The sequence below is a fragment of the Brienomyrus brachyistius genome, chromosome 19, assembly GCF_023856365.1.
Source record: "Brienomyrus brachyistius isolate T26 chromosome 19, BBRACH_0.4, whole genome shotgun sequence".
NCBI classification, from domain to species: Eukaryota; Metazoa; Chordata; class Actinopteri; order Osteoglossiformes; family Mormyridae; genus Brienomyrus; species Brienomyrus brachyistius.
Window position 1 is genome coordinate 6,274,491 of NC_064551.1, and position 72,089 is coordinate 6,346,579.

General features: G+C 41.6%; 2 protein-coding genes across 8 annotated transcripts; both read right to left on the bottom strand.

Moving 5' to 3' along the window:
* Nucleotides 1–6,996: 6,996 nt before the first annotated feature.
* On the bottom strand, nucleotides 6,997–24,547 carry txlnba (taxilin beta a). Of its 6 annotated transcripts, none has more exons than XM_048985839.1 (10): nucleotides 24,399–24,547; nucleotides 22,135–22,413; nucleotides 20,168–20,259; nucleotides 19,439–19,609; nucleotides 14,245–14,439; nucleotides 11,113–11,232; nucleotides 10,231–10,305; nucleotides 8,743–8,835; nucleotides 8,430–8,525; nucleotides 6,997–7,961 (listed from the first exon to the last, which is right to left on the bottom strand). In XM_048985839.1, the coding sequence occupies exons 1-10, from the start codon at nucleotides 24,526–24,528 to the stop codon at nucleotides 7,371–7,373; spliced, it is 1,842 nt and encodes a 613-aa protein (XP_048841796.1). In that variant the 5' UTR covers nucleotides 24,529–24,547; the 3' UTR covers nucleotides 6,997–7,370. The 6 variants fall into 6 exon arrangements, with proteins under 6 accessions (XP_048841796.1, XP_048841795.1, XP_048841799.1 ...); XM_048985838.1 differs by lacking the exon at nucleotides 10,231–10,305 and adding an exon at nucleotides 10,355–10,429; XM_048985842.1 differs by lacking the exon at nucleotides 10,231–10,305 and adding an exon at nucleotides 10,355–10,429 and having other exon boundaries at nucleotides 24,365–24,498.
* Nucleotides 24,548–37,521: 12,974 nt separating this feature from the next.
* Nucleotides 37,522–39,975, bottom strand: cited2 (Cbp/p300-interacting transactivator, with Glu/Asp-rich carboxy-terminal domain, 2). 2 transcript variants are annotated; one of them, XM_048986406.1, is made up of 2 exons: nucleotides 39,817–39,975; nucleotides 37,522–39,414 (listed from the first exon to the last, which is right to left on the bottom strand). In XM_048986406.1, exon 2 carries the CDS (start codon nucleotides 39,402–39,404, stop codon nucleotides 38,712–38,714), a length of 693 nt encoding a protein of 230 aa, XP_048842363.1. In that variant the 5' UTR covers nucleotides 39,405–39,414; nucleotides 39,817–39,975; the 3' UTR covers nucleotides 37,522–38,711. The 2 variants fall into 2 exon arrangements, with proteins under 2 accessions (XP_048842363.1, XP_048842364.1); XM_048986407.1 differs by lacking the exon at nucleotides 39,817–39,975 and adding an exon at nucleotides 39,671–39,810.
* Nucleotides 39,976–72,089: the final 32,114 nt, after the last annotated feature.

Sequence of the window (72,089 nt, forward strand, 5' to 3'; positions counted from 1 at the left end):
TTTGGTGGACGAGTGGCTGGAACAGAAAATACATATTCATCCTGTTCAAAGCTGTAGTCTTTCTCCAGCATTCCGCTCCGGAAAAGTGGCCCTGCCTGCAGTCACTCTTCTTATGTAACCCTGTATAGCCTCACATAAGGCATTAATAGTGCTTTGTGCTGGGCTACATTTTTCTGAATTTGCTTTCATATAAATACATACCAGTGGTGGCTAGTGGCTAAAAAGAAATCGAGGAGTTAAGAAGAAAATCTGATTTACAATATTGCAATAGTGAAAGTTTACAAAGAAAAGAGAAAATGAGTTTTTTTTTAATGACAGTAAAACTTAACACTTTACATTAACTGCACTTTCATAATGCCTTTGCAATGCATTTGTAGAACATTCAGTGCACCTTTATACTGAATTCATAAAACATTCTCAAGCATCATGTGAGTATACCGTAACAGTCTAACACAGCTTAACAACTTTAATATACACTAATAACAGACCTTACATGATTATCCGATGAATGTTAAGGATGTTAAGGTGTACTTACATGCTGCTTATGAATGTTCTATGAATGCTTATGAATACATTATGAAGGTGCCATTAATGCAAAGCATTAGCCAATAAAATTATAGTATATTTCAATCTTTTTTTTTTACATAATTTAATCTGTAAAATAGAGGAAACACTACCTCCTCTACCTCATTGGATCACCCGCCTCTGAAACATACATACAGAGAGACCACATACATTGGATATTGCTGAAAAATGTATAATATGAATAACTTTCTTAGCCAGTCACAGACACACAAGACAGTGAGATTTGTGCTGTGTCCTTATTGAAATACTGAGACAAGTGTTGAGATGTTACATATTAGCGATGTAACTTTATCTTTTGTCTTCAGCAAGATCATATTTAAGTTGAGATTCCCACATATTACTGAGATATATTTCCAGTTCCAGTGGATATTATACCTGCTGTCTAGTGTCAATTTCCCCTCCCAGTGTCTCTGCAGTGTGAGACAAAAGCGAATAACTGTAAAAAGATTTTTCTACCATTGGACAGCGACGCTGATGCAGAGATGAGAAGATGTGGTATGTGAACACTAAAGAATTTCAATGTTCTCCTGTAAATGACAAATAAAGCAGCATCTCATGTATATATTTTTTTCATGTCCTGCACAGTGACCTGCTAATTACCTCAAATATCAAATTATAAAGCATGGGAGGATGTACCAGCTGTTAATATTATTTTCCATGTATTTTCCATGTAAAGATAGTAGAAAATAAAGGAAAGATGGTCACCGTTTACCTGAGGAACATTCCAGTCCTTCTTGGAATGCTGTCATACTGGTCCTGAATTATACGTAGTAGAATATCGGACCATATTTGGAGAAGAAAAGCTTCCAGTTGTTTGAGACTGAAGATCCATTACTGCTTATATCTGGCGAGTGAGGAGACCCTGGATGGTGTTCATGTATCATGCTTGAATTTTAGCAGTGTTTGGTATTTATTGTCATGGAATAAGGGAACATTGTGAGGGAGAAATATTTGCGTCATAGAAAGCATCTGGTCGTGTAAAATGTCTTCATATTCCCCTTTCCATTATATGACCATGAAAAGCCATCATCAGACCTAATGGTTCCTGTAAAATGGCTCCCCATGCCAACAATCATTGTGGGTTGATGGCAGCTTTTGGTCGCCTCTAAGCATAAACCTGTCCAGATGTAGGACGAAGGGTAAAAGATCACTGATCAGACCTTATAACCACTGTTCAGAATTTGTTCAGGATTTGCGCTCCTTACACCAAATAATGTGCCTTTGTTCAATGTCCTTCCAAACAGCCGCCATGCCATAAATTCCAGCCTCGTGAAGCAGTTCTTCTTGAGACTGGGTCACACAGGTGTTAATTCAGTTCTGTGGATGTTTTTCAGGTCATGCTTTTATGGTGCTAAGGAAACATCTTGTTGAATGTCGGTGTGTCCCTGTTGGTGAGCTTCAGATTGCAATTATTCTTCCTCTTGCTGAAGTTTGTTTGCTGCATGCTGTAATGCTTTCTGACCTATTGCATAATTTTGCAATTTTGCAACTGATGCACCTGCATTTCAAACACAGATTGCTTGGCTTCTTTGAGTTTTTCTTCAGGTGTCTTTGAAAAGTCACGTATTAGTATGATGAGTGACAGGCCTCTTTCATAACTGACACATACTGCTTATTGGAATTCCACTTAATATGTCGTAATTCCGATTTAGTTACTTCAAAACTGCCTTTTTGTGTGATGGTTCCATTATTTTTCCACCCTCCCCGTTGTCATATCCTGCACTACACTAACAGGAACACTATTGCATACTCTACATGCTATGTAGTCCTTTTTCCAATCCAGTTTATAATGTTCTCCTGCTAACTTCTACCATTGGCCACGAGTCCATTTATTTGGCTGAACAGCATCCAGACCTGTTAGAATCTTATATACCTGGATCATGTCCCCCCTTAGTCTCCTTTGCTCGAGGCTGAACAGATTCAGCTCAGCTAACCTCTCCTCATAAGACATACCTCTAAGACCAGGAATCATTATTGTAGCCCTACGGACAGATAGCTAAGGGTTAATAAATTTGTGGCTTTGTGCTTCTAACTCAGGAGGCAGGTAACTAGGTGGTTGTCTAGTACAAATGTGTCAGTCCTCTTCCTGCTCAGTCCAGCAGTGCTACAGCATGTGGACACTAAGAATAGTCTTCCTCTTTTTATTTAAAATATGAACTGGTATCTCCACCCTTCAGAGCCAACAGGAATGATACACCGGTGAAAGTGTACAGAGTACTTTTATCTCCACTTCCTTATTGTGGAAAGTCTGTCCAATATTAGATAGATGGTTTGAAGTGGAGGCTTTATGCCATAGGCCCAGCATAGCTGCTTATGCGTTTGTGTGATCACTGGATTTTATCCTGAAAGGCGTTATGTGAAGAAATGAAAATAAGATTCGCTTCAACTGTCTGAAGCTGTTTGACTTGAGAAATTATTGGCCATGTGTCCCAATACTCTCATCCATATAGTGTGTATTTACCAAATTATTTTGTTTTCTCATTGCAGAATTACTAGTGTGAAATATGACTGATCTGTCCTATGGCCCAATTCTTGCTGAAATTAGCAAAAGTAATGGAAACCTTTTGACAAAACGCCGTTAAGCAAAATTGGACAATGTGTCTGTCTGGCTGTGTACATTCAGTTCTCATGTCCGATGCTTCGCAAGAGGCTGCTGCTGTCTGCCATTAACTGTGTTAACATCGCAGTGTATCAATATGCTAAATCATTTCTGACGCTGGATCCATTCACTTTCCATGAATACTCATCCAGCACATCCAGTTACGGGGAATGTTCAGTTAACGGCAGGATTTTAGACTGTGGCAAGAAATCCGCACGAGCACCGGGAGAACGTGCACATTTCATACGTGCAAAAATGGGAGTAGGACTCACACCCTCGTCCTGAAAGGCGAGATGCTGCAGTGCTGCCCATCGAACCACACGCCTCTCGCGTCATAAGCACTTAGTAGAAAATATTAGATTTGCCACGTATTTAAATTATACTTCTGAATAAGCATTTAATATATTTTTTTTTTTTCTACCCTGAATTTCTGTCTGCTATCATTCTTTTTGAAACTGGGCATAGTTAATATTTAAGAAATAGCTTTGTCAGTACTGAAAAGAAAGTTTTTTATGTACTAATAATGAACTGCCACACAATCTTGTTAAGCGCCTTGAGGCAGCTGCGTTGTGAGTGGTGCTATATAAAAATAATGTAAATTGAAATGAGCTGGATAGAAAGCAGAGAGGGTGAATTTTTTGGGGGGGGGGGGGGGGCTGCCGTGAGCCCACTACCCACGCCTAGAGTGTAGCCCCAAATGGCAGTCGGCTCACTTTGGTTGAGCCCCCAGGCAGCCATAAGGCTGACGGTGGGGCTTTGCAGCTGGCTAGCATACCCTCAGGGTGCCCACAGGAGAAAGAGCCCAAGCACAGACACTCTGGGGATGCAGACGCTGGCGATAGACAGTGCTGCTGTAAACGGGGTAAAAGCAGGGTGAGACACCATAGAGAATTCGCAACACTTAGGTGATATTACAAGTCAGTCAACTGCCTTTTTCTGACCAATATATTTTTCTTTGCAATTTACTTTGTATGTGTGTGTCTCTCTCGCTCTCTCTCTCTATATATATATAGGATTTATTTAACATGCTTTTATCCAAAATGAGATACAATTGAGAATGCAGGGTCAGCCAGTGCCTGAAGCAGTTGGGGGTAAAGTGTCTGAAGTCGAAATTGCTCTGCTGAGCTTGGGATTCGAACTTACAACCTTCCGTTCACTGTCACGGCATCCCGACCCACTGAGCCGCACACTACCCTTTTACATGCTGCATATTCTTGCTGTTTCCTTCCACTTAATTTAAGCATCTCCCCAGCAAGGTAGCACAGTGGTTCAGTAGGTGACCTCATAGCTTCAGGGTTAGAGTTTAAATCCTGCCCCCTCTCTGTATGTGTTTCCATGACCTCATGTATTCTCTGATTTGCTTCTGCAGTCCACAGTTAGGCTAGCTGACCTCTCTGTGTCCTGGAATGGAGTCCCACTGCGGGTCTTCCCCTGCCTTGTGACCAGTGCTTCCTGTGGAAGATAGATGGATATTTACAGTTAATTACTCACATTTACTTACAGTTTACTGAGATTTATGTTCGGACATCAAATTTAGAATCCAGGTTTGGTTGTGCTTGGTCTTACAGAAATCTATACAACTCGTTTTGAAAACTAGATCAGGTCAAAAAAGGAAAATGCCTCTCTCAGGCCCCACCTGGTGGTTACAATCTCAAAATGACTTAATCTGTCCTTGAGAATATTTTTAATGTGGGTCTGCAGTGTATATTATAATGAAATATCAAAAGCAAATTTTTAACAATACAATGATTCTTCCTTTAATTTTCAGCATATTTTTATCTTCTTAGGAATAATTTTAATAATTCCACCACTATAAAAATGTTGTTTGGCCAAAATTAAAGCACATAGAGCACAATTGTATTGTTTAGTAATTTTAGGAAATTAAATTATATTTACATAACACACTTTAATATGAAAATTTAATATACCACTGACTGTGACAAAAATATTGCACAAAATAATATATGAATTTTTCTTACATAAAATTTTGAAAGTGAAGCCATGGGGTAAAAAAAAAAAATGCATCAGTAAATTAACATTAATCACAAAAAAAAATCCATCTGGATGTTTAACTTTGGTGGGTATGACAAAAGGGTAACAGTATTTTTGTGTCTTAATGCATTATGCATTTGTAGGAGTAAAACTTTCAAAGGAGATTGTGCTAATTATTTCCTATGAAACACTTAGTATAATTACATTTTTCGAAACAGATGGTTCCATTATGAGAAATTTTTTTCAGTTACAGTTTGGAATTGCTGATATTAACTGTGATTTCCACTCCAGCCTTATCAAAGATATTCCATATCACCCTGGAAAAGAGTATTGTTTTACATAAGAAAATACAATACAAAATGTATTGCAGTTTTCTATTTGGGGATCTCTTTTGGATAAAAGGCTGTTTTTGTCTTCAATTTTTTAAAATTTGACAGTTTAAAGAATTAAAGTATTTTGTGTATTTTTTGAGGTAGCTTTTGAATTCTTAAAAGCTATTTTTCCTAGGCATAAAATGTGCTTTTTAGAATCATTTGGTATAGATAGAACAGAACTTTGTGCCTGATTTGAATACGCGTGCAGTATTTGTTATTACCTGTGGCTTTAATTACATGCAGACGCTTCATTTTTAGTTATAGTGGACAGGAAGGAACACTGTGTTTGCTCATATGTGACTAACTGCTCCTTCAGGACTTTCAGTTTTCATAGTAAATGATAACTACATTTACTGGTCATTCTCCACTTTGAAGTGTGTTTTTAGTGTCATGAGTAGTGTTGTCATAATTTATGATCTGCTGGTGGTGGCAATATTCTAAATTTTAATTTCGTTTCCCTTTCATCCGCAAGCAATCTTCCTTCAGTTATTAATATATACTTAAATATTTAAAGCTCTTACTATGCAGAAATGAGGCGGAGATGTGTATCTTGGAAAATATACCAAAACATACTATATATTACATTTTTCCCAATGGAAAGGTTCTGGATCTTAAAGAGATTGTGTTCATATGCAAAAGAGTATTATCGTCCAATGATAAAATACCAAACGGATTAGGTTGTCAATCAGCCGACCTATTTCTGAGATTCTTTCGGCAGACTGGGCTTGTAGTAATTCTCTTCGTTTGCATCTGGTAAGGCTTAAAGTTTTAATACATATGTGTGAAGGCTCGAAACATAAATAACTAAACGCATCGTTATGAGAAACCAGGAGACACGATTCACACCTGAAATGGTAACAGGACGTAAAATGTCTTACTGAGTTTGGCTGACCTTGTGTTTATTTTTTTTTTTTCTTGTGATGTCAGGCAGCACAAGGAACCAGATACATGTAAATCACTGATGTCCGGGATGGAGCCTCGGTGGGAGTTGCCATGGCGACCAGGGGTCCCCCGATGTCCTGTGTCTTTCTGGTGCCCTTGGTGTGGAATAGGATTTGTCTTAATGTAATACTGTTATTTTCTGCAAAAACGTGCCTACTGAGCAGCCCTGTACAACTCCTATGCTCCTGGGACACTGACTGTCAGATACAGATTGCTCTCCAAAAGAATATGTGCTTTTCTTTTTCGGATGTACGTTGCCATGGAAACCCTAGTGCGGCAACATTTCCAGAGCAGTGTAAGACAGGAAAATCAAAGTGCCTTCTTCAAAGTTGCATCCTGTCGCTAATGGGTAAACCTGGAGCAACTGCAACGGTTGATCTTTCTGTAACTGATAGAATAAATAACGCGAGCTCGATGCTAACGGTATTTTTGTAATTTATTTCACCTTGGCAGTTTATCGGGATGCCAGAATAAAGAACAATTTAGACACCAGGGAGATGTGTGTTTGGTACTGCATGTCTGAATTTTATTGGATAAATACACCACCGGTGTCTTCACAAGAAAGAATGTTCTGGCATGAAAAAATCCATCTGACACACAGCCTGGGTACAGAAATGCAAAGTTCTACTTCGGCATATTATTTGGTATCAGAGAGGTCTTTAGCCATTAAAACTGACCTGCAGCCCTTGCATATCTCAGTACAATAAAAACAAGGCACATGTAATATAAGTCACAGCAATATTCTACTGTACATCATGCACAGAAACCCAACAGTATCTGCTAGCAATAAATGAAATGCATAGTGAAATATTTCCCTCCTCAACAACCAGGATGATTAAGAAATATGTCATGGACTAGAATTTCAGCACCTGTTGACTTTAGTCCTCAGCTCCCTTCTTGGTTTCCATGTTTTCTGGGATTTTCTCCTCCATGGCGTTTGTATGGGCGATCTCTGGAGGAGGTGGACTGGCCAGTGTGACAGGGCTGCTGGTGGCAGGATCTGCCTGTGGCCCCGGCTTTGACCCTTCCTGAGTGTCTACAGGGGCACGGATCTCCTTTTCACCCTCTGTGTCATGGGCTGAGTCATCAGCCTTGCTGGGTTTCAGAAGACAGGCGGCAAACTCCTCCAGGCGCCTCTGCTCTGCATTCAGACGGGACATGTCCACGGGGAGAAGGAGCTCCTTTGGGACTGATGTGGAGGTCTGGGCTTCCACTGGGGCTGAGTCTGAGGACGGCTCTGGGGCCTGTACTGGAGTCGGGGCTGTAGCCAGGATCTCCGTAGGGTTGGGTTTCTCCTCAAGGACCCCCTCGTCTGCTGTCATCTCTGCCACCCCCCCTTTCATATCTTGGGAGACCTCTTTGATCTTCTGGTATAGACCCTTCCTCTCTTCCTGCAGGGTCCTGCAGAGTTTCTCCAGCTTGTCAATCTTCAAGGTGAACATTTCAAACTCCTTATTCTTCACTGATCTCTGCGGGGCAGAAAATAAACACAACTCTCGCTAACATGATCCAATTTGAACGGCACCTTCTAAAACAAAAGACATTCGCAGGAGTGGCTGACACAATAATGGAATGTTTGGGTTGCGGTTCCGTTTACCTGTCGAAGTTCCATAAAATATCAGACTAAAAAAATGCATGCATGTCACATAAGTAATATATGGTATGTTTTGGTGTATTTTCCAAGATACATATCACCACATGATTTGTGCATCATAACATATTTCTTGAAAGCAAGAGCTTTACTTATTTAGGGAAATATTAAACTGTACAAAAACTACTTTGGAAAAAACGTATCTTCTAGATGACTTAAAAATAATGGGTACTGACAGAAGCAAAGCTTTGACTAAGATAGTTTCTTCTCTTGCATACACTGGTGTGCCTCAGGTCATTAGTATTTTGAAAGGAGGGAAGAGAGAAAGCGAACAGAATAATCATACATCTTCAATCATGTCCTTCAGCGCTTTGTTGCAGTTCTCAAAGCGCATCTTCCAGGAGTCGCAGTCATTCTCCAGCTTTTTCATCTTCGTCGACATCTACGAAACACAAAGATACGAAAATACAGCCAGTGGTGGATGTGTCTATGTTTGCTGTCCAGCCATGTTGTATTCCATAAGAGCCTTAATGCGTGGCTGAAGTCAGGTGTGGCCACTGGCCGACCCCAGGGCTTATTCCAGCTCGTTCTGTAAAGCGAGACAGAGGTACCTGACAGCAAGATGCAGCGAAGAACATTGGCGATAGGACACCACTGACCTTATCCATCTCCTGCTTGAAGTTGGCAAACACGTCATTGCTCTTGGCCAGTGTGTTCTGGAAGTCCTCAAACTTTTCAGAGTACAGAATAAGCTGTTGAGAGAAGAGAGGACGTAATGGCCTTCAAGGGCGTAGAGTTAAAAATAACAAAAAATAAATAAAAAATTGACTTGTTCCTAGGCGTATGAATTATATAAATCTGTCTTGTACCATGCACTGCAAATGTCAACCTTTTTCATCACTACTGAGACAAATTGGCTGCATATTTATGCAGTTACAGTAAAGCAATAACACTTTTCAGTACATAAAGATTTAGGATTTTCTCAAGTAATGGCAAACACATTCACACTAGTCACATTCAAGTAATATAACCTTGAGTATCCTTCTTTGTGAGTGATCATCACTGCCTGTCTTGATTAACCTTCTTCATTTTAGAGATTACATAATAGATTTAGAAGTTATAGTAGTTTTGGAATTTAGAATTTAATGATACTGTTGCATTCAGAGGGGAGTTTGGTGACCTCTCACCTTCAGGGTTTGGGGGCTGAAATGTGAGGGTTTGCATGTTCTCCCCATGTCATACAGCTTTCTTCCCAAAATCATGCAGTTAGGCTAATTGGTGTGTCAAAATTGCCACTGAGTATGATTGTGTCTGTGGGTGTGTACAAGCCCAATGAGCCCTTCTAGAATGCTCTGTAATGATACGTGGTTTGAAGATGGACAGATGAACAGACAGAGGTATCAGATTCAGGTGTATCGGGTAGATTGACATGCTTGGGGTAAATTTGCTATGAATTTAGTGGAGACTGAATTCAGTATTAACATCCTTTACTTTTCTTATTGCCATGACATTTCAATCAGCTGATGATTCCTGGTAAAAAAGAGTTCATCACTCTTTAATTGTTTAAATACTATGCATTCTAAATCACCATCAGTAACCTGTGTGTACAGCACAGATTAATCTCTCCTTATATGATTAGAAATCCACAGTGGTTAAATTTTATAACCATTTATGAGTTTTAACATTGAGTCAATGGAAAAAATGAGGTTTAGAGATTTCACTTCAGAAAGTTTTCCAAACTAAACCAATCTACATATTTCTTTAGTGTCTTTTATACGATACAGCTACTTTGGAAGTACTGCTTAGTGTGCATCAAGTATTCCTGTTACCTTTGTTAGTTCACAGAACACATAGTCAAGACCAAACCGCAGTGTCGGTGTCAGAAGGCGGTTAAACGAGGTATGGTTTTCAGGGACCATGCAAAAAACATGTTTTTATTAGTTTGAGAGTGAGATACAACAAGTAAAGCAACATAAATGGTTTAGCTCTGTGCAACAAAGGTGTATTTTCTTTAACTGTGACCGTGAGGAATCCAGAAAGAGTGCGAATCACCCCCCCTCCCTATGGTGCGCTCCGGTAGGGCGAGTGTTCGACGGCGTGAGTCTCTCATCGCTCATCTCCCCCCCTCCCACCCATCGGATAGTCACCTGGGCCCGCATCACCGTCTCCTGCTCTTTCAAGAGCCGAGCCTGCAGCTTCCACTCAGCGGCTTGTGTCAGTAACTGCGGTTAGACAACAGAACACGGGGGGGGTAACGGGGCTCGAATTTACCTGCTTCTTCAACTGCAACTCCTGCTCCTTCATTGCGTAGCATTGCTTTGTTTTGTCAATTGCCTCTTTAAGCAACTACCAACGGAAACAATGGACGGTTAAAATGATTCCCCCCCCCACCAGGTGGCGTCACCAGCATGTTAATCGCTCATGTGAGTTTTACTTACATAAAAATGTTCTGAGGGCAGAACGAAAAATGATTGGTTATCTCCCCGAACCAATCACATTGCAGAGGAGATGGGTCTAAGCAACTAGAGACGGCGGGACCAAGACGTCTGATTGGTTGGTACTGGTTCCTCTAGTTGCTTGGACCCACCTCTTCTATAATTTGATTGGTTCAGAGAGATAAATCATTTTTCGTTCTATCATAATATTTTTGTTTAAATAAAAATCCCATAAGTATAGTAATCTGGTTCAGTCTGGGTCATATCTATAAAATACTGCTCTTATTCAACAGATTTGTTAAATTTACCAAGCCCACTTACAATCAAAAACAAAAAATGATAGCAAAAAGGAACATTACTAGAAATGTACATTTAAGTAGCATGATATGTGGTACTTATCAATCTAATACACAGTATACCTCTTATCATATTGTCATATCGCATCATATCATATTAATATCTGGATACTGCATTGAGCCACAGAAAACTAATAATTGTTGGAAACTACTAGGTGTAGATGTACTGAGGTTTACATGCTACATCGGGCCATTTCCAACAAAACCCGGAGCAGAACAGAGGAACATAGCGACTCACATATTCCTTCTCTCTCTTGTGCTTCTCCTCGGCCTCCTTCAGCAGAACGTCCGCCTGCTCCAGCTTGGCATCGGCCAGCTTCTGCTGTAAGTCACGGTGCTTGAAGATCTTCTCCAAGCTCTGCAGATGGGGTGGAGGGGGGGGGGGGCATGTGAGAGGCCCCATGAAAATTTAGACCTGAAAATGCAACTGTCTGTCATCTCTAAACAGTCCCGACTGAATTACTGATCCCCTCTTATTCCATCTGAGCATAAAAATGCATGAAATGCCATACTAAGATAACATAAGAGTGCTCTCATCATCTTATATGATTTATCAATAACAAATAACAGGTTTTGTAAACACCAATTTGGGCAAATACACGGTGCCATCTGCTTTGCTGTGACCCGTCCTTAAAAGATAACAAAGAACAGAAATTGGGTGAAAAATGTGCATCATTGGTATGAATACCAATGAAAACCGTCTGCAGACAACGGGCTTCAGTTCCTCACGGCTTCGGCGCGGCTTTAGTGAATCTATGAAAACTGAAATCACGGGTCATTTGCTGCAATAAAAGCCAGACTTTTGCAATCTGTCCAGGAGAAGCTGCGTATTTTTGCACCTCCACCTGGTGGCAGATTGAGTTCTGGTCTCGCATCAAACCTGCTTCCTGACAGAGCTCTCCTTGAAAACGGAGGGCTGTCATGCCAAAGACAAGGTGACACATTACAACCGAGTCATTCAACCTGGTGTTGAATGTCAGTCATACTACGATACTGCGGAATGCTTAAATCACGGGTACAAATTGTTTTAAGGTAAATGGGGCACTGTGGATTCAACCTCTCAACTTTCGACAAACACCTGAAGATCCACCTGTCTTGCGAGCACCTCTGCTAGCCTACTGCTCTCTGCAGCCTGCTGGCTGATCTCCTGTTTGCGCTGTCCTGTTACATATCTTGTTTCAGTCCTACTTCTCCTTCTCATTGGTCATTCATTGTAAGCTGAGTCTAGCTGCACTTATGCCTCGTTGATTCCTTGACGGGAGTATGGTTATAATATACAGCCTGTCTTGCTTGTGTGTTGCTTTAGACAAACGCGTATCCTAAATTAACAAATGTGAATAAATGTTCTGTAACGCAACTGATTTCAAACATGGCCTTAAATATTTCATTCAGGTACATTAAAGAGATATACAACTAATTAATATACTATAGTACAGTTAATGTCATTAGTTAATGCCATTAGTTAATGCCATTAGTTAATGCCATTACTGACATCCCATCCAAGGTGTTCCCCTACTTTTTGCTAGACTCCAAACTCAGTGTCACAGTGAAAGAGATCAGTATTTACCGAAGATGGATGCTATTGCCCTCTAGGCTTTGAGATCCTCTTGTTGAGCCCATACTGTCATGTTGCATTGATTTAGTAGTCGCTTTTGCCCAAATAAACATAGATGTGAGGAAAGCTTTGGGGGGTGGAGGGCAGTCATCCACCACCCTTGGAGCTTTTTGGGGTTAAAGGCCGTGCCCAAGGGTGCAATAGTGACATGATTACTCTGCTAACCGCAGGATTCAAGACACGGGCATGGAACCTAAACCCACTGAGTTGTACACCACCCAATTCATGGCCGTCTGGACCGAATGCCTCATTACACACATCAGTAATATTCACTAGATTGGTGGCCGGCTTGTGCTTGGTCATTAACATGGATTTTTCTAGGGTGGAGGCTTCTGTTCAGGGTATGACTGACGTCTGAGGATGTGAGAGTGTGTCCCATGTGGCTCGGTCTCTCCATCACATCGTCTGAAGCAGGGAGACGTCTTTAACTGTGCACCTGGAGGACAAGGTGCACGACCCTGAGACGAGTCAGGATGACCTCTGTGGAGACACGTCGTTCATCTAGCAGTCTCACACAGGAGAAGCAGTCGTCTCTAGGACTCGAACGTTCTGAATTTTGATTTCGGTTTAGATTTGAAATGATTTTTGACTTTTAAGAATTTCTTCTGCTATTCTGTGGTGTGCTATATAACAAGATGTGTCGGTAATAGATCACAGATACACAGAAAACGTTTCTCTCTGCTCTGTGTGGCATGTTCTCCTCATTGTAGCTATACCCAAAACACCCATAAAATATGCTACTAGTGAACTCCACCCTGGGTCTCCCTGCATTAATTTTGTTCCCGGTGCCATTTAGAAAGCTTCTTGTATTTCGTGCAGAGCAGAAGTGATCATGCGTTCCCAGTTAATACACAAATCCTCAGCGATGTCTCACTGGCCGTTCGGCTCCGAGACCCTGAAAAATCAGTAATTTCACCGTTTGTCCACCAGATGGCAGTGGAGACAGCTGCTTCCCTATCAGGCAGCGACAACAAAGGGGTAAAGAGGATGTGCTCCTCAGCCAGGCGACCTGGGTACTTGGCCTTGGTTGCCACCAATGGCGCAGTCGGCCCTGGCTCGTGTGCGTCATACCGGCACTCTCACTTCCCCTAGTGCGCCCTGGCAAGATTAAAATACGACACGTCCTAGTGACGCACGCCAAGGATCCATTTTGAGAACGGGACGCACGTTTCATAAACCCTGCGGGGGGGAAAAAAATGGCTTGTTAGGGAGTACTTCACATGACTTCTGGGTGAATCAAATTTGAACAAGGCTCTATTTAATCAAAAAATCTGCCTTCTGAATGTACCGTTTTATTTACTATGATCATGAGACGTGCAAGTCACTATATATGAAATGCACTATAATATACAGACGGCAGGCCATTAAAATTTAGAAACATGAGGACAAGGCCATGGATATCTATTATGGTGCATATCTTGTCTGCTTTTTGTTGTGAGAGCAGCAGAGACCTAAAACCCCCCCATTACATGGAATATCCGTACATTCAGATCTGTGATGTCATGGACACGAATTTTCTAAAGATTAATTAATACGTCTTTCCTGATGATTACGTTAAAGAAATTGACCAAGTTTATTCTGATAAATGTCATAATTAGATACTAATGAATGAGTCCATATGCTTTAGCTGGTCTCCATTTTGGAACCGCTGATTAAAATGCAAGGAGATGGAATTCCATCGGGAACAGCTGGGAATCGCTGACCCGCCCCACTAAGGACGCAGTGGGTCGGCAGCAGGCCGGAAAGGTGCGGTACCTCCTCTCTGATCTCATACTGGGTGATGATCTCCTTCAGCTTCTCCGCCAGTTTGCTGTTCTCCTGGCAGAGCTTGGCGTTGTGGTCACTGTGATGTGCGATCTGCCCCTGGATGTCCGTCAGGGTGCTCTGGAATTGCGCCGTGATCTCCTGCCGCTTCTGCTCATCCTCAAGGGACCTCTGGAGCATGTCGTCCTACGATGGAGAAAAGACACGAGTCACGTGACTCTACCTCGCTCGCCCATCCCCCAACTCACCCATTAATTCACAGACACACACGTTTGTATTCATATCTTTCTTGGGACCGTCCATTAATTTGTATGGGCAAAACCATAATCCTAACAATGAAAGCCTTAACCTCCACCCAGCCATAACCTTAACCATAAGCAACCAATCAAAATACGAGCCTTTTGGCATTTGTGGTTGTTTGATTGGATTCACAGATCTTTGTGGGATCTGAAAAAAATCATCCCTACAACATCAAAATAACAGGTTTTTATTACACTGGGGAGAACACGCACACACACACACACACACACACACACACACACACACACTTACTCCCCTCCAGTTGCTCAGCTCCAGTTTCCAATACGACGGTTTTCAAACTCAGCTAATTGAGAGTAAATCAAGCATGGTCAGAGTGTCTCTCCTGGGCCTTATCTGTTTGTTTGCCTGTATTTGCTAATGGCACGGATGGAAGCCCCCACCTGGAACAGGTGAATCAATTAAACCCACAGTCATGTAGAAAGAGGGAGAGAACCCTGCACTCCGGGAACGGGAGACGTTAACCCTGCCCCGGCGATAAGATTGAACCCAGGAATCCCCAAGCCTTCTCCCGTGGTTTGCGCTGATAGGTTAAATAGCTGGTTACGCTACGATAGTGAGGAATACGGAGGTAAATAAATACGGTCTCCGGGGTAAATAGCTAGAGCAGACAGCTACCTCAGCCGGATTTGAGTCCTCGCCTATCTGAGGCCTCCTACTTCATTCATTTGCTGGTTTGTTTGTCTCCTTTTTTGCAGATAATGCGTGCGGCTGGTTTTTGGAGCTGAAGCGGAATTCCAGTGATTGGTTCAGAGCGGGAGTCAGCAGTCCTGGACCTGGCACGTTAGTGGTTTATGTGGGTTTTAATTCCATCTAAGCACTTAAACACTCGATTTAACTAATTATTTCCCCTAATTGAAGTAATTTAGCCTTCCCTCTGAATACTGAGTTTGGTCGTGATTTACAGAGCAGGGAAATCTGCATGCGCACTGGCTCTCCAGAAGTAGCACTGGTTTCAAGTAAACACTTAGATTGTCCTTTCAGCCCGAATAAAGAACAGAAAGACCCATCCCCAGTGTTAATATATCCCAAGATGGGTGGCTTGTTTGAAGTCAGAGTGCAATTTTGCTGTTAAAAGACCTGGACTTCACTGGAGAAGGCTGGCTTAGAGCCCATAAAGCACAACACCGTTCTAACTATGCACATAAAACATTAGATCCAACTTGAGTACATTTCCCTTTCACCTGAATTCTGTTGCAGACTCAAGCCATGATGCAAGCATAAAGAACTGGCAGTTCCAAGTCAACACAAGATGTTGATTAACAAAATAAAGCATAGATACGGACATAAAGCACTCACCAGCATAACCACATGCAACAGCACACTGGGGAAAACAACTAAGGCAGGAATTTAAATACGCCAACAAAACTCAGCTAATGAGGACGCAGGAGTGAAGCATCAACAAGACAACCAATTAAACAGAACACAGAGTAACAAGCAACAGGCGCAACCAAAGAACAGGGATAGTCACAGAACTAGGAAGGTTAACATAGAAACTAGAAAACATTAATCTAACAATAAGAATACACGGCTAGTACAGAATTCAAAGGTACAAAACAAGAGCAGAACCTAACACAAGCAGGGTGAACCATGGGTGGGAGAGATAGGACAGGAAATAACAAACACTAGGAAAATCATAATCCGAAACTACAAAGACTAAGGACAACAGAAGTCAAAAGCAGGTGAGGCTGGACATGAACCAGAGTCAAATCCACACCCAATGGGTTCTTAACTACTGAGCCACACACTCATCCCACCCCCAGTAGTATAGGGAGCAAGGAAAACACAAGGGTCCATCACAAAGACAGAGAAGGGAACATGATGGCCAGCAACACCTGCTGGCCAAATGGGGAATAGACGTAAAGGGCAGGATGGGACAGGCGCTAAGCAGCAATGGCAGAATTCATTGTTCCTATGTGTTCCATGTACCCCCTAGTGTTTGTCATATCCAGTACTGTATCTCCAGGTATCACTGTGACTATGAAAGCAGAACATGATAGACATATCTATCTATCTATCTATCTATCTATCTATCTATCTATCTATCTATCTATCTATCTATCTATCTAGATAGATCTATCTATCCTGTTTTCCATCCATCCATTCATCCATCCATCCATCTCCCAACTGCTTATTCAATATGCCATGTGTTCCTAGTTGTCTTCTCAATAAAATTCCTATATATGGATGCTTACCTTCAGTCCCCATTGCCAATCTCCATAACCATATCCTCTTTCGGAGCCTAATCATCCAATAAGCTTTTGGTGCTAATGAATAAGAAACACTCAATATGATGGTGAAATCATCACTGAATATGCATGTGACTATCGACTATCATCACAAAAAATAACAAACAAACATTATATCACATTATATATATTAAATAATCATAAAAATAAATACCTTAATAAAAATAACTAATATCTAATACTGGCGCACACTCCTATCACTGAAAACATAAACAGCTTCATATGAACAGATTTAAGATGATTTTTCCTATTAAAAATTCAAAGTACAGACCACTGCTCAACAAATAATGCAGATGCACTTGTAATAAGGAAACGTTACTCATTTGGAAATTATTGTGGCAGTAGCTAAAAATATAACATGAAGATTCCTAAGATCCCACCGACGTACAATACTTCATTGTGAAATTGTATTTCGTTTTCTTCCATGTGCTCATTTTCGAGGGCAAAACACCAGGAAAGAGGTTTCCTTTTACGGTCATTCAGCCAACACTGACCAACCACTGACCATTAGCTTGGCGGCTGCAAGAGGCAGAAAATGCCATTGAACTAATTGTAATTTGATACGGTGAGTCACTGGTAAGAAAACCCGGAAGAAACAAGCGATTGTTTATCTTTAACCTTTTGCTGATGTTTTCAGAACAGTTGGTGCATTAGCTTTTCATTATGCGAGTTCAGAAACAAACAAAACAGCTCTCTCACTGAACACACCGCCATATGCTCATACTTTATTGTGCGAATATGAGGATGAGCTGACACTGCGCATCAAGAAAACGCACCACCAGTAATGCTGATCCCAGTGCTGGCATTGTTTGTTACACAACTACTTAGAAGTGCCTTCTACCCAAATTGAATTACATATCTTACGACTTGCCAATTTTTGCAGCTGTGTATATTTTCCAGTTCTCTTCAGGTTGTCTCAAGTGCCCCAATTCAAGCACCCCTGCTTAGCAGGCACTTACATAGCTTAGAAATCTTCACTGAGACCCATCTGGACAGAGAGGTTTTATTAGATGGGAAAGCATGACCCAAGTCTGTTCATTATCTGCTAAGCTGTCTGCCGCTTCCCAAAACTGTGGCAAGGAAAAGAACAGAAAACAAACATTATTGGGACGGTTTAGCGACGCTATCAGCTGAACCTCGCCTGTCACACGCCTGTTATTCCTCTCGTTAATTTGCAGTCAAAGGGCAGAGTGCATTGGAGCCCCGTGAAACTCTCCCCGCTGCCAGAGAGGCATATTACAAGGACAATGAATACGGGATTTTCCTCAAAGTGACGTGACAGTGAATCGCACGCGTTTGCACTAGGGAGCAGCTGAAGGTGACTAAGGTCGTGCGGAGGGAAAATGGAAAGGAAACAAAATCTAGAGGAAGTAAATTCACGTCACTCTAAAAACGCCAGACAGAATTGGCATTGCAGCCGCGTAGTCGCTGGTCAGGTCATCTTCGAGATTATTAAGATCACCGATTCTGCTGTTAAATTAATGGACTTAATCTGCAATATCTGAATATAATGGCCCAATATCCCGTATTAGACAAGCGGTTGGAAGATGGATGAATTTAGTTTCTTCTGAAGCAGTTCCTTTAGTGACTGTATGAGTTTTTAACCATAAATCACGTGTGATTTTTGTGTGTGTGTCAGATATTATATTAAGAATAATCTATAAAATAATGACTTAGACATATTTAACAGGTCCAAAAAAATCGTCTCTTTTGGGTCTAGTTTGAAACTACTGTTTGGGTTCGTATTGCAACAGACAGTTTTCTTTTCACATTTTGTGCTGAAAATAGTGGAATGCTTTGCGTTTATTCATCAAGTAAAATCTGGCCCTTTGGGGGAATAAGCTAACAGCTTTGCAGACACTTTGCTTCTTCAAGTGAGGGTACTCAAGATCTTTTATAGGGACTCGTCTAAACAGTTACGTAAGCCTTTTAATGAACGAATCAGAAGCACTTTAAAGCCACACAAACTGAAGTGACTCTCTCAAAGTATAATCCCAGGCCTCTGTATTTCATATGCATGTTTTAAATGTATAAAAGGATTTGACAAAGAATAGCGGCAATAACAATATTACCAGCTGTGGCAGGTGTATTGTCGGTGCAGTGTGACTACCGTAACTATTACTATTATTATTATTTAGTGATTCTACATACGTTTTCATCTTGCTGTAGCAGTAAATCACAGTGAATTGAATTTCTTTGAATAGAAGAGTAAGAGAGACAGGAGGAGAGAGACACGAGAGAGATTGGTATAATCATAGATAAAGAAAAGGAGAAAGACAGGGAGACAGATAGAATGAAGATGACAGAGAGAAAGAAAATAGAGTGGGGGAGAGATCAGTGTGAAAGAGACAAAGAATAAGTAAGAGTAGGCGAGAGTCTGAGAGGGGTGGGACGGATAAAGGGTCCGGAGTAAGACAGAGCCGAACGAGTGAGAAACAGGGAAGACCAGAGTTGGAAAGTTCAGGCTCAGAAAGTACAAATCCAGGCCAGGGTTTTGTTTCAACCAACCAGTTGAATATGACTGTGACTCTTTATGCTCAACTGCCTGGCGGAAACGAAATCTTGGTCTGGATTTGTACTTTCTGGACGTGAAGTGTCCACCCCTGTTGAAGACCCACCTTGATGGTTTTGTTGTGCCTTTGCAGCCCCCGACACAGCTCCTCCAGCTTGCTGCAGGCCAGGACGGCCCTCTTGTGCTCAGCCTGCAGCTGCCCCGTCTCCTTCTGGCTGATGGCCTGCTTCCCTTCCAGTGATTTCAGCAGTCTCTGCTGTGCCCGATGCTCCCCCAGCTGCAGGCGTGGTCACAAACTTACACCTGCAGCCATTGACCCCCCCCCCCCCCCCACACACGCCACCCCCTGCCGATAAACGAGCAATTGCGGCGAGGAGGTTCCAGTCACGAGTCTCCTACCTCGTGATTCACGGCGCGAGGAATCGAAACTCAGCTTTATTTTGTAATTACATCTAATTACAAGGTGGCAAAAGCATCAGAACTGTGAGCGCCCTGTCCTTAAAAAATATTAGGAATTTTCTAGAGGATTCATTGTTTTTCCTCTGCCTTCCAATCTTTTTCCGAGCACGAGCAGACAAACCCCCAACTCGTCTGCCACAGCATACGGCTAATGCTCCTTATTTCCCACTATCCCGAGTTGCCTGGAGCTCTGAATATTTAGGTCACTCCGGTACAGGCTGAACCATTTCAAGAAGTTCACCCAAGCTCTTCTGTGCCTCCTTCGTACACTTGTACACTTCCTTTGTCGATGTTTGCATCCCTCCCGCTCGCCTTACTCCGCCGGTTACTCATCTGTTGAACGAACGGCTGGCCAAGCCCACGGAGGTGCACTCACCAGCTCCGTGTACTTCTCGAACAGCGCTTGCAATCTTTCCTCCGGAGTGCCGAGCTTGTTCAAACTTTGCATTAGCTGTGTGGCCTCTTTTCCTGCATGGGAGAAGAGGAGTCACGCAGAGTTACCACTCAACTGGGGGGGGGGGGGGGAGATACAGCAAGAACAGCGAAGAGTGCTCTGTGAGCGAGCTTTGAAATAAATCACCTTCAGAATCAGGATTCTCAGCGGGAGAAGGTTTAAGACCCGGGAACTCTGATGTGGAAAAGTAAACTAACTGGAAAAACACAAAAACATAATCCACAGATTTTTCTGCAGCGAGTGTTGAGATGTTTTAAGAATTATTCAGCTCAGAGAGGATTCTGTGTTCAATATGTAGACATTCTTCAACCCGCCATGCTTGTAGTGATCATACGTGTGGAATGAGCTGATTCCAAAATATGGCTACAGCTTTGATGTCCTGACCTGCTGTTAATTTTTTAATTCTAAAGAGACTGCGCCCTTTTCGCCATTTTAGTGATCCATACCAGCTGAATCGATACAGTTCTAAAATAGGAATCCTTTCATGGAGCTTTGATAATGGTGACTTCTGAAGAGATCACTAGAGTGCACAAGAAAGACTAATAAAGATTAAAATCTTACACTTCAAGGACAAACTTCACAAACAGAAAACAGATGTATATACAGTATATAGGTTTGTTGATAATCACACATTTTTATGTTGACTTTTGAAATAAGGAAACGTTCTAATTTGCACCAAATTACCGCTACTCCCTCATACAGGTGTCGGTTTAAAAAGGTCAAGATGACTAACTAATTTTTCCCCATTTGAAGATTAGCGCTGAGTGATATTTGTTTGCATTGATGATTAATAGACTAGATATTCTGCTGAATTTTTAAAAATGCTGTATAATTAATGTCGTTGCTCATACGTTAACGTGCCATAATAAATCACAGCTGTTGACTTCACTGAAATTGTATTATGCAAAATCAAAAGACATAGAAAGGTAACATTATGCACAAACACTGGGGCAATTACTCACGTATCTACTTACAATGGACAAAAGCAAAATGCCTGCTTCCTCACATCATTATCATGAAATGTAATATGAGTACAGCTTGTACCCAGAGCCCGTGGGCAATTTTGACAAATGTCCTGTCGATTGATTAGCTTTGAATTGTAACTTGAGCCTCAAGATCCCCTGGGCTTTTTTGATATACAGCCCCCACCCCCCCCCCCCCCCCCCCCCACTACTCCGCACCGCAACAACAGATTAGTTACAGCTGATTAGACTGGCGAAATGGATGCATGGTCACTATCTCAATAATAAACACGCTATTAAAAAGCTGGGATGTTGTAAGAGTTAGCTGATGCCTCAGTGACCGAGGACTGAAAAGGTAACATATTCCGACAGGAATGTGTTTACTAACAAGTGGTAAATGGGGATCAGGTAGGGGGGTGATTACAGCCCTGAACTCGAACGGCAAATGACAGAACTGGCTGTAATTACCCGTAGCTGAGTATTTACCCTGCATTAGTTCATAAAAAGACACTGGTCCAGGGCTGTAGGAATATTTCATCTGCCTTCATCCCCCCCAAGAAAATAGACCTTTGCATTTAAAATATTAAGCTGCATTCCCAATATCAAACTCTCTCTTTCACCATTACTGGGCTCCATCCATCCATCCATCCGTCTATTTTATGCAACCTCTTATACTTAGTGAAATCCTCTGCTTTCCATCCATCCTTCCATAAATCCATTTTTTGCAACCTCTTATACCTAGTGAAATCCTCTGTTTTCCATCCATCCTTCCATAAATCCATTTTCCAACCTCTTATATCCTCTGTTTTATTCACCATTATTACTCAAATAGTTATTCTGAATGAAAGTTACAAATCACTCACAGCAATGGATTTGCCAGACAGGTGCTTCCTTCTGGTGTCCTGTCCAGGATGCTGGAGCACCTACCTGACTCTTTGAGCGCGTTCTCCTCAGACGTTGCGTCCTTCTTATCTCCGACGAGCTCCTCTTCGGCCCCCTCGGCCTGCAGCGGCCCCAGCACGACAGAGGGCGGCTCCGGGGTGCCGGTGACCGGCCCGTAGGTGCTGATGATGCCCTCAAGCTGTCGGCTGAATTCTTCCATGGGGTCCGTGGGCGGCCCGTCCGTGCCATTGACGTGGATTTGGGGGCCTGAGTCGGCAGGGGCTTCCGATGACTGCGAGTTGTTCTCCATTATGCTGGATAAGCCTGTTATTCACATCACATTTGAATTAATTTATGCATTCCAATATGCTGTTAATTAATTAAGCAGCTTAGCAGATACTGTTTTATAAACCTACTTAAGGAGCACATTGTTAATCATGTGATCGACTTTATTTTCTGTACTTCATACTTATTTGATACTTTGTTAAATACCAATCTCAAGGGTAGAACAGAAATGCTATCCATGAAAATCATGACCTCTGTGCAGCACCGGAGAAACAAGGTCCACGGCACAGTTTACCTTACAGATAACCGCTATGCTTAAAGATTTCACCAGAACGGGCTCTTCTGTCTCAACTCTGAACCAGGTGGGAAAGCGGACTTTCTTCAGTGATCTCTCTCTCTCTCTCTCTCTCTCACACACACACACACACACACATATATATGTATACAGTATATAACAAGATAAGTGTGCAACATACTGTCACCTAACGCGACATGGCAGCCAACCCACTTTAGTGAAATATATGGTCCTGTAAAATGAGTCTATCACCATTACATCTGTGAAACAGACTGACAAGCTACTGGCAATCTGCAGAAATAAATCAAGTTGTAGGAATCACTGCATGTTTGTTTGGGCTTAATGGGAAATGAGAAGGACACCCCCCTGTTCATTTAAAGAGGAAATAAGTAGGAAACATCATAACCCAGGTCTGATAGAGGAAATCAATGAAATGTGAAATTCCTTTTAAAGAAACCAGTAAACTGGAGACTCATATATTTATTTTATGAAACAAGGTGGGAGTCAATATTTATTGTAAAGCAAACGACCCCTGACTCACTCTGGTGATTAAAGACTCCTGGTAATAAATAGAATACATTCATTATATCAAATTCTTTCAAACTAGATTTCCAAAGCAGATTTTTCATCTCAGCTACCCTGTCTCTCTCTCCCGGTCTCTCTCCCGGTCTCTCTCCCACACACACGGACACACAAAAACCTGATTCCTCCCCGGTTTGTTTCTTCTCTACACACAAGGTCTCCCAGCTTCAAAGGGACACGGAAACCGTAAAACCACAGCCCCTCACGACCAGACATGAGAAGGAAATCTTACACAGTACCCAGTGATCTGTCAAAAGGAGAGACCCCCCCACTCTCCACCTCCGCCCAACGTCCCCCGCTCCGCGTGCAGGGATACACCCCCTCATGTGCGCTCGCGTCCACCATTTTGGAGGATGTCGATCTGGAGCAGCTGAAATCCTCCAGGGGCTGTTTATCCCTGTGCCTGATGATTGTGGCTGCTTATCAGGATAAAATTAGCCCACTCTCCAGCCCCTCCGCACAGCTTCCAGCAAGCAGGCGCATCGCACCTGTTCCTGGGCTCTCGTCTATTTTAAGACCTTCTAAATATGGTCAAGCTATTTCTTATTCCAGCCACGTCTCTCTCGGTGTCAATGACAGTCCTTTTGTACACAAGTGCAACAACAAATATGGAAGCCAATGACATCGGCATTAATTCCTACTTACTCGCTATGTACCTGTAGCTATAATTTGTTTGCTAAATATGTGGAATTTCTGCTAACTCTTGGCTATCCTGTAATACCGGTAGCGTACATGAATAAAGCAACATAATAATTAACTAATACTGATAATAATTCAATGCCATGAACCAGACCAGGATAAGTGAACAAAATATGCCTGGAGGATATTACTAATAGCATTTAGTAGAGGGACGTCACAGAGCGACATTCGGCAGATAATGTTCAATATCCACCATGTTCCTCACCAGAAAAAGTGCCTCAAAGATGTACTGGTGGATAGAAAGCAGTAGGAAAGGAACTAAACAAAACCGCACATGGCACAAACTTGGCAAATCAAAGACGAATGTTTGCTGCCGAATGGCAGGTCACTACAAAGAACGGGAGAAAATCTAAAAGCACGGCAAACAAACGAAACGACACACAGAAGCGCAGCGTCCTATGTGAATGTAGTTACCGGGAAGAGGAGAAGGAACGGAGCTGCTACTCACCAGGACCTGTGGGAGAGAAGAGAGGAGTGAAAAGGGGCCGAGAGACTGACGACTGAAACAACAACTGTGACAGACAGCCGCTGCCCCAAAATAACCCGACGGATCTACGGTCACTCCACCACAGGCCCATATCGCAACACGCGCGCCAACCTTTTATCTTAGTGTGTGTCACATCCCCCTTTCCCCGTCACGTCGACAAAGACTGAAGGTTGACACGTGCTACCTACTGTCTAGAAGGTTAGTACCTGGGCCTAGGTTACCGGCGGTGGCCATGTCTTCTCACACACCTCTGTAAAGTGGCCATGTGACAGGGGTCATCCTAAATCGTTTTCTGGAGCTTTCTTCTATAATCATCTTACTTCTCAGAGAGGGTTATTATCGAATTCCATCAGTTTCTGAGCGTGAACTTTGTTTATAAAGATCTGAAGGACACTACAGCTTCTGATATTCATTGAAGGTGCGCCTGATCTTCGTACCGTGTTCTTCGGACAGACAGCCTTGCCTTCTGACGTCGCTCCTGCTTTCGCGGAAACAGCGCTTGTATATTTTAGCCATCAAACCGCCCACATAGTGGTAATAGACGAAATGTTTAGAAGACGTTACATTAAGCAGTGAATTAAACCCTCGTGGGAAGCTACCTCACCGAGTCAATTTTTATTTCTGCTGGCGAGTGTTTTTTTTTTTTTTTTTTCCTCTGGAAACAAGACTTTGAAAACAATTTACCGCCTGGCACTGAATGTCATTATCTGAACACTGCACTTCTGACACTTGAAAGAAAAGGTGGGGGCAACTGGAACAGTGCGAAACAATTTGAACATACAATTCATCTGCAAGCAGCAGTGGGTAACCAGAACTGGCAAGGAATATATATATATATATATATATATATATATATATATATATATATATAAAGTACAGCTCCTCACAGGTACAAATTCAATGTGAGCTGCAGGCTGCCTTTATTTTTAATGGAAAAAATACTGTTGTTTAAATAATGTTCCATGATATGCATTTAACAGTTTTTAAGCGTTTGCTGTCACCGTTACTTTTTAATGAACCATACAGCTGCCTCTTTATCTTACACACTCCCCATGCCATGAATTTGAATTGCCTCATTTCATTCACCGCACCTATGCAGGCCCTGTGGATGTCGTTAGTGAAGCCATTTGCTTCTCATCTCCATGATTAAACAAGATGTTGACACTGTACTGAGGAGCGTTTCTCATTGACCACACTGTGTACATGTTTAATAACAGCACAATGACAGAGCAGATAGCGTCTGACTCCCAACTTGATTTTCTTTAGACCTCATGGCCTCTGATTCAATATTAGCTTCGCACATGTACTAAACACTTTACTGAACTCTTGTTGAAAAACACCGAAAACAGAAAACCCCACATCAGTAACAATGCAGTAGATTTAGCGCTGTTGGCAAAATCGCAAGCAGTTTAATTCTTAGTTCTTTTGTTATAATGAAACTGTTGCAAATGGATGCTTGTAATGCATTTTTTATTTTTTTCAGTTGAGAAATTCTGCAGCTTACGTGACCAGAAAGGAGCATTTGTTCATCGCTAGACCTGCCAGCGTGGAATTTGGCTCTTTAATCAAAGTCTAGGGTTTGGGCTCCGGTTTCTAAATGAGGCCGAGGGGAGGGGGGGGGGGGGGGGGCGACCCCAATGCCATCGCATTGCAGTTCCCTGCCATCGTAATGGGTCGGCACGGCAATCAGAACAGAGTGTCACTGGCCAGCCAGCTCGGCGGTTCCTCCCCTCCGAGATGATTTAAGGACGGAGGCCGATAATAGATGAAGCGACATGGAGTCAGGGGGGAGGGCATTAGTCTGCACAATAGGAGTCCGCGCTGTTAATCTTTCCCACTGACTTTTATAAGTGCCTCCATTTAATTACTTGTGAGAGGTGATTCTGACACTTTCAGGGGTTTAATTATTTCAGTTAATACATGTGGAAAAAGACTGGTAGAAAGATTCCGTAAAAAAAATAAATTAATAAAAATAAAACTACACAAGCTTGTAGACATTCTTTCCTATCTATATTGTGTTATGTATTAAACCATTTTTTTTTGTTAGTAAGGTATTACAGAAACAAACAAACAAAAAAGCAAATGATGTAGGGTTTAGTCACTTTTCATTACGTCTATCCAAAATGATGAGATGGAATATTTACTTTTACAGTAACTAGCAAAAATATGACATTTTTGACTGGAATAGCTATAAGAACCCACCAACTGTTATCAGAAACCTCAGCATCTACTTCCGAGATGCAGTCATTCCAGTAATTTAATAACGTGTGAACTTAAAGTAACAATATGGGCCCTTTCATAATACACTGAAAACATTTACAAATAAAAATGCATTCAAATGTATTTAATTAATTATATGACCCTGGATTTAATTGATGAGCTTCTGGAAGAGGTCTTTGTCATGTCTATTTCCTCCACATAACCTCAAGGTTTTTCCTTTAATAGTTCTCCCTCGTGTGGCCCCGTCCGCTTTGACAGGTGTACAGATTTGAGACGACTGTGAGTGTGGGAATAATTCCGTGGCACGCTAACTTCCAAGCGGACGCACCGCCCTCTCCGTCGATCGCGGCAGGGTGTCAGATGAGAGGGAGCCCGGGTTCGACGGATCATTCGTCAGGCGCGCCGATGAAGAGTCACCCGCCTTCGTTCCTAAATCCCTCTCTCAGGAGACGGAGCATCTGACACTAAAGCTAATTCAAACACGGTAGCTGATGGTAATAAACACGACGGAACCCAAATCTCTCACTGTTGTTATTCATCTTGGCGTTTATAATTCCCAGTGGATCTTAAAACATAAGAATGTAAGTACGATCCCCCCCTCCCTCACAAAAAAAAACAAAAAAAATGATATACATACATACGCACACACAAACACACACTGCTGGATGTGTCGCAGCTCAAACAAAGGTAATGAAATTCATGGTAAGCTATTACCCCTCAGTTTGGCTGTGTGACTTAGCAGTGTGAACCTAACAAATGAGGCCGTAACAACAAGGTGTCTTTTTGTGGTTTTGAAAAACAGTGTTGGGCTGTAAAAAAAATGTACTGACACAATCTAAGCCTGAGAGGTTCTTTAATCTTGTCAGATGACATATCTAACAGTCTCTCCAGCAGTGGTCTGACAGAACGACAATCCAGAATGGCTCCCGAGCTGCAGGGATACTGCCCTAAATTACCGTCAGACAAACAAGACTCTTTGGCACTTACTGTACTCTGCCGGGAAACTTGCTGGAATAAGATAATAAGGACAAGGAGGAGAAGAGTGGGAAAGTGGTGCTGTGGTGGCATTCATTATGCTCACGCACCGGGCTGCCAGTTCACCGCATATACAAATGACACGTAACCTTCACCCCAAGCCATACGCACATCATCATGTCTAGAACCTTGGGTATGAGATGTGAACAACCCACCCCGTTTATTTTCATTAGCCGATGGTGGGAAAGATGCGAGACGTTTCAGTCGATACAGGGAGATCGGGGAAGGATTTGTTGCCGTCCATGGTCTGCGTGGTGTGTGGAGGCTTTGACATCAATATTACTCTTTTTAGAGTGACCTCATCACTACCATGATTAAATCCGACCTTGATACTGGACGAGCTAATAGCCAAGTGCAAGGTACATGGGCCCCAAAGGTTGCTTCTCCTTCCATACCAAGGTCGTCTCCGGCTATCTCATTGGGGACACCCTTGACATTTCATCAAAGGCCTTCCGCTACCTGTTTGCACTACGTCAGATTGGTTATACTCGTAATTAGCAATTTCGAGAGGCTAATCTGAGTTTACATGCACAGTGGTGCACCAGCTGCTTCTACTTGGGTGTATTATGTAAGTCACCTTGCCTCGACAGCCCAGCTTACTGAAACACTGCCATCCATCTATCATTACTGAAGCTTGTCGCTGTGACATTAGGCATCTTTTTGGAACACTAAACACTGTAATATCATGCTCTAGTTGTGTACAGCATCTCCCCACAAACCCTGCTTAAATAAGTAAAAAAATAACATGCTTATTTCTCGGGTTAGTGTCGTTACCCTGCAGTTTGCTAGCATTCCATTCTTCCCTAACACTTCCACTTTATTTGTTTATATATTATTGCATTTTGTTTTTAGCTTTTCCTCCAGATGTTCCCTTTGATTATCTTGTTTGTTTTTTACTAGGCGCCGAGGTTATATCAGATGCGCTGTGGTGACAGTAAGAGTGGAACTGCTGCTGTGGGCTGGTGTCAGAGTGTTTTATCACGTTCTGCATCATGCAAAGCCTGATTTACTCTAGATTCCATCTTTAGTAATACATTATGTTCTTACAACTCCTCTGCATTTGTTTTGCTTTGAACTATATATCAATAGTGGTATATTTCATCACTACCATGTGTATTAATTCAATTACTCCCAAAACCAGCTAAGGGCCAAAAATGTGAGATTTTATTGACTAATGGAGAGGGAGAGTTAGGAATATCTTCATGCTTAAATGTAGCTTTTACTAAGAAAGCCGGAGTCAGACACTGTGTTAACACCTCCGCTGACTGGCAGTGGCCACTCTCTAAGGACAGGCCCTCCTCACCGTCCGGCCCTTTCTCTTACTGCCTATTTCGCTGAGCTTTTTGGTATTAAAGTTTCCAAGCTTCATAGAGAACAAAGGACTCCATAGCCCAAAGCCTTACATAAATCATTTTATTTATTGTACTCAAGTGCATTTTCAGGAATCTCATTCAGTTATTAAAGGATTCTTCCGCTTTTCAAAAGAAACATTTATAATCCGTCATATGTTTTGATGGGATACTCCATCACAATCAACACAATTTTTGCTCTTTATGCTACAGAAGGTCGCACAGAAGGTCTTCCTAAGTTATTCCTGACGTTGCGCAGTAAAAGTTCCTTGATGAAGAGCATTAAAAAGTGATAAAAAAAACTTCTCAGCGACTGGGTGGTATTTGCATATAGTTATATGCTGTTGCCCAATGTCGTACGTCAAATGGGTGATCAAATGTGATGAAAGAAAGACAAGGAGGTCTACATGCATCCTCTCCTCTGATGGCTGACATCTTGCTTGACATCACACGCTACTTCTCAACATTCTTTGTCCATCATATTTTGATCATATTTTGACATAATACTGAACTCCAGCATCATAAAATAAAGAATTTCCAGAATTCCCCCCCTCCCTCCCCCGGGACCAATAAAGTCCATATTAATCTTAAACTCGAGTTACACTCTGATACATGGATGACCCCCTCACTCCCTCGCCCCCTTGTAACCCTTATGTAAGTGTTTAGTTCTTGCTCCCAAGTTTCATGTAGCCGCTAAGTACCCAATGTATTCATATAACTTCAACCCCAAACCTCTTATTTAGAATTCATTCATTTTCAGAATATCTGCGACATCTTTAACACAGAACACAGCCTCCATAAAGCTAAAGATATTCAACATGCAATACAATAAACAATCATTTGTTAAAACTGTCCTTTTGTAGATGGCCCTATCTATCCCTGGACCTTTAGAGTCTTTGCCCCCCCAGAAATTATACTGGACAGACACGCTCCATTCAACTGTAATATCGTCTATGTCAAATATGGTCTAATTCTCTTAGGGCTGAATCAGAGGCTACTTACTGTGACTAGTAATTTTGCCACATAAGAACCACAAGCCCCTAAATGCAAGCACAGTGATACGCTCTGTTTGTAATTTGACTTGTCATGCTGAGGTATATTTTTCCTGGCACAAAGTCTTTCTGTACCCATGCCAGAGCCTTGTGAGGATGGTTAATTAAGCCACACCGAAGGAGAGCTCCCGAACAAATATGTCAAGAGAAATGAGTCACTGATGTTTTTAATCTATACCATGATTATCGTTTAAGTGATTGAGTCTGAAGGATAATAGCTTTGTGAAATTCTGATAGGAATTTCATGATTCCTGAAAAGCATTTTCCTAATTATGCTCTGATGCTGATGTTTGGTCATAATTTTCTTGAGCTCGACATATACATCAAATTAAATGTGTTTTCTCCAATACTGCTGCAGTCTATGCACAATGCCTCCATTGCCACTGTTACTAGGTTCCTTTTCCGTTCACAGTTTTAGTCTAATTCTGTCAGGCCTGCCTGTCCACAACTTCCCTCCTGTCACTGCAAAGACAGGACCTGACACATGCTTTTCTAATTCTGCTCACTTCCCAGCAGACAGAGTGCAGGAGAGCTCTGCACTGATTGAAGGAGCCCTGGATCTTCCAGTATTTTATTGTTAGTGGAGACATACCCTAGCCAATTTAAACCCTCCGCCCTATGGCTGAATGATATCAGTTTTTTTCTCCCCACCACTGCGTATAAATAACACGGCCCAGATTGTAATCAGCCCTAGTCTCCTGCCAGACGCAGTGATTCAGCTGGCAGAATCACTGAGGAGTCTCCTATTTTCTTCTCACTTGTAAACTCCGGTAAACCTTTATTCAGTCCTTGGCATCATAAGCTTTTGACGGTCGTTCAGAAGCGCGTTCGCAGTAAAGCATATCTTCGCGATGTGACAACGTTAAATGCATTTATGTTGGGAAAGGCACTTGGAATAGAATTTCACATGGAAAAGCGAAGTGGCATAGGACAGATTTGTATTTTGCACACAAGAAGATGCAGTGCGCCGCTTCTTTTGGCCGCGTGTCTTCACGGCGTATGCTTTCTGAATGGCACAGGCTAGGCTTCCTGGGTGGTGAGGCAGAAGACACTATTTGGAACGCAGAGAATCTGCTCTCAAAACAGCAACCAGTACACAGACAAGCTGTGAGCTTCGCACATAGTTTTTTATTTTATTTTATTTGTTTATTCCTCAGTGGCAGCACATAATCCTCTGGGTTAGCCTCACCACGGCACGTCCCCAGCCCTGACATATCTACACACAGGGAAGATGGACATCATATAGATAGGAAGATCGGCTTAGCTAAGTTGAGTCCTCAGTGTTTTTTTTTTCATTGTTCTCAACCTGACACTATTAACCGGTTATGAATTTCTTCATTCAATCATTCATTCATTCATTTTTTTCCAGTTACATGGACTGCAATATGTTTACTTACTTCTCTCAGATTATTCAAACAGGCCTTGCCGAAATGTCTTTCGGCCATGTTTTGACTGGCACACTGTAAGATAACATCGCCGTTAAAGATGGCCGTGCAGATAAAATTAAAAGGTGTAACGTGTGGAGACTCAGCTCTTTTCTGGCGTGACATCAGAATTAGTAACAGGAGATGGCTTTTCCTGCAACACTTTCCGGGGACCTGGCTAAACAGAAGAAAAGTTAATTCCCTCCGGTATTGTTGTTTCTCTGTATCTTTAATGACCTGGGAACTGCTTTGCTCAGTCTTCAATCACTCCTGTGAGCTTCTGCTATTTGACGTAAGCTTTAAGCGATAAGAAAGCCAAACAGCGGCACGCGTGCCTTATTCATCTTTTATGACGCGCTCTGAGGCGGGAAGATTAGGTGAGTGGAAACTCTGTAGTGGTCTGCATCTACAATTACTTGCTGTGGGAACACATTAGACGTATTAGACAATAATTTACTAGCCACTTATTCGGAGCAATTGTGCATCTCACCTGTTTCCGTAAATGGTTGTTTTGTATAACCAGTGTAGAAACGCCAAGTGCCACCTGAGCCTTAAACTCTGCATCGTCATCACATTACTTGGTGCCCCTCAGAAAATAATACCACAAGTTCAAATCCTTATACCTACACATAGCACTTGTGTCGAGTTGAGAGCTGCGAGTCAAAAATCACATGCAAAAGAGAAACAGTTCATAAAGATGGTTCTTTGAATGCAATTTAAAAGGGTCTTTTAATTTCATTTGATGATGCTGGAGCCTAACATTCAGTTCAGTATTAATTGCAGCTGCTGCTATCTCTGAGAAATGTAATTTCTCTCACTGCAAATTACAACGTTACACTTCCCCTCGTTCTAATTCATCGGAGACCTAGTCTTGTCTCAGTTATAAAGAGAGAGCGCTTTTAAGGACAGAAAATCCCCAACGACAATATGTTGAGATTAATTCTCCCAGTTTAATATATGGCAAAAAATCACATTTGGAGCCCAACTGACCTTTACAGTAACTTTCATTTATTCATTTAGCCAGTGTTTAAAATTAATAAAAAGCGGTATTTCTGGAGCAAATGCAAAATCATCTTGAAATTAATGAATGAATGCAGCAAAAAGCTGGCTGGGCTGAGATCTCTCGGAACGCCCGTCCCACAATGCACTCTTGTTGTCATCTTACAGACGTCAGCCATGCTGGACGCGTAATCGCCCTGCTTCCACCTCAGCTCCCCGTAATCCCGTAATAATTGCTCTAATGCAGCAGGTAGCATAGTGGCGGTTTCTTCGGAAGCCAGGCATGCTCCTGCTGAAATACGTTTCCATAGGGCACTTAAGCTGATTGCTCCATAAATGTGTAAACCTGTGAAACTTACTTCTGGGAACAAGCTGTTGTTGCGATTACAGTGAGGTATTATTTAACGCTGGTGATATAAGGGTCAGTAACAATTTAGATATCGCTGTAATACAAACAATTATGTGGAAACAGGCAGTAGGTAAGAAACAAAACACTTATAAACAAAAGTAACCTTGCGTGTTGACCTGGTTAATAAGCATCACGCATTCTAGCTGGTAATATTACACAGGCCAGATATCCCGATTTTTGCTTTGCAAGGTAAAAGCTGTAGATAGTGATGTTTGCACAGCAACAGTTGACATTTATACAGCATAATTATGTCAATAGGATTCAAATTTGCTCCAACACTGTGTCTTGCTAACAATGCCAGCCGGGCAGCTAACCCCCACCCCCAAATCAAGAGGTCCTTCATGCCACAGCCGACCCTTAAACCTGTCGTTAGATCACCGTCACACTGGACATCTTGACGAAAGTGTTTCTGCAAACTGTTGATGAGAACCTCTCCATCTCCCAGCACATAACTGACATACCCTGGAGATGCAGCTGCCCGCCACACAAAGTGGTACCTCAGATTATACCTCAGAGCGCCTAGAAGCAGGCCCACAATCCTGGACACACGACTCGATGCTACAACCCTGCACTGCATTCAAGACATTAATGCTGCACGCTTCTCAATCACCGAGACCTCCAGACCGTTATATACCCATTTAATTCTGAAACAATAAGATTGTTCTAGATCTGGAAGCCAGAAAAAGAAATTTCCCAAGCTTGGCAGATGTATCCAAACAAGCTTCCAAAAACTCTAAGCGTTTCTGGATCCCTCAACTATGTGTAAGTTTAAGGTAGTTTCTGCAGTCTTCCACTTCATTCAGTGCCACTTTTTCATTTTTATTCTTAAAGCCCTTGTTGCATAAATAAACATTTTAAGTAATGCTGCTGATTTTACAAAGACGTTAATATACTTAGATTAGTGTACTGTGTTTTGAATAAAGGGAAGGGCACATACAGTATTGTATTCATGTATGAAATAACACTACATACAAATTACTGATTACTTGCTAGTGTTGATTTCCTTTGTTGTCTAATGTATTTATAATACTAAGTACTGACTTGCAAGTTGTTTTGGAGCAAAAGTGCATGACAAATAAATAAATGCAAATGTAAAATATGAGAGTCCTTCAATCAATTCTAGGGTATAATGAAGACAAATGGCCCATTTAACTGCTTACTCATCTCCTACTGGTAGGATGGCACCTAATTGATCTCTGAATTGCCACCATGAATCGCCAGTTTGATTCATGTAATGGGAATTGAATGCCACCAATCTGCATCTATTCGCATGGAAGCCATTAACAGCAGAGGGCCATTGCCGTGAACAATGTCAATGACATCCAGAGAAGAGACTTTCAGTCTCGTTGATGGCTGAGCAGCACTGAATACAGTTGATAAGAACATTTTTTTTCACGCGCAGGAACAAAACTCCCTGTTTCACTGTTCAGTGTTAAAAGCACAGAAAGAAATAATTATGAAAACGTTCTGAAACCAACAGACAAATGCCACAATCAAAACCATTAAGGATGTATCAGTGTTGTGAGAGTAATTTAGCTTAAAACCAAGTGTAACAAACCCCGGAATTACAATTGGACATACCATAATATAGAATGGTGACGCTTTATGATTATCTATAACAGTCAAAGCTATTTTTGTCTGTGTATTTCGAGGCATTCACGAAATGTTTAGCAAGAGACTGACACAATGTTAAAAAATAAGCACGTTGAATGATCATGAGACAAATTGCAAGAACTGAGTGTTAGTAATCCATCCCAACTATGTTTAAAAATTGCACCAGTGACTTAAATGGCCAGTGGTATTTTTGAAAAGGGGAAGAACAGAAATAATGGCGACATTTTACTTGAAGTGCACAAATAGGACAACGTATAGCTACCCAGTTACGACTCAAGAGCAAATCATGAACTGATATAGTTGCTGCATGAAATACCTGAACCGTCATGACTGATTAATGATCGACAAATATGGGATCAGTATACAACTAACACTTATTTACTGCATAATTAATGTATTAAGTAGACATTTAGAGCTAGAATTTATTGTGCCCTCTCAAGTACAATGTTACCAAAATCGCTATAAAATAAAGTAACGTTATACGTAAACGGTTTTGCACCAGGTAAGAAGTGCATGCATTTTCAAAGCCAGATAATAAATGTTACACTTTACTGTGATTCGGCATGCAATGTCCGAAAAGCAAAAAGTAGACTTTTAAAGGTACGCGAAGTCTGTCCAGCTAGTTAGCCAGACAACATTATTTATATCATTTTTATAGACGGCAAGTTTGAGGAAGCTACTTCAAATAGCAGTTGATATTGCAACATCGGGGGTGACTTTCAAAACAGCTCACAACGTCCAACAAGTCATAGGCGAGGGGGGGGGAAGCTGCAATTTATTTTAACCACGTATATTTTTACATTTGTTTACATCAAACGCATAAGGTTCTTTTTAAAATATACAGAATCCACGTTTCTATCTCTCAGAAACGAAAGGCACCATCCTAATTAATGCGATAAAGCATTAAAATTCATATTTGCATAACAGGGCCGTTCAGGAAGAAGTTAAATCCAGAATTAAAGGGAAGAGACCTTTGGTCCCAAAAAAATGGGACCTCATGGGTGCCCCCGAATAAGACTTCTAATCATGACTTATGAGTAATACATGTTTCAATGAGAAGGTAACTAATAGTGTATTTGACTGCCTGATGCACCCTGGGAAATGTATGGCACTGTAGGACACTTGTGATTTATGCTCTAGGATAGAGAAAAAGCAAACGCAAGAGCTTTAAAAGCACATTTTAGACCAATTAAGAAAATTAACATACTCTTTATAATTTGAATCTGCATTAGAGTGTTACATTAGTATTAGAGATCAGTCATTAGCAGATATAACCGTGAACGTGTAACGGCAGTTATCGTTGGCATTCTGAAGAATATTATGATTTCCTCTGTTTCTCCAGTAAAGCAGAATACTGTGCCTCTTCTGCTGTGTACACTGCCGGAGACAGTCGGTCTGCAAAGTGTCCAGGTCTAATCACAAGCTGATGACTTCAGCAGCTTCTGTGCAGATATCTACAGACTCCCTGTCCTTTTAGGCCCCCGGAGTTCTCTCAACATAAGGCCGATAGGCTTGTCAAGGATACAGCTACATGCCAGAGAAACGGCAAAGTCACTGTGCTCTGTCGTCGCGTCCCTCTGCCATTTAGGGTCCATCACGCTTCCTGAGACGCTTCCAGAGGGTCGAGTCAAATGTCAGAATCATTAGAGATCTCCACTATAACCGTAGGATCCATTCTATCATTAAAAAATAAGCTCACCATACACAAACAGGGACATGAAACAGAGCCTGAACAAGTATACAATCATAGACCATTTTTCTTACTAAGTCTTATTAAGTGCTTGTTAAACAATTTGCTCCAACAAACAGTGAAACGTTTTGGCTGCAAGCGAATACATACAGCATCCCTACAGAAGGGTCAGTCACCGTGCGGCCAAGCATAAGACCAGCTAAAGCTCCTGATCGAAGTGATTCTGAACTTGCTATGATGGTCGGTACCAGACAGTGGTTTCGTCACGTCAGAAATAGCCCCCTTCCAGGGCCTTCCATGCACTACAGTGTCTAGGGTCCGTGGGGAAAGGTGCAACAAACGGGCAAAAACAAAAAAAGATCCACTCAAGAGCATTTCTGCAGCTGAAAACACCCCAATGAGAGGTCAGAGAAGAATGACAAGACTCCTTAAAGGTAACAGGAAGAGCGAAAACAACATCTCAGAACAACAGCGGTGTGTAGGAAGGCAGTTCTGAACATACATCTCGCCTTGCCCTTGACATAAGGGGGTCGTACTTGGTACTACATGGCTGAGGAGATGTACAGACAAGAACTCTTTGTTAAGAACATCAGTCACACAGGCAAGTCATCACAAGTCATACTCAGATCAAACTCAAGGTCTCATCATTGGGGGACTGTGATGCCTGACTGCCAACAGCACATATTGCGCTTCCACATGCACAAACACCAAAATGCTGATGTCATGTCACATTTCACACGACAGCATGTATACCAGACCTGGACAGAAATCCTCTTACAGGCGCAAAGAAGCCGAATCGAAGGATGCAGAATCATCTACGGTTTTAAGTCGTAAGTCTTAGCATGGAACCTGGGGTCACACCCATTCCCATCAGGCTTTTCCCATAATACTTTTGAATTTGAAATGAAAGAAATGAAGTCCAGTTTTTAAGGTAACCAAACCGATCATAAAACCAGTCTGTTGAAAACATAGCACTACTAAAGGTTACCCCCCCAAAGGATACGCATATTTTATACTTGATAAATCTGAAACTTGATTTATAAATCAGGAACCTCAAATACCAAGACACATGCTATAAATAAGGTGTGAGATTGCCCATAGCTCACATGACATTTTTACACCTTAACCCCATGCAAAGTGCACGCATTTAAAAACAGGGCAAAATGTGAGAATTGCAGCCGGGAACCACAGCCCCCACAACAGGCTGAAGCGAAAACGGTTTGGGAACAGACAGCATATTCTGAATACGGCTGTGTCACCACTGGAAAATAAAACAGCACATCATATACCCATCTGTGACGCATTTCAGCAGCCTTTATTAATGTTTGCAAATTAAAATATAATAAATTAAATATTTTCTTCTAAAAATGTACAAAAATACTGTCAAACTTTCCTAGAAAGCTTCACCACAGTAGTATTGCCATGTAATCGCATAAACTAAAGAAGCACAGTGGTGTAAAATCTGAAAACCAAAAAGGAAGAAACTTCTGTGGATTTGGCTTTTATGAGTAGTAGATGCCCCATGCCGGTTTATTATCTGTACATAAAAATCGCAGGGGGAGGATCAGGGAGAAGTGGCCCCGCCCACAGGCATTCCCCTCGATAAAGAGACTCAATTTAAGCCAGATCTAAACACATTCTACTCTCCCCTCTCTAAACGTCCGCAAATGTGATTCCCTTAAAAAAAAAAAAAAAAAAAAAAAAAGTTCATCGATACATCTCTGAAATATCTTCAAGACTCGTTTCACTGACATGAGTAACTCTAAACATCATAAACATTTCAGCAGGAGGACAGAAAGAAAAACATGCCCACACATCTTAAAGAGTTCTTCCTTGGTAATCAGACAAATCATTTAACAGCACAGATATCGGGTAAATATATGGCCACTAAATTGTACAGTATATTATTGTCTGGAACAATTACACAGTACTTGCCTACAAGCATGTTTAATAACCACTTACAAAATTTCGAATAATGTTTTAATTTATATTAATTTAACATCTCTAATCCAAAAATGTTTAAACGATGCAGTAAAATAAATATCTGACGGAGCACAGCAGTTGTACCGTTAGCAGGGTTATGTTACACAATTCAATTGTGCTTTTTTTTCCTAAACGAATTTCAAGGAGCGCAAAACCAACTTAATTCTCCAAAGTGTCGCGTAATCAAGCCATGATGCATAGCATGGACTAAAAAACCCATTTACTCTGAACAAAAAAAGGAAAGAAGTCCTTGCCACGGCGTACACTTATATATGTCATATACCAATCTTTCCATGTCGCATACGATTCACAAGAAGCACCTCTAAATCTTAGAGGGATAAAATAATCATGGATGGGTGGTAGATATCTTCTTTCTCCGCGCTGAATATGTTTTATGAAAGTGATTGAATCATAGCTACCGGATAAAAAAAAAAAAGAGGGGGGGGGACGTTTTTAAAGTCATATGAGCAAATTAAAAATACCAGTCCTCTCGGTGGGATCAGCAGCTGACTCGACTGGGCTGCTGTTTGCACACGAAGTCTGTCATGAAATCAAACTCGTTTTGTCCCAACCATAGTTCCGGTAGCTCCTTGATGCGGTCCAGTCCCATTTCTATGACCAAAGACATCAAGACCTCCTCGTCCAGAAAATCCGTGTCGATGACGTTGGGGGGCAGTATTGCTGCGGGCACATGATGCGTCGGCGTGGGCAGGCTGCTTAGTTTCGGGTTGCCGTCTCTGAATTGCTGTCCGTGCCCGTTAATCTGATGGCTTGCGGGATGCAGATCGGGCATATAATGGTGATGAGAGGGTTGCGTGTGGTGGCTATAATACGGCGTGTTCAGCTTCTGCAGCTGCATGCTGGCCGGCAGTTGTCCTTGACCGCTACCCACGTAGTGAGAGCCGTAGCGGGCGGTTGGGGGCATAGTGGCGCTCGCATGTCCTCCGTTTACATTCCCAGAGCCTATAGGATGCCGGATCCCGTGGTTTGAGTTTACATTCCCCCCTCCGTAGTGCAAATGATCGCTCATTAACCCACTGTAGCCATGCTGCTGTTGCTGCTGCTGCTGCTGATGGTGATGCGGGTTTGTAAACTGGCCCATTCCCATCCGACGCGCTTGTTGGTGGTGATGAAGACCATTAACAGCTTCGGGGAATCGTCCATGGTTCATAGCCATCATGCGGTCTGCCATTCCCCCCTGTCTAAACAAAAACAAACAAAATAAAACAATATATATATAAAATTGAGACATTAAAGTAGTTCCCACGCGTGCCGGAGAAAACTCCCGCTTGAAGACCTACAAGATGCACAAATATCATGAAACAAACGTCGTATCAGCGCTTTAAGATAAATTAGACGCCAACTAAGTGAAAAACCACACATCGTGTGTTAGGCAACTGTGTGAAACAGATCAGCCTCTTAATAAAGACAATGCATCAAATGCACAAAATAACTTACCAAAACAGGTAACAATTAACCTCAACTTGAGACAACTTTTATATGAAAGCGGCGACTTCACCAAAAAAAGAGAAAATTAAAACTCCTTCCCGCGACTTTGACCTCACGTGTGTGCGCGTACAAAAATCAGAATTAAACCTAATTACCTCCTCGGCTAGATCTCCTGGCAGTAAAGTATCGCTGTCAGCTCCGTGGAAAAGTCCAGCAAGTAAATGTGATCTGCAGTCCAAAATCGCCACTTGCATAGACCACCGATGCTTAGAGCCTCCGTACCCTGTGCGAACATATAAAAGTGCTCAAGGCGCTTTTGGCCGGTGCTGATATACAATCATCCAGGGGCGGAGCGTAACAAAAGCCCGAGTCCGGATCCAGGATCGTGCAAAACATGGAGCGGATTTAACACGCAGCGATCCGCCGAAGACCATTACCTCACTGCAGCTATTTCTGTTCGTAAATGCAACGGAGGGGAAAGAAAGAAGGAAAGAAAGGAAGAAAGAACATCATGGAATCGCGTTTCATGGCTGCAAAAGAGCAGCGCTGTCAAAAGATAAAGGGAATCTGCAATCTTTGCATTATTATATCAATATGAAAACATATAGCAAAATGAAAACACACTCAGATTTATAAGCAGGAATATAAAGTATATGTATGGATGTATATTTGTGCGTGTTTATATCCACAAATGTATGTATGTGTGTGTGTGCTGCTTAACGTGATATATTCCACATTTCGATTACAGCCGCAGAAAAGCTGCCTAACGTGATTTATTCACCGGCTGACAGAGTGTTACATCTGTGATCCGATGTGACTGCGGCCGCGCTCCTACTTGCTGGATGTAGGTTCGGAAACGGCGCTCCGCGTTTTGCAAAGCGCCCCGCTCCGGTTCCCAGACGTGCGCAGCTTGAGTGCTGTACGCGACTCCGAGCACAGGCTCCCCAAAGACGGGACGTGAGAGGCGTCACTGCCCTGTAAACAAACCTATTCACCTCAGGCCGACCATGCCCACTGCAGCAAGCAAACACCCTCCCGCTGCGCATCCGCGGGGCTCGCTGCGTCTCGCGCCGTCTAAATATGGACCGCGCTCCAAATTAACGCGCCCGGATTGGAAACAAATTAGCAATGCATGAGTGCAAATACCAGGTTATAAAAGGAAACACAACTTAATAATGTTAACGGGGTGGCCATTTGTTTTAGCATGCACTCGGTCGTCTTGGGTTACTACACACAGAGACAAAGAATTCCAGTAGCATTGCTAATCCGTGTATATAAACTAACCGAAACTGTCTCTAATCCCTTTGTTCCATTGTGTATGTATATATCAATCTAATTATTATGTGTATATGTACATATAATTGATTTCTGTGCATATTAGTTATGCTTTATGTGCATGCGAATTTGTATCATGTTATGATATTTTGGAGTTGTTGCATTTCCTGGTAAAAAAAAAAAGAATACAGTTAGATGTTTTAACAGGCTTGTTTCAGAAGGCCAAACCTTTGTGTCAAAACAAATGCAGTAAGTGATGAGGAGACCTTAGTGGTAATTTAACCTAAAAGACAAGAACAGTGTATTTCAAATATGCATTATAATCAAATTCCGCTGTGTGCTGACACAAAGAATGAGTCTGAAGTGGCCCGGCTCCATGTTCCTCTAGTGCCATGCAGTGTTTTGTGTGAGTTTTTGAAAAGCAACAGTGTTTTGACTGAGCGTGAAGGAGAGCTATGGGAGGACCCTCGGCTGACTGAGTAGTAGATAGAAAGGCACTGCAGAAATAAATGCAAAGGAATGCTTAGACATTCTGAGCGAGCCATTCATCTGGAGAGCACACTGCTGGCTGGGGGGTGGGGGGTACTGTATAACTGCCACGTTAAAAATCTGGCGGTGGGGGGGGGATTGTGGTGGGCAGGGGGGATTGTGGTGGGCAGGGGGGATTGTGGTGGGCAGCCCCTTTTCCTTAGAGGCGTGAAACTGAAACAAAGAGAAGAAATTAGGGCATATTTACAATTTGGAAAGAATCTTCACTGCATCATTGCAGTGGCAGTGGGATGGAGAGTAAAAGCAGAATGGGGCTGAGAGTTGGAGCCCAGGGCTTATGCTTCCTGCTGTTTACTCTCCAGGCCTGACGGACGTAGATGGGGACACGCTGGAAAGTGACAGTGCTGGATGGAGAGTGAGCTTTCAGGGCGAGCTGTAGGACATTGTCATCCTCCTTAGTGGATAGGTGTCCAAGCCAGTAAAAAAAGCTTCAAATACTGAAGATGGTGGGTGCAGATGTGCTTCGGCTGGTTAATCAGGTTATTCTTACTGGTTAATGTCTCTAGCATAACGATGCCATTCAGAAGCTTGCTTTACAGATGCAGTTGTGGTCAACCTGAGATGTCTTGGCTGGCTGATGTTCAGGAAGTGCTCACTTTATAATGCTCTTGGGTAAGGCTACTCTATCTAACATAGCCATTACTGTAAGAGAGCAGGTTATCTGAATAGCCCCCTATAATTAGTTAATTTAAATTATGAAGGATGTAAGATGGTTTGCTTTTTATCCTGCCTGTCATGTTCTTAGGCCGCAATTCAAGGTTGACTGACTGTACAAGATTCTGAATGAAAGGAGCTGAAAAGAGGTCTTTCACATTACAATAGGCTATTTTAAAAACTGAGTGCAGTTTTTTTTTTGACTGCTTCATGTCTCTAATTTGTCATGGTTAATACTCACTTTCATCTTTGACTTAATGAAAAAATAAACACATACAGGCACTATATGTCTTCTTGCATAAAAGCCGCAGGTAACGTAATATTAAATACATACTAACATATATCAACTCTTCTTAAGCTTAATACATGATTTCTGTTATGTCATGGCTACATTACTCTTGTTCCCGAATACTGTAATGTTCTGCTACTTGACTGGAAGTTTTGTCAAAGCCAGAGCTACATAAGACAAAGATACACACACAGGTTTGTAATTATATCTTTGTGGGGACTCTCCATTCATTTCTGTGGGGAAAACTCATAATCCCAACACGACGACCTTTAGTCCTACCCGGTCCTGACCATAACCATAAATAACCAAATAGAATATGATACTTTTGGCGTTTTACTTTTTTGAGTCTATTCACAGATGAAAAATGGTCCCCACAATAACTGTTTTTTATTACATTGTGGGGAACATTTGGTCCCCACAATGTAATATAAACATAATCCACACACGCAGTTTTCTATAGATGCTTGCTGACCTGGGAATGAAACAGTATCACAGCTTTTGAATACGGCCAGGGAGGATTTTTTTTTTAACTTGGTGTCATCATGTTAATAGTGGAATAAACGGTCACCATTATTGCACAAAATGCACTAAAGTGAGAGATGTGAAAATGCAGTCTCTATGAATGGATTCATCACTGAGCGCATAGCATTTGTCAAACTGACATTAGCTGTGCACAAGATCTTTCCAGATGTTTCATTTTAATTTAGCTTTACAGTCTAAGAACCCAGGGCATCATAAATACCCTGTAGATTCTACAGTGTCAGAATTTAGGTCATAATGACAAGCATTTGCAGAACATGGATTATAACAATATGGTACCACTTACTGTGGATTTCACACACTACCATACTGACAGATTATTATTATTATTATTTTTAATTCAGCATTGACTCCAAGATAATGCACAATATAGTATTTTTTTCTCCAATTTGTGCACCATCGAAACCTACCTGAAGCCATAATTGGGCTCTCGGCAATTTACTACTTTGTTTTACAAGAAGAGGGATGTTTTCCCATATGCCCTCAGGAACAAAACACCAGGTACAGTAATTTATAACTGAAGATTAAAATATGGTCAGAGTGGCAACCCGAGAGAGAATGTAAAGATCTGCATCTGGCTAATAGCAAATTTGTATGCAGAACATCGCTGGTTTGGAAGGAGCCTTTGAAGGGAACATTGGGCCATTTTTTAACTTAGCCGTAGCACAAACAGGCTTAGTGGCTGAATTTCCTGTTTTTACATCATTCCTTTGACTTGAGTATATTTAAATTATTCATTTCAGCATAAATGGCAATAAATATGTTCTGCCCAGTAATCCTGGGGCATTTTCTAGGAAAAAAAAATGTACACTAGTGGCCAGAATTGTGGAAACATTTCCAATTTTTAGAGATTGCAGAACTTTATTCCAGTTACTCCAGTTACTTATTTAATCGCCCAGCATATGATATTTGTAAACATACTTTGACTGCATATAAACATTACCGCCGATATTTGTGTAGAATTTTTCAAAGCCAAAGATGCTAGATGTTTCCACAATTTTGGCCATTTCAGGCATTACTTAGTTGATTTTGCCAAAATGAGGTTCACTATATTGCAGGGGTAATTGTATAATAATCTTACTCCATCTAAATAAACATTCGCTAAACAAGTAAACTCCATCTATTCAAGCTTTCGGGAGATTCCATCCTAAGTACACAAGCTAATATGCTGTAATAGCTGTGAGGAGTCCCTGTGTGGTTTAGCCTAAATGATACACTTTGCTTGTGAAAGGGGGATGCTTGTCTTTCATTTGATTCCTGTCTGATTAACAGATTTCCATCCTGTACTGGCTCTTATTCCGGAGTAGTCCCGTCTGATTCTGAAGCTTCATTACGGCTCCTGAATCCAATAGGACAATGGCATTCCTCGGCTTCTTAATCTGAACGTCAGGCTCGAATCAGCCCCAGCGGGGAATCAAACTAATGAGCCCATAACCACTAAGCCATATGGCTGGAGCGTAGTGCGCATCAAGGCCCCGGGAAGCCTTCTCCTCAGCTCTTACGCACGCGATGTTACAAACGGCACGGAACTACCCCAGGTGCGGCTCACGTTTAGCACTCTCCTCTGCCTATGGAGGGGCGGAGAGTTTCCGAAGATACAGATCGCAGACGGCGCTGTCTGCTGTAACGTCCAGCCACCTGATCAGCGCGAGGCAGCAATAAACCCGGGGGTCAGCATGATTTCATAGAAATCGAGCGCATCGTTTTATGCCTCATAGTAAATCAGTGGGCAAGGTTGGAAAGGGGTGTTAATCCTACAATCTTTTAATCGAACCTCACAAACCAATATATGGTCTTGCCACGGATTGACTGCTACTCTATAGTTTGTGTGGCGACTCCCGCAAATAAAGCCACTTTCGCTGACTCCTCTCCCTTTTAACTCTCCGTTCCCTTGGCTGCCCTCCGTCTTCCATTACAGCTGAGTAATACTCTTTCGGTCACTTCAAGTCGGTATACGGTAACACGCCTTCGCGAAATGTGATGGTCATTTTGAACTGGGAGACGATTTACACAGCCAACCAAAGCGCCACAATAAAGAGAGTGAGAAATATATGCTTATCTGTTAATCTCTCATGACATCGACGTGGAAAATAATGCAATTGGAGAGTTTATGACCACATGTCAAGTTATAGACATACAGCAAGAGAAATACATTAAAAAAAAATCACATTTACAGAAAATCTAGACCTGTACTTATATGCTGGTGATGCTCAAGTTTGGTTTGTCTTCCTTCTGTTAATGTCATGAAAAACTCACTACAGTATCGTATCAAAGCTTCAATTCTCACCTTCAGCTTACAAATCATTACCCAAATACACTCTATTCCATAATACAGAGAAGCTCAAAGTTCAATATACGCTACCAGGCAAACATTTTTGCACACATGGAGATTTTTTTACATTTGCATGTTACTCACGTAACAATTATACTCAATATTCTTTACTAACAAATAAATTTACAGCATTTGAGTACCTTTATTTGCAGGGAAATGTCATGTCTTCGATTCATCAAAGTAACCTCCTCTAGCAGTCATAATAGGAGAGAATGGGACATTAAATACTGCTCTGTTTCATAGGATGAAACAGTTAATTAGTGCATTTAAAGTTAAAGGACAGTCTAGAATTTGTGTGGCCATCACCACACAACCACTTAACAGGATGTCAGACATACACTTCTATGTTATAAAGGGAACTTGTTCTATTTGAATTATATTTTCATTTATAGTTGTTCACTCAATTTTCGAATGCTTAACAAGGATTTAAAAATCTGCAGTATATGAAATAAATGGAAAAGTGGTAATAACCTGAGGTGTGTAAAGCCTTTCACTAGTAATGTATAACAGTGAATGTCTGACATCATATGAACTGGCTGAGTGATGATGGCAGAGTCAAATTCTAAGCTGTCCTTTAACTTCAAATGCACTAATTAACTGTTTCCTCCCTTGAAACAGAGCAGTATCTAATGTCCCTTGTAGAAAAAAATGTATTGAATTTGGAATTATAACTGCTAGAGGAGGTTAGTTTGATGAATCAAGGACATGACATTTATTTGCTAATAAAGGTACTCAAATGGTGGATATACTCTACATTTATTGTATAGCAAAGAATACTGGGTGTATTTTTAGTAAATGTTAAATGAGTAGCATGCAAATGCAGAAAATCTGCAAAAAAGCATGTGCAAAAGCCTTTGATTGGTAGTACGAATATTACCTACAAATCTACAATAAAAAATTAGTTTAGTTTTTGTTTGATTGGGTTGTTTGACTATTCTCTGAATGCAGATATAATGCACAGATATTTGAGACTGAAATTATGACCATTTTTATACTAGGCAAACCTTTACCTTATCTGCTTTGCAGCACAGCGCACATGATCCTGCTGTTCCACGTTTAGTTCCTGTTGACAGGACACAAGGGTATCAAAACAAGTTATTCATAATTCTGTGCTAGAGGCTAACAAGCCAAATGATTCTGACTCACAGCTCAAACATGTGATTTGAAAGTCCTGCCTTCTCATATATCCTCAGTACAAAATACATGAGAGTACAGGCTCAAGCTTGTGAGCATATTAGGAAATATTTTTATAAATAACTGCCTGGATGCCAGTGACACAGCTCTCTATCCTTCTTTTGAGAGCACAAGATCCAGCGGAGGAGTTGATATTGCCGTGGCTTTCTGTCTGGGGACTGGGAAACGCTGTCACGTTGTTTGTGTTTGGGTCACGTGGGGCTGCCTCTCTCGCTCAACAAAACAAGCAGTGACCTCGTGGCTGCAGCGCCATAAGCCTGCCTGCTGCCTGATCAGCAATCGGAGGTTAAACAGTAACTGTGAGATGGAGCGGGGGTGGGGGGGCAAAGCCAGCACAGCACACGGAGAGTCCATGTGTTACTTATCACAGCTTTTTCCCATCAACCCCCTATCCCTTCTCAGCCCCCCCCCCCTTTCCACCATAGGAGCTGGTTGTTGTTCAAGCAGTCGCTCGGTACAACAGCCGATCTCTCCGTCCTACCTGCGAAACAAATTGTACGTGTATTTGATCCAATGAAGGCTTTACACAATTGGCTGCTTTCTCCATTAATGAAGTTCAGTGATTTACTTAGCTTAAGCAGGAGAATGGAATAGATCTTATTTAAAATAAATCAAGAAATTATAATAAGTTTTTGATTTCTGATTAATGTAGTTATAGAGACGCACTATACGTAACAGTATAATTAGATTGATTAAATGAATGATATATGTGTTATGTTATATGATATATATATATATATATATATATATATATGTGTGTGTACTATATATATTATGTATTTAGCAATTGTACACTTGTGTGTGATTATGCTATTATAACAGTACTGTATATATATGTATGTGTGCACGCGTGTCTGCATGTGATTCCATTGTCAACGATTCATATTGTCAAAGACCCAGAAGGTTAACAGCCTTGCTGTTACGCCCCTGTGAAGTTTAATTAACCTGAATTATTTCAGGAATAATATGCTGCCGTGACTGTAAATCACTGTGGATTAAACCTGATGATAAGTAATATTAACAATCGTAATTTTTAAAGGGATCTATGCACCGAAACAGCAGCGTAAACCCTGTCTTTGCTTGGGATGAACTTAGTCACATGAGGATGACTTTAATGACACGCAAAACAAAGGAAGTAGATTATAATTGAATAGGCTAAAGTTCATTCAGTGACTAAATATGCAGCATTAAATGTCTATAACGAGATCTGCCGCTCAGCACCGGATGTGCAGCACAACTCAAGCCTACTAACAACAAAAACAGTCTGTTTTATTTCAGGGCTATGGTTTAAACATGAGGACCACTCCATGATTGTGAGTCTCATAAATAATTAAGGTGTCATACATTAGTGTGGAACTAGGTACATATCTGTCTGTATACTGGGCATTTAACCATAAGGCTTTTCGTTTATAAGTCTAGGACAGGGGTGGGGAACCAGTTCAATGGAGGGCCGGTGTGGGTGTGGCTGTTCGGGATGGCCTCTCGATCAGCCAATAACAGTGGCTCCCCAGGACCGGAGTTGAGAATCGCTGCTTTATTATTGGCTGATCGAGAGGCCATCCCAAACACCCGCACCCAGAGGCCCCTCCATGGAACAGGCTCCCCACCCCTGGTCTAGGAGATGAGGACAAGATAAAAGTATGCTGTAGGTATTTATCTAACAATGAGCACGTAGCAACAGGAACTTTCAACCGGAAATCTGCATATTCATGTGCATGGAGGCACCCAGAACTGAACAATACACTGACCGTTTCATAAAAAAAAAAAAAAAAACATCTCCTTTAAATCTGCAAAGTTGCAAGTTACCTGGAGTAAAAACATCAACCATGTGGGCAAGTAATAACATCAGACATGCTGAGCTTAAGACGTGAGGGACAATGGACCCCCGGATTCAGAAGTACAGGTTTCACCTGGATATTACAACAGACACTGGTCCAGGGAGGCTTTGGGCAATATAGGAGGAGATGGATGTTTTCAATGGTGTTGGGGGTGGGGGGAGCATAAAACTCAGTATCACGCCTAAAACGAGAAGCAGCATTAGACACAGTGTAATAGCAGTGAATTCCCTGTGAGAAGATTGTGTTTGTGCAATATTCACACTGTAGACACACTGATATTTCGAAAATACTATGATTGCGGTCTTCTGAGCTTGGAAGGAAAATACAAAAAAAAAAAAAAAAAAATACAAATCATGGATTGAAATTGTGTCTGTCACCGGCAGCAGAGAGATTCGCACAGTAGCTGCAGCGTTGCTTGGGTCTCCCCAGGAAATAACTCGATAGGATTAGACGATGTTGTATTCCTCCGTGTAGCCTCCTCTTCTTTGTATTTGATTTGATTGAAAAATATTTTCACAGGGCAGATGTTACGCTTTTCTTGCTCATTTGATGAAGCAAAGGCAGAGGTCTGCATCCAAAAATACAAACAGGAGATATTTTCGGGGATCGTTATTAAAACTCATTCTTCCCGCTTGAGCAATAACATTGTATTTTTGTCCCGTATTTCAACTTCTGATTTTGGCCATCATCTCAAATCATCCGGTCCAGTCCTACGGCCGTCATATGAGCTCTCAACAGCAGGCCGGGGTCACGGGGGTCAGGAGCAATTGGAACGTGAGCACGTGACCAGAGAGCGAAGGCCTCTTTCCTCAGCAGGGAGCTGGAGCAAGCTGGCCTACTAATATGTTTCATTATGCAAAGACAGGATGTTTACAGGCTCACGGGCCAATCCTGTCATAAATAAGTATAAATTAGTTTAGTTTCTGTTGTAGCATTGCCGTGCTTTGTGGGAGGCAGTGGTTTAACAGAGATTTACTTATTTGCTAGCTTCTCGGCTGCATCGACATGGCTAATCAAAAATTTTTTTGCTTGTTATTTTTGATAAGAAAAGCAAAATCTTACAATCGTGCAAATAATGGACAAAATGGACTGCTGGTTAATTTTTTGATGGTGTGTTTATAATTTGCACATGTACTAACGGCGTTCTGCATTCATGAATTAAATATCGAAATGATTGAAATCATTTGTGTATTTAAATTAAAGGTTGGATAAGGACCCACATATAATGTCTCGCCACGTTCTGAGAAGAAGCAAGTTGTGAGTTTCCCTGTAACCCAACAGCGAGAGCCAAGGAAACAGTTAAACGACCCAGTAAATACCCTGCAGAGGGTGAATTCCTGTTTGTTTGGCCAAGCTGTTTGCGTAACAACCTGGTGAGAAATTTCCATTTGGAGTAACGTGGTTCCAAGGTATTGAGAGGAAAGACGGCAGTCTGCTCTGGGAGCGTGGGGGGAGGGGAGAGGCTGGGGGCGCATGCGGCGGATCAGGTACGAGGTCCCTGCTCTCCACCCCTCTTTGTTTATGTAACGGCCTCCCCTTTTGTGAGGATCAGGCAGCTTAAGGCCTGGGGACTCTGCCGTGAAATTCCATCACAGCCGTTTGGATTCTCGGCAGAGCTTCATAACCGTAAGGTCAATATCAACAAAGTCACATGGTGAATCAAACTGAATCGTTCCTCCTGTTCTATTCTATGTTCTGCATAATCATTGCTGTACACACATACACAAGCGCGCACACACACACACACACACACACCTTTGTGGGGACTCTCCATTCATTTCTATGGCTATTACCCTAATCCCAACAATGACACCTTTAACCCCCACCCAGCCCTAACCTTAACCACAAGTAATCAAACAAAATACAAAACCTTTGGACATTTTAATTAATTAATTAACTAATTTATTTATTTATTTCCCCCCCCAGATTTTTGAAATGACAGGTATTTCATGACATTGCGGGGACATTTGGTAATGTAATACATACATAACCCACACACACTCAAATACACACACTAAAACTAAAACTGAACATTTTGTGTGGGACCAACTCTATTGTAACATAGCATCATTTTTTTTTTTTAAATCATGTTATTAAGGAACTGTATAAAGTTACCGCTGGTGGTTAGGTGGGGGGGGGGGGGGGGCTTTTTTTCCTCCTTGGATTCCTGAATTTCTCTTGGGATTTTTTTGTTTCCTCTCCCCGTTTTGCCCTGTGGCTTCCTCATACTAATTTCCTGAAATTTTATAACATTAATTGCTTAAAAATGAGCTTGTATAACATTAATTTTTCATCAGTCCATTTGAATTATTGCTGCCTATCATTAATTGGTTTTAAGTCTGTTCGAGATTTTGTTGCTACCTTCTGTGGATTTGATTGATGCATGACTTACGTGAGACAAAAAAAAAATGCAATTTTACCAAATTTTATATATCAAAGAAATTCCAGAGATAGTGGGAGACTACAGTAGATATAGTTTGTCAGAATTTGAGGTCTGGCTCCCATATCCAGCTGAGTCTTCGGTGATGCAAAGATAAATTAGAGAACTGAGAATGGAAAACAATGCAGAATTTACTCTTGTTACAGGAACCCTGGTTAAATAAAGTTAAATTAACGGAAGTAATGTACATTCATTCCGGCTTCCGTAATGAATATACAGTGAACGTTATGTCGACAGACAGACGCCTGACGCCGCAATGCATTTCCCGTCCAGAGAGCAGAGCTGGCTTTCGTTCCTTTGAAGTCCTATTGCAACTGAAACAACAAGAACCCACCTGTGCAGTGCAGACACTTTCCAAATCAATTTGGATGCTGCATGGTGATATTTTATTCATTACGGAGAAGTGATTTAATTAAAGCTGTGTTTTAGACGTGCTTCAGTTCAGGATTAGTAGGCGCACAGTGAGACATGAAAGGCTGTGACATGCATTTTCCATGGCTCTCAAAGGATATGCATTTATAATATATTCTGCTCCCTTTCTTGTAGAGAAGTATATATAAATATAAATTATATATATGGCTAGTTCTATGGTAACAGAATTACAATGGAATCTGGCTACGATTTGAAAAGAACTAACTTGCTTTGCTTGAAATACCATCAGTACTCTGCAGTTGAATCCCAGCTATCAAATTATGTTACATAATGAGTTGTACCCTTTACCCAATTTATGACATTTTGGTAAGGGGTACCTGTGTTTCACAATATATAGAATATATCTCCACCTTATCTTAGTTTTGGGCATAATTTAACAATTATTAGCTAAATATAAATTACTAGCCATTAGTATCTTTGGAGTCCATTTTGAGATACCTTTTCATAATTATATATCTTGAAATTAAACACTGCAAGCCCAATTTTCCCATATTGGTATAAGACGCGGAGGCTTACTTAATTCTGTCAAAAATAGCATGCAGTGATTTTTCTATTTTTTTTTCCACATACCAACATTGTCATTTAATCATGACAGTAGAGGATGCTGTCAGAGTTATGGGGAAGACAAAGAAGGAATTTCACCCACACCACGTTACCCAGTATGCCCAGTGACCTAGGAGAATTGTGAAACTCTGAGTCAAACATCTGTTGTCTTGGATGGATGATGTCTTAAGCAAAAGCTTCACAGCGCATTCTGTGCTGCCTGCTAAGGACACATAACTGCGATTCTGTGTGCTGAAAATAACTATTTGTTTTTTAAAAAATATATAGCAGATAGAGAGATGTCATTGACTGTACAGTGTACGGACAGTCCCCAATGAAACGAATGCGATCCATTCGGGGTTGGGCTGCAAGTCGAATTTATAGTTAAGTCTGAACGACTCACGATAACAGTACGTAGCGACATAACGACAACAATAAAAATAATTGTTGTCATTGTTGTTTTACAGTAATAATGAACGTACGGCACTGTACTGTACCTTGTACCCTGAGCCTATGAATGCTTTCATGAGTGCCGGAAAGTAGCGCTTAAGTTCATTACTAACAACCATTATATTTAACTCAAATTTTTTTATATAAGCCATTATGGCCGTCTGTATGCAAGTAAAGGTTGTGCGTAACTCAGACGTTCTTAACCCAGAGGATGTATTAATAAATGCAGTCTTTAAACACAGTTATGACTATGTTCCCCATGATGCTTTCAACTGCAAACAAATCACATGCAAACAATAAGGTGTCTGAATCTAATTTCATTGTGGTTACGCTAAAGTGCCTTGTATACACTCATCAACGTGAATTTTCAGTACAAGGCTGTACAAGACAGGCCTGTCATGACAACATGAAAAATTTCAATAACTTCTTGACAATATCTAATACAACACAAATGAAAAGTGATTATTCAAGATTAATTAAATTTGGTGCTCAGGTCTCTCCTGCTATTTAGTGACGTGGATGCATGTCATTTGAATTCAGTAAGAAGATTAAGGACTCTTTGCATTAAATTTAGCTACATAATAATTAGCCACTCGATTAGAGCGGTGTAGGCTATCCTCCCATACTTATCTGTCTTGTCTCTCACATGTTGCCAGGCAACCACAGCAGAAAATTATGACAAATGTTTATAGCCATAAAACTTACAGGGTGATTCACCCTTGCCTCACAGACACACACACAGCTAATGATGAGTGAACAGTATATCTATAGGATGCTTATTATGTTGTAACATGACTGAATCTACAAAGCTTCACATAGTGACAGAAAGGACCACAGATGGCTTACATTTATTAAATAAACCTTCATATATTTGCATACCACAAATATACGACACCACGTTAAGGTCTTGCAATTTGGATGGAATTTGTAGTTTCCTTGCTCTCTGGTTGAAAATTGTTATTAGAATAAGTATTTAGTAATAGACTATGTAAATACACAAATATTAGTCTGAAGTAATATTTGTAATGAGTTGAATATAATTATAACACAGGAAATGAGCTGGTGGGGGTGGTGGTTGTGTGTGTGTGTGTGTGTGTGGGGGGGCTGACTGAAAATAATTCCTTTCAGAGAGAGAATACATGTAAATGTTCTGTATACTCATCATAAATATATTTACAGAGTTACCTCACATTCCCAGCCGAGGGGGTCCAGGACTGGGACCACGTGCCAGGGGTCAAAATTGTGAGCCCAAAATTCTTGTAAAGTCAAGGAACTTTTCATGGTCCCATGAAACATTTGGCCCTTCTCAGGCAACAAATCTTGGTTTATGGGGACGCAGGAGTTCTGTGACTATACTGGCATGAAAACGGCTTTCAAAACAATTAAAGGCGATTGAAGGTCTTCCCCCAGTGAAAAACAAACCTGGCAATGCAAAGAAGTCTTATCTGCTGGTGGGTGGACATTGAACGCTCTGCTTCAGAACATATGCACCAAGACTCCTGTAATATGCTCCGGGTTCACACCAGCTCGTGTTCCCAGTGGCATTCTCGCTCGTGTATGTCAGCCGCGGAGCTGAGAAGACGCTCCAGCACTTTAGCCCCAGGACTGCGACGTACTTGTTAATTATTTTGTGTGAGATTTCAGATGTTTCACTCTCACACACACGGTAAAGCCGTAGCCAAAAGCCAAACCTTAGGATCTGTTAACTCAGAAAGCACTTAAACATCAAACCCATATTATTATTATTATTGTTATTATTAGTATTATTTTATACAGAATATATAACAAACCCAAAATTAAGATGGATAGCTAAAGCAAAATAAACTCTTTCGGAAGTTCTTGGATTAGCACTTCCAGGATTATATTCATTATTATAAAAAAAAAGTGTATTACTAACCAACAGAGTTTTTAGAGTGACAGTATTCTTAGTCCGCTAGTATTCACTGATGAAACTCCTAAGCATTTACGTAAGTCGCTCTTGCTAAGGGCATCTGCCAAATGCCGAAAATGTAAATGCAAATGAATGTAAAGCCAAAGATAAGGCACAGGACGTTGAACTATGATGGATATTCCTGTGCAAAATTAAAACAAACAAACAAACAAATGAATAAATAAAACATTAACGTGAACTGCTTCTGAAGAATCGCACAGCGCGTGTTGCGACTGGTACCGATTCACATGGGACCGGATGGAAAGCCACTGGCCATTGCTGACAGCTGAGGCTTGTTGACACCAACCATTTTCACTTTCAGTTCTTTGTTATCCCATACTTTGCCTTTTGCTGCTTTCCTAATAAGAAACAATAAATGGAAATGAGGCACATCTGAATTAGGGTAACTGTCTTATTTTCTTGTTTGGAAACAGCTTGTATATTCAAGTGTGTCGAGCCGCACTATTGTTATTAAAACAAACAGACGCACCATGTTTTTGCCCCAGGCGAAGGACGTAATCAGTCAGCTGTTTATTTACATCTTAACTCCATACCCACTGCTGACTGCGGCTCCTGTGATTTAACACGAGGGTCCGGTGTGGCCCTATTATTTTGTCTATAATCTAAACACAGTCCCAACTAGTCTGAATTGATATTCCAAGTGAATACATCAATTTAAAACAGGCTGGCGTCAGACCCCCTCGGGTCCTTACTGCTGCAGAGCGCTGGGTCAAGTCCTCGTGATCCCCAAGGTCACAGGGAAAAACAAGCTTTAATCATGCTCTCTTTTAAAGACTACATTTCAGTAAAAGGTGGCTGCTTTCCCCCCCCCACCTCCCCCACACCATTTTAAGATTCACTCTGACATCTCAGCATGCCCCAATGACACTCGCTCAATCTCCCTGGAAAGCAATCAGTCTCCAAAAGGGGTTTGTCCCCCCCCCCCCCCCTCCGCCTTGCCCCTCACCTCCACCCCCCACCCCCCAACTCTGTGGCTCACACACCACATTTGGAAACATGTTTATTTGGTGAGATTTTTACACCTCAGATCCAAATGGAGCTCTGAAAAAGGTGCTATTCCTTTAACAGGGCTTCAGCAGCTGTCTGGCTTATGTGTGGGGGGGGGGGGGGGGGGTTGGCTGCTGAGGGCGATGGTGTGAGGCTCTTGTTTTTCCTACTCCAGTGTTTCTGATCAGGCCTGGCTTCACGCCGACTGCACGCCAAAGTCGGAGGCAGATTGCTGCCGTTCTCCTCTAACACCACCTTCTATTTGTCGTCTTGCTGTTCGTGTTCAACCAGAGGTCTTTTTTTTCTGAATTCAGTTCCATAGAGGCGCCTCGCCCCCCCACCCGAGGCACACAAACAAACTCGGTGTGGCTGGGCCACGTGACGCCTTCATCACCTTTGGACCCTTGAAGGCTGCCTGTCTCATGATGAGCTGCAAAGGTCACCCGCACTGGAAGAGTCAGGACTCAGGCTCCGCCCCTTCGTGGTGAAATCGGTGCCACCGTGACTTTGAACCACCCTTCCACGGTGGCCCTGTGCCCTGAGTTTGGTTTTCGGAAAAGTGCGAAACGCCGTTTCCAATGCACCAGCAAATCAGTACAATTTTAGCCACCATTAGAACATGGCAAACAGCTAGAGCTATTAAACCAGGCGACCTTTGCAGTCAGTTACACTTAAATAACAGCCTCTCTGTATTTATACATGTGACGGTTATCAAAGAATTGATTAAGCAATGTTGTTGGAAAACAAATGAAAGTTAGGTTATAGTGTTTAAGAACACCTATAATGATGACTTTCTTTAGTATATTATTAGTAGTAGTAGTAGTGATAGTAATACTATTAGTATTTTATGCAGAATATATAAGAAACCCAAGCAAAATTAAAACAGACCAGACTGATAGATGCATACAGAAAACATGTTTTGTCCACTGTCCCATACAAGCATCCATCCATCCATCCATCCATCCATCCATCCATCCATCCATCCATCCATCCATCCATCCATCCATCCAACTTTCTCTGTGGAACATTTCTGTCCAGTGATGTGGCATTTGCAAATGTTATTTTTGTGTGTAATGACAACAAATGTATATTTTCATATTTATTATTTGCAGTAAGTGGGTGAATTGCTTCAGGCTTTTGCAAACTTTGAACTCTAAGGATACAAAAGGAGTTTATGCAGATGATTGAATTACTGACAGCTGGATACTTGAACTCGACATGCGATATTTATGGTTTTGATATGTTGGGATTAGCAATGAATTTCAACTAGATGAGACTGTGGAACTTGAATTGCTGTTTTACCTTTGACCTGATCCAACGTGTAACTGTAAACTGTAGCAGGAGCTCATAGAAGGGGGATCTGTTATTAATAGCAAAATCACATTTACGCAATGACTATAACTGCAAGGCCGTGAGACTCAAAACAATATTGCAGAGCTGTATTACACTAAAGCATGTGACCCTTCAAATAAGGAAGCCAGTGCGATCACCATTTGTGTCAGCAGACATCCCCAAAGACAACCTTTGTGTCTCAGCAGGGTTTACAGGAGAATTTATAGAAAATAGTCACACAAACAGGGATTGTATTCACACTATACTACATATTGCCTTAGGCCGTTACTAGTATATCAGAAGCTAGAGTAATGTAGTGTTTCTCTAGTCTTTACTAGATATACGCTTATATATGCTTTAGTTTTTTTCCCCCAAGCTATATTAATGGATACAAATGTCATGTTAATCAGTCCAGTAGATAGTAGCTTCAGACTGGAAAAAAAGTAACACTATTCAATACACAAGTGAAAATAATGCAAACTATAGAACAATTAACATTGCTGCAATTAAGAGTAATCTAATGCAGATTTTGCACAAAGCTACTGTCTTCTCTCTCTGTTGAATGTTGAACAACTCAGTCCGGAGACAAACCATCAATGTACTCAATGTACCTTAGTACTGGAAAGTAGGGATGTGACCTATAGGGGTTCACTCAGTTCACTCCAGTGAAATTAATGGAGAGCCACATGGCTCTGTCTCTGGGCCATTACTTTTAGTAATGTGTATGAATAACATAAACTCCATCGTACTTAATAAAGATGATCAAATATGCAGGCAATTTATGGTTGGTGTAGAATAACCAACAAACCTTTTTGTTAAGGTTTTAGACTCAAATGAGACAGATATACAGAACATTTATTATTATTATTATTATTATTATTATTATTATTATTATTTACTTTTTTATTATTAATGAGTTTTATTAACTGGTACCATCAAGGCAAATCATCTCCTGGCATCTGGACAGACAGCATTTCACCAGAATATCTTGTCCTCTTTGCAGGTCATCAAGCCCCCCAATGAAAAGTCGAAAAGTCGTGTTGTGATAATTGACTACATCCATATCATTGCAGACTGTCCACTTCCTGTCTTACCTCCAACTCTTCCAGTCATCCTGCGATGGGTTGGCGCCCCATCCTCGGCTGTTCCCTGCCTTGTGCCTGTAACCTCGGGGATAGGCTCCGGACCCCCTGCGACCCTGAATATGCTAAGCAGTTACAGGAAACGGATGGACGATCAATGACAAGCTCTCTTGTTATTTTGTGGTCCCTTATATTGTTAGAAACCCAGCATCAAAGGAAACGCCATTCTGACCGACTCTGATCTCAGAGACATGATTTTATTCTGCTGATTTATTGGTACGACTGCAGGTCCTGATAGAATAGACCATACTGGCTAAGTCTCCACCATGCAGGCCATTCTTTCCAAATCAAACAAAATTCTACAAGCAAAATGCACAAAGAAGAAGACAGTGGTGCTATATTTAATGCTTCTCTTAAATTAAAGAGGGTTTTGATATGTATCTGATACTTATTCAGCTTCAGTCTGAAAGAAAACTCCACAGCTCTGAGGCACCTTGTCTTACCACGCTTTTTTTCCTACATAGTTAACTTATTCTCTCCTGATTTTTCTGGCACACTGCAGCACCCTATTAAGAGTTAATTCGTGTCCTTCATAAATCTGACTTATTACAACTCAATCTGGAGAGGGGACGCACTCAAGGTTTTCTGTGACGCATGACTCTGCAGTATGTACCAACAATCTTAAGGGCTGGAAATGAACAAGGGACGATATGAAGGGTGTCCATGAATAAAATGTGCTTGTCTTTTAAACACACGATCAGATACTGGTGCTGTGAAAGTCAGATTAAGTGTCTGCACCAAGTCCCTAGTATTACGAATACAAGTTTAAAAAACAACACGGATCCAGTCCGGATAGTCTTCGGCCTCCTTATGATACAGGCCCGGAGAATTCTGCTTTAATTATCAATCAGAGGAGGACGTACCTGCAAATTTCTAATCTGATATCAAAGCCACATTTATTAGCTTTATAAGAAGCATCCAATTTTTAATTTGTAAATGGTCTATTCCGATAGAGGTGACCCTTCATTTTTGACACTAGATTGACTTTTCAGTTTTCTAAGAGAAAATCTCGATTAAATGTCAGCCAAGTACATTGTGTTCACTCTGCTATTGATTGTTGAGGAACAAATGAGAGATGTGATGTATTATTATTGGTGGTAAATAGAAACTGTAGAGAGAATGAGAATTGAATGCTTGGCCGTTCGCTGGTCCCTAATGAACCCTTTGAAAACTGTGAAAAGAAGACTGGATTTGTTCATTAGAGTTTTTTTACTGCGAGCTCACCGCTCGTGAGTGCTTCTTAAGGGCAAGTGATACAGCTGAAAGAGAAGCACAGTTAGCATAAGTGCTTTGAATTGAAATGCAGCACGTGGATGAAACTTTTTTAACAGTAATCTCTAGAGATATTTTTTTTCCATTGTAAAAACCTGACTTTCGGTTAAAGAAAATGGATCTATAGGGCAGGGATTTTTAGCGGAGGGAGGATAGACGGCTAACTGGCAGCACTAAATTAGTCACAGTGTACGACTGTTCTTGTGTGTTTCCTGCGTATCTCATGGATGTACCCCGACCTTGGGCACCGTGCTGTCTGGGAGTGGCTCCGGGCTCCCCTACAACCATGACCAGGATAAGCAGTTGGAAGATGGATGGATGGACTGGGGAAGATTTATTTGAGTCCTCTCATGGCGTAATGGGTCAGTGATTGTAACACGATACTCTAATTTAAACGAGCAAACCATACAGCCTCAGGAATCAGGCCATTGCCCCGGTCTCCCTCTCTTGCGCACAGGAGGAACTTACATCATACCGTCATCCATTAGTTACAAGTGTACAACTGGGCCCCTCCCCCGAAACATCAACACCCCCCCCCCGCATTTCGCAGTCACCTACCGTTTTATGGTCAGCAGAAAGATAAGGAGATTTTCTCTGGCTTCTCACGGGATGCCGCCAGTGTCCTTAAACTGCATAGGGCGTCTGAATTGTGCGCAGAATTATTACTTCCTGCATATCCACTTCTTGCTTTGCATCTATTTAACATGATGCGCAGCAGAGAATAACTTTGAAAAGGGCCACCATTCTCCATTCTGGGGCTATAGTCTGCAACCCGCACGCCGCTCAAAACAACTTGGAGATTTCGGCCGGCAGAAAATGTTTGAGGGAGACAGACTCACGACGCGCTTTGTGAGTCATACAGGCGCAAACGGGGACTCGGAGTGGGAAAGTAGAACTGGCATGTAGCCTGGTACTTCAGGGGAATGTCAACGAGCTGGGTGGGCACCTGCTGTTAGATGGACTGCATAGAAAACAAGCCCGCTCTGTGTGGCCACACTGCACGGTCAGCAAAGTTCAAAGTCAGCAAAAATTTTTTCCTTCCTCATTTGAAAATCCCTCATATGTCAGGGGCCCAGATATTCCTTGACTCAATTAAAATTGGCCCAAGCATTGAAAAAATAAAAGATCTGTAACAGGCTAAAGATGAGAAATACATTAATAAATTACTCAGTAATAGGTGTAAAAATAGCCATTCCCCGCAATGCGTTTACTTACACTTTTATTCATGGTTTTGCTGTTAACGTGGTTTCGGCCTGCAGGTGTCGACACCAGTGCAATGAGCTGACTGGGATCACAGTTATTTTCCTACTGCTAACTTTGGACCTGGGAGAAGATGGTTCCTTCTCAGAACTTAACCTTGCTGTGGTGTTCGGGTCGGCACTGACCATTTTAACATAAGAGGTGGAGTTTACATAAGAGAGGAACAGAAAGCTAACATAGGGCAAAGGTTAAAAACAAGGTGCTTTAACTGGCCAAAGATTTCTGTGACCAAATGTGTTGATTCATGTTAAACAGGAACATAAACAGGGAATATTATTAAATATTGCCCAGAAAGGGGTGGCATGGTGGTGTGGTGGTTAGTACTGTTGCCTCATACTTCTGTAGACCAGGGATCTCCGGTTTCACGCCACGGTGCAGAAAACACACTAAGGTGCATTGGGGTTGCCAAACTGACTGCATGTGAATGGTGTAAGTGCCATCTCCTGGATGGGTGCCCCATAGTGGGTTATTCCCTGCCTTGCGTCCATTGCTTCTGGATAGGAGCCAGAGCCCTGGATGAATGGATGGATGGATGGATGGAGGAATTGTATAGTAGGTAAAGGGATGTTACCTACTCTGCAACAGGAATGATAAATTAAAAGCTACTACTATTATCATCACAAGAACCGTAGTTGCATGCCTTCAACAGAAAACAATAGCGGAACAATAAAAAACCAGTATGATGGATGATAAGAGGCTGTAACAGGGTCTCATATCGAACAATAATATGCTAATAATACCCAGCGAGAGGATTCTGCATGCAGCAACTGGACCAGCTTTGGAATCTGCCTCCCATACATTTGCCACAGATGGCAAATAAACATAACAAGCAATTATTACCAGGGTTAATAACAAAAGTGATTCCTTGTAAAGTGTTCTCAGTTACTTCATTGTGGCCACTGTCTTCAGAATGGCTTTTTCTCAGCATAGTGCTACATTATAAAAGTTGAAAATGCCGTTCGAATGGAAAATGATAAAACAGCTTGTTTTTGAAACTAGTCAAGTATGTGATGGCTGTAGCGCCAACAGACGCTGTTGATTTGCTGTCGCTGGGGCTGCTGTCTGACTCGGAGGTGCCCTTCAATCTCACGTTTGTTTACTTCTTCGGCTGGAGCGATTTGCAGCGCCTGGTATGATCAGTGTCCAGGCGCTTAGATACACTCAGACCAGGATGGACATGGCAGGTAGTGATGTGTCCTTCCTTGCTGGCATAGGGGGTTGGGGTTGGGGTCCATGTTACTCCATCACTGCTTCTCCACAGTTATGTCCATGCCTCTGAACAAAACTCCTTATTACCAATTGTTGTTCTGAGTACTAAATCGCTTTACCTACTTTTGTCATCTCTGCTTACAACTTCCCCTACCATCTATCAGAAGCCGTGCTTAGGGGAGGCTCTTACAAGTCACATTAAACAAATATTTTCCTGTCGCATCAGCAAACATCTCCAAGAAATACCCGAGGCTCTTTAACGATTCGGGTATTTCCGTCTCCTTTGTCCTTATCTCACACATTTCTGGCTGTCGGGCCAATTTCTGTATAATGCTAGGCATGTAGTCAGGGTTCGCCTATAAAAAGCAGCATTGATTTCATCAAAGGTTGCAAAGATGACAAGGCTTTGTTTCAGGGCCGTGGAATAAAAATAGGAGGTCTGGGGTGTTGTGAGAGATGTTCAAAGCCCATGCGGAAAGCTTTTAAAGAAACAGTAAATGTACCCACCTGCTGGACGGATCTGTATTCTTACCAGCTGAGCCAAAGCGCTGTAACTACTGCAGTAATTAAATGCTAAGCTATAAAAAATGGAGCAGAGGTCAAATAAATCTACATTTAAATATGTGAAATACTAGCAGTCCACATTGTAGATGTTTTATGTCTTATTTAGTATCCATTACATCAGACGTACCTGCCATAGTCACTTGGCCTCTAAAATCACACAAAATATAAAACATGTAAGCTAGTAATGCACTTAGTTTGCCCTTGGAATAGGGCAATGAGAAACAAATAAAAATTCTGTGCTAATGCCTAAATCCATTGAAACACTGACAGTAACTGCTGTGTTTGCTTGGAGACTTAGTGTTTCCGCCTGTGAGAGACTATCGCGCGGCTGAGATTAGTCATCGCACCAAAGAGCATTTTGCTCTACGATTATGAGCATGACGGCTTCGCGCTCTTGCTCACCATCCTCACCCACGCACTCCTTGCAAACCTTACGTGTGCATGCAGAACCATCAACGCAAGCAGACTCACTATGATCATATTAATGACTCCCCAACTCTGCGCACAGCATATCAATAACCTGGCACACTTGATTGATTCCAGGCTCTCCAGCGGTTTCCTTAAGCCAGAATTAACCATTTGACACAATAGTGTTGCAATTTTAATGCCCGGCATTTACCTCTGTCAGCAGGAAGGAACCGTGTTAGGTTACAACCTTTGAAATGCAAAAATTAGCCAACCCCCCCCCTCCCCCCACACCGGCAACAGTGCATTTTCTGCAGAAGCTACACTGATGCTGACAGTTTGATCATATGTCACGGCATGAGACACTTTGACAAATTCTAATATGAGCTGTACATCAGCATATGCTGGCAGCTGCTGTTTTGGTCACCCTCATTTTTTTTAGTGCTTATTGTGAATGTATAGTTTCTACACGACTCATTTTCCAGGGTGATAGCTGTCCGTTTGGGATGATAGGGAACAACCCAATAGCGTTCGGAAGGTCTGCCCGGCACGTGTCGAGGACAGAGCAATAATACAGAAATCTTCAGCCTCCTGATATATATCATCATTCTTTCTTTTAAATAAGAAATTCCAAGTCATCATTCTATAAATAAGATTATAAAGCTTGTGGGTGTGTGTGACACGAATGGGCAGACAATTAAAAAACTGACATGCAGGCAACCTTTAAGCTATGACTTGCCATCTGTCTTTGAAATTCTAGAAGCAAGCTGTCACCTCTGCCCAATGACTAAAACATTGGTAAGTGAGCAACAGCCAGGGAGCCGAACGCAGCGCTCTCGACAATTAGAGGCCCAGTGAAATATTTGGTCAGTGAAAAAAAAAAAGGCACTCGGGGGGGGGGGGGGGGGGGCTCACCAGGAGTCACGTGCGGGAGGGGTCTGCAGTCTGGCGTCCTGAATAAGCTGCATTCAGTTTTGGGGAGAGCGTAGGGCTCTACCTTCTCTTATTGGAAGATGCATCCCTTGACTGCAGAAGTATGAGACCTTGGAGTGACATGCATTCTTCACTTTGTTCAGGGCTTAAGAGTTAAGAGCGGGGATCTTTGCAGTACCTTTGAGGTGTATAACGCTCCTCTTTACTCTCTCCTTATAGTCAGGGCTGCTCACTGAATGGGTTCAGGAAGATTATTTTACAGGTCCAAGGCAAAGGGAGGGACTTTTGTGAAGTGAAATCCAATCCACAAGATCTGTTTAAAAATGTGAAATTGATCTCACGCTACATTATTTAATTTGATGCAACATTTTTTTTTATTATGTCATTTTAACAGCATTATATTGCATTACAAAGCAAAATTTAGTCCCCAATAACATCTCTACCCTCATAACAGTCTCGCTTTCACTGTAACATAAAACTTACAAACAATACATCATTTCATTTTCAAAAGCAAAGTTCGATGTGGTTTGTGTTGCTTCATTGATAAATTAAACTGTAAAATGAACAAGCCTAGTGTTGTAAAGTATTGTATTTTTAAGTTTCAGTGGGGAGCTACAAAATATCTTAAAACGTATTTTGGGAACACCATGACTGCCTACGCATTTCCGTGCCTTGTAACGTTCCCAATATTCACTTGTTCAGACGCTCAAAAATCCTCCCTGTAGGCCAGACAAATTATTACTGAGGCATTCAAATTATCATGCAAATTTTATTTTCCTTAACATCAGTTGCAGAACACATGCCAATCAAAATCTGACATCTACATTGAATAATAAACGCACGCATTTGTCATTGGACATCTTGGACCAATAGGTGAACTAGGGCACTGCATCAGCACTTCTTATTGGCTGATTATGATTATTAAGGACACTGATCTATTTAAATACCATTATTTTTTACATATTAGTCATGTAGAAGACAGAACAATATATATGCCTTTAACCGTCTAGCATATCCCATGAAATTTCTGTCTGTTAGGGAACCTAGAATAACGCATTCTAATAATAGCGCGGGCAGAGTGGGATGAAGGCCTGCGTGCTGACGTACCCTTTGGCCCTCTGGACGCTTCAGCATATTATGTTTTTAATAAAGTGAAAAATGAAATTTTCAGATACAACATTTTGGACATTTTTTCTTCTAAGAAATAAAAGATGGTATCATTGTATCTCTCATCTCCCAGAACCACTCCAGAAATCTCTGTGAGCATGTTCAGCCAAGTCTCGAGGCCCATTGGGAGATATTGTTTTATGCTTTAATATGCTTTCTGCATATGATATATGTCTTCATCAATGGCCTTCTGTTGAGGCTTCTGGTCGCATTTTCCGAACTAAATTCGTCTGATACTAATGTGCAATAATATAGTTTGTAGTGTTGGAAAGACCGGCGAGTAAAACCGCTGTACCTCTTCAAATCATGTCACAGATTCGGTTATTTTCACATGGTTACATCTATAGCGAGGAAAGTCAACAGCTGACTTGGTGCCAACATGCGCCGTTTGTAACAGCTGATACATACAGACAAGCTTACAGTCGCTAACCTTTATGTTTCATCATTAGCATTCTGTCTCCCCCTCCCATTAGTAATAAAATAAAGCTTGGTGTGACTGAGAGAAAAGATTAACGCTGTTGTCAGATTCACTTATGTGACTCATTCCAGATATGTATGCCACTGATTGTCATTCTCATTTTCTCTAATGAACATTTTCAATAATATATTATTTATCTATGCATGACCTAGACCAGTGTTAGTGGTAGAAACATGGATGGATGGATGGATATTATTTATCCGTGTATTTTTCATAAATGCTATACGATGCAGGATCACGTGAAGTCTAGAGCCAATCTCAAGAAGCATAGGGCATAAAACAGGACAAACCCCAGACACCGCAAATCGCCAGTAGGCTCTTATTCGACTCCCTTCAATGATCCACATGTCCGTCACATGTAGTACCTTCCAGGAATGATCGTTTTCAGATTTTCTTCTCAGTCATTCTGAGCTCAAAGGTGTTAAAATCCCGTTCTTGATCCGAACTTAAAATCCTTATAGCTACTTACAAAACAAAATTCTATCCTAATAATTTCTACCTCAAAAAAAATGTGAACTTGGACTGAGTCACATAGAATACATTTTGGGCATGAACTCATTTGCAGTGTCCTGGTCCGCACTGTGTTTGCAGGAATACAGATTAAGACGAGGACAGGAAGCTATAGTTTTTCCCAGAACACTTCACTGGGTTCAACAAAAATAGCCTGAACTAAAGTTAGCATGACATTACACAACACTGCTTCCCGAACATGGCATTTATTAATGCCTCAAAGCAACTCAACTGTCATGCACAGTTTACTACACATTTCTCTTACTCTATGGGGTCTGTTCTGTTTAGGAATATATCAGTGACTGCCAGGAGTCAGGAGGACGTTGACTGTGCACTGCAGAGTCTGACATCCAGAAGTTTCACCACTGGAAGACTTCCTTGCTCCAATTTTTTCAGCGTCAATACAGCATATGGGTGATAAATCATTATACATGTTCTACAGGTTTATTGTTGATCTCCTGCTCAGCCACTTTCCTGTTTCTTGTTACTTAGATGAATATATTAATATTTTAGCTGAAAAAGTTTATTTACTGTGCACACTGCAAGTAACAGAAATATCACATCCATCGACCAAATTAATTGTTCATGCTTTGTTCATAGTGGGATTAATTAATAAGCAGGCTATGTAATGACAGTCCCAAGAGATTTCCAGAATTTCCTGTCTCGTTACATCGCAGGAAGTGACAATCCACAGTTATTTAGCATGTATCTTGTATTTCGCATGGAAATTGCATATGCCAGATAGATCGCCGAGGAACACCAGGCTTATTACAGATTCACGCGACGCTTCTCAGCTCATTGAGCGCTTACTAAGGAGCTGTGTGATTGCAGTCGGCTTCATGCGTCTCCGTGAGCATGTTGGGGGGGGGGGGGGGGGGGGGGTTTGTGGTTGGGGGATGGGGAGCCTCTGAGGGATCTTTGAAGTTCTCCTGTCTCTCCATTCATGACTCCTATTTTGAAAGACCCTGGGAACCTCTCTTTTGCAGACAGTCTTGAAGAGGTTCACAGACTGTGGAGTGCTGCCCCACCGGTAAGGCACCTTCCTTGAAGTGCGGTTTGTTTAACGCAGCTCTACTGTCTGGTCTTTTCAAAGAAGTCACATTTGTAAGCAGGGTTAAATGACACAGATGCTTCATTGACTGCCAGAGCACCTCGCAGCCTGCAAGAACATACACTCGCAAAGATGTCTCCTAGAGCTTTACTTTGCTGGCTTGGCTACAGGGCAGAAGTGAGTGTAGTGATTAGAGACTTGCATGTATGAGCCAAAGGTCACGGGTTCAAGTAGGAGGAGATGACCCGGTATGCTTCATTAAGGGATTTAGAGCTATATAAACAGCTTTAAAAATATAAATACAAGGGCAGTGCAGTGGTTCAGTGGGTAACACTGTGGCCTCAAGGGGCTACAGTCATGCCCCCAGCACTGTGCATGTGGAATTTGTATGTTCTTTGTTTGCTTGTGTGGGTTTTCTCCGGGTATTTCATCAGAGAATTACAAAAACATGCACTTATATGTAATCATATCTTAAAATTTCTCCTGGCATGTGACTCTGCGCACGATCGCATGCCCTGTGATAGACAGGCATCCGATCTAGGCATCTTCTGCCATGTGTGCCCTAAGCCTCCTGAGATATTCCAGGTTCCTGTGACAGTGTATTGCATATGTAGTTACAGAAGAAAGAAGGATAATTAAACTATTGCCTTTGTTTGTGTCAGCAAGTGACACAATAATAAATAATAATTGACAATGGCTGAATGTAGCTTCCTTGGAACCAAAAGCAATCAAAGTGAAATGGCGAAGCTGGCCATCATTACCTGTAGAATACTTACAATTGTTTCCCAGAAGCTGTGACAACAGGTCATTATTTAGAGGTGTTTATAGAAAAATCATCAGAATTGTACAAACACAATTTTGCTTTTGAACCAAACTTACAAGGAATAATGGTACTTTCCTTTAAGCAATGACATTTTAAAGTGTCAGCAGCCATTAGCAGAGAATTGAGAATTGAATTATATAGTTATTTTTATAGCGCGGTGCCACAAAATTGAACATCAGGCTTTCGCGACAATACATTCGGTCTTCTTTATTGGTATTTACAGTATCTATTATTTATACGTTTTTATGAACTATGATTTTGGCCCCCAGAAATCACAAACTGTTCCACCGATAACAATAACTGAGATATAACATGTAATTGAATGAAAAAATGTTTATCATAGTCTACGTTTAACTCATAGATTTTTCATTTGAACATTTTGGGTCCTCTTTGGCTTTTCTTGGCTGTGCTGTGCAGCCACGAAATGCAGAAGATGTCCAGGGCACCAAGACGCTGTTTGATGGGCTTCCACTGAAGCAGTCTGGCTACTGAACATCACAATTCTCAGGCACACCAAATGTGATTCTGGGAGCAGTATTACTTCTGTCCCATGGCTGCATGCGGTGCTGTCAGCTCTCCGCCATCACATTCCTCCATCCATCAGGGGTAGCACACCTCCACAACCCAGAAATTGGGTTTCCCCCATTGAAAAGCTACCAGGATCCCTTTAGACCCTGTCAGATTTGACTAAAACCCAGGCAGACAAGCCCTGGGAGAAAGGGCTGTTATCTTTAAACAAAGCGGCAAGGACGTACATGCCTTATCGTCGAGCGCGGTGCTCGGAGGCGCGTGCAAATTGACGGGATTTCCAGGCATCCAAGTCTCCTCGGTTGAGAGACGTAATGCTGTGCGGGGCATCTCTTCTTATCAGCTTTTCTCCCCCCCGAGGCACATGCCATGCTTAGTTGATTTAGTTTTGTTAAGGAAATAAGGGATAAAACATCTGATTGTTCAGCTTGAAGGTGGGCACGAGAGGTAAAGATATCGTTGGGCGTTGGGGTGTTTGCCGGACCTAATGACCATGAGGTGACGGCATGAGAGTATAATAAACAAGAGGCAATTTTCCCTCCGCCAGTGATGCACTTTATTCCTATAATCAGGGCAATAATGATCCCAAATAAGGTCAGGCTGTGTGATGGCAATATGACAAGGATGAGGCACCTGCCTTCCTGTTCTCGGCAATAACTGCCGTCACTCACTGTGCTGTAGCAAACTGAAATAATCATTTCACCCACCTATCTTCATCAATCAGATCCGGGTTATCTCCCCCAGCCATGCCAGGCAGGAGACGCTGCCATTGTGCTGCCGTCAAAACCAGATCTGTTCCGTTCCCCCCCTCCTGACACAACGAGGATAATTAGGAAAGGCCCAGCTGAGTTAAATTGACGGCTAATGGCTAATTATTCCTTACAATGGGCGTTGAAGATCGCTCGATGCCTGCACAATCAGGCCCACCACACGTAATCCCTCTTCCTTATGTTTCGGCGCAACGTTCTCGCTCTGCTTTCGGTGGCAGGCCGGAATGTCGAGGCAAGGGATGCGCGACGTCAACGGAAGAGTCGTCAACACGTTATCGAAAACATACGATATGCTATTTTAGGTGTGACCCACTTCAGCATTGATTTAACTGATTACGGCCTCGGCTCGAGATGGATTGCTTTTTTAGGTGAAGTGCACTCTTTGGGAGACAGCTGTTATTTCTGTTTATAAGTAACAGGCTATATAATTGCCATTTGAATATGTTAAGGGGATGGACATCAAAGGCATGAATATGCCGACTGATAGTTTGTGTATCAGTGAGCTGTAAAGCGGAGCTCTTTCGATTTGTGTGAAAATGCTTCTAAATATAATGATATAAATAATATATTTTCAAATATAAAATTTTGGCACCAAAAGCAGCATCACAGCTGTTACATAAGCGAGGTGCCGTATGCGCATATTGCAGATTAAGTGTGTGTGTTGCTATACATGAAGCATACAAATGTGCTCTCATTGCTAGCCAGTGGGCCACAGTGGTACAGGACTGATCCCTTGGGTCAGTGGAGCTTCAGGATGGGGCATTTGTGCTGGAAAATGCCTGATTCTGGCCAGTGCACTCATGCTAGTTAATGTCCTGCTCACCGTCTCCCTGGTGCTGGCAGGCCACCGAAATGTGTGCGTATCCGGCAGGGCGAACCTGATCCGATTCGCCTTCTAGTGCTGGCGGTGAAGGGCCTGGCTCTTGGCTGATGCATTGATTTTGACAGAGATTGATTCCAATACTCCCATAAGTCCTGTTACTTGCATTTTCATTTCTTTTGCCTTAATTCATTGTGGAAAGCCTGGTTCCCATCTGATAATATCACAGCTTCCCTGTACTTACATCCTACTCTGAGGAAATTAATCTTACAAATGGAAATTACTTCTTTTTGTCAAAGTAAGTAAAACAGAACCCGCTACTCGTAATTTGACGACGGATGTCTCAATTTTAAGTGCTCCGGGGCCGATCTGATTTCTTGGAGGAGAGACTTATAATAAATAGTGTGAAGCTGGACTGAAACCCGGAGTCAGCATAAACGGATGGCTGTTGGAAGTGAGCCCTTGGTTTAATACTCGGGCCATTGGGTGTACTTCGAGAATCACAAGTAAGGGTGCATTCTGGGGAAACCCCTGGGACCAGTGCTTGCTGTACACAACGCTCCTACCTGTCTCATGGTTAGCACTCTCCAAGCTGGGCCATTACTTCCTGTCCTGTGAGACTCATTCGCTGTTTGTTTTGTAGCAGTGGTTTATAACTTTACAGTTTTCCCTGACTGCCTTCAGGAGACAGGGCCCCCCCGCCCCCCCCACAGAAACCCTTTAGGTCCATTGTGACTGAAAGCTACCTGAAACAAAAGGCACTTATCCACTGTCCCCAAGAACCTAGCTGTACTGCAAAGTAATTTTCCATTGTAAATGATCTGAACTGTACTGGAGCTGGTCCTGCACTGACCTGAAAGTGTGACCAAACTGAGTTGGTTGCTTCACCACCATCTGCTTGTTTGAAAGCACGGATATACCGGTGTTATGCACCAATATACATGGATTACCTGAAGGAAAAAAAAAATTCTATATTTCAATCATTAAGCATTCCCAAAAACTCAGAACTTACTTGAAAAAGTACTATAGAACAACTGAATGGGATGGATAATGCAGGTTTACACAAGTCGATGCTGATTCCATTGGCATCATGTACTAGCGGAAATTAGCACATAGTGTATAAATCATGATGTATAATGTGTGAACGGTAAATAAGCATCTCTTTGGTTTTATGTCACCGTCGCTCTCCAGACCCAGCACCGCCTTCACCAAGGTCTCCCTTCTGCAGTAGAAACTTAACGTTACAAGCTATTGTGCTTTTGGGAAAAGGTACAGCAGTTTGGCAGGGGAATAGTACACGGCATCACATAGTCTGTGTGTGATACTGACATTGACCAGAGGCTTCTCTACTTCCCGTAGCCCACTATCGATTAGCCATACAAATATCTGAACAATCCTGCAGTAATTCCAAAGCAGAGTTGGTCATACAACTTGCATGATGAAGCGCCGTAAAATCATCTGTTGTGTGAGATGAAACATAATTTCAATGTTCTTGCTGCAATGCTGAAAACAAGGTTATGATTACGTTACCATTGTGCCCAGGTTGAAGTGGCACTATCAGTTACGCACAGCAAATTGTTCCAGGAAATATTAAATGACAAAACTTATCACTCAGAAGATTCTTTTTCAATCTCCGAGCAATTGGCTGCTCCTCATCACCCGATTCCTCCTCTGATACAGGCTGAAGCATATATGGTCGGATGCCTAAACACTTCATGTTTCACCTCACCTTTAGTGATCTATGTTGGTTCTATGTGAGCCATTGCAGTGCCTCACTATAAACCAGCCAATTAGAGCAGAGCTCATGAACATATTAATCAGCCCACCAAATAAGGGAAAGCAGTTGGTTACATTCTCAGGCCAAATTAAATTGTAAATGGGCCTGTGAAACCATTTCTGGTCATTTCTCGACCAAACCAAGTTCATATACCTTCTGCATAGACACCAAAGAACAATCTGGAAAATAACGGCACCTTTAAGACACAGAAAACCACAGGTGTAACTACAATTAGGTATTATGACTTAAAAGTATTTATCTGGATAAAAAAATACAAGCTTATTAAAAGTAAGACCAATTAACATCTGCTTTGGATCAAATTCAGCTTGAATAAATTTAAACACTATGGTGTTTAAAAAATATCCATAAATTGCTACAGGAAATTAAATGAGGTTTATTTAATGTAATTGTGTGGTTAGCATTGTTACCTTAAAGCTCCTGGGCTGAGGGTACCACTTCTCCTCTTTGGATCTATGGGTCTGAGTGGAGTTAGATCTTCTCATTGTATTTGCGTCAGTTTACTCTGACAGATCCAAAATATCCAGTTACTGCGAATTGCGGTCTCTAAATTTCCCTTAGCGTGGGATTCTGTACTGGACAAGCAGTAGAGATGATGGATATTTAACATATTTGAAGAAAACTCCTTTATTTTATGTCTGTTTTTCATGTAATTTTTTTGTTTATATTTTATGAATGAAAGTCGATGCGTCTAGTTGTTTATTTCAGTATGGGACATAAAAGTGCTAACCGTAAAATTATATGACTAAATCTGATGTTTCAAAAAGACTTTCCAGTCGTGCAACAAAACGATGTCATTGCTTCCTAAATGATGTCATTGCTGTGTGCTGCATAATTATACATCTGGAGCACAACACTGTTTCCTGCATGTGGCAATTGCTTTTATATATGAAGT

Excerpts from the sequence above, each read along its gene's own strand:
- txlnba (XM_048985839.1), bottom strand. The coding sequence starts at position 24,528 with ATGGGCCTGTGGTGGAGTGACCGTAGATCCGTCGGGTTATTTTGGGGC. Across the intron at positions 20,260-22,134 it reads GAACGCGCTCAAAGAGTCAG|GAAAAGAGGCCACACAGCTA; the intron begins GTAGGTGCTCCA and ends TCTCCCATGCAG. Across the intron at positions 10,306-11,112 it reads ACAAGAGAGAGAAGGAATAT|TTACTGACACAAGCCGCTGA; the intron begins GTGAGTCGCTAT and ends GTCTAACCGCAG.
- cited2 (XM_048986406.1), bottom strand. The coding sequence starts at position 39,404 with ATGGCAGACCGCATGATGGCTATGAACCATGGACGATTCCCCGAAGCT.